A 72,089-nucleotide genomic window follows, 5' to 3' on the forward strand; every position below is an offset into this window, starting at 1 on the left:
ATAGTCCAATATGTAAATCCAGTGAATCCACATGAAGGGAGACGTTTTATGCACTTTTTTTTGCTTCAGACAACAGACGTCTGTAAACATACGAATGGTCCTACCCTTATAGGGCCCCGACAGTGTAGCTCCCACTAATGTTCCGTTCCCATCCACTATGTAACACTGTTTGTAATGTAACAGTGTAACAATGTAACAGTGATTGATTGTAGGCCTATTGGTTATTCATCAAAGGTTTCATCATTTTTATTTTGCTTATCCTTCCCTTCACATGTGCTTTCCAACCAGCAACATGCGAGCAGGATGGTGATGGCAAGGCGGTGTTACAGGCTAATGAAATGTAGTAACTACAATAGGCTACAACTCTTTTTTTGCTGTTGGATGATACCTCTTTTGCAATCACTTGCTGTTATTTCAGCACCATTTCATGACAACGACGATCATTACTGTATTTTCTAACTACGATGGTCATTGTCGGTCAGACCTTTCCACCGCGCGTGCCACACGCACACCACGGGGTGCTGTCCAGCCCAGTCCTGAAAGTGCGCCCTCTTCAATTTTTGAAAGTTTGCAGCATGCATGAACACCCACCCTCCCCGTAGGCTATGCGTTTGCATTGACAGTTTATCCCAATCAGTACTACATTTTAGTAGGCATATAACACGGTCCTCTGTATCCCACAATAGATTTCTGGTTGGAAAGCACGTGTGGTTTTGTGCGTGTGGGCGCGCATAAGAAAGGGAAGACAAACAAATAAATAATAATAACACCGTGCTGAAATAACGGCAAATGATATCCAACGCCAATATCAGAGAGAGCATTTGTATTGTGCTTTTATAACCAAGTCCACCGTCCTTTTGCTTGCATATTGCACGTTGGAAAGCAATGGTCTCACTGTTGTTCAGGCCTAGTGGATAATAATAATGGGAACGGAACATATTGGGATGTGGGGGCGAACCTATTTAGGGATAGGACATTCCCGCTCGTATGTTTACTGACGTCTGTTGTCGGAAGTAAAAAAGCGTGTAAACCGTTTGTCTGCCTTCGGATTCACTGGATTTACATAGCCTACAACTGGACTATTGTTTCTTGCAGTGTGATCCACGGATTCCTATTCGACTGTTCGTTCGAAGCATCCTGTCAGTTCAGTCATCTGATTCTGCATCTGTTGAGTAAGTAGGTCCACTGCTGGCTGAATCTTGCGCTACACCTATTAAAGTCAGGGTCAGTTTTCCCAAAAGATGAACCCTGAAGGCAAATTATGTTAATTTTTGGTATACAACTGATTTAGGGGTATTCAAGGGTGCTGAATCCAAATCTGTTGTATACCGGGCGCAAAAATGTACGGAAATGCCTCAAACGGGCAAAATCCAATATGGCCGCCGACACCAGGTTAAAATCTCGCAATCCCTTTTCTTTTTGACTAAACAAGGTATGAATATGAAAATAAGACTTATTTTTATGTTTTCATATATGGGGAACCCCATTCTGTCATCAGATTTAAAGTCAGATTTGAAGAAAATGCTTATATAATTGGCCGGCAGCTTTTTAAAAACAGGGAGCCTTATATTGTCAACGATTTTTAGCATTATGATCAAACTTTCAAGATCTACAGAAAATAATGTCTGATGTCTTTGTGAACACCAATACTACCAATAACTGCACTGAACTGTCTACTTTCACCTGAAAAAAGAAGTTTGTGTCTACCTATTTCCATTCTTTAGTTACTGGCAGTACAACATGGGATGACGCCTACAAAAAAGCACTGATTTCTGACCCAAAAATAGTACACTTCTGTGTCCATATTTTTTCTTTCAGGTCAAAGTGCCTTTTTATAGTGTTCATGTTTGGTATACATAATTTCCATGGGTTTTGAAATATGCTCAATTCAAATCTGTCGTATACCAGACTCCAAAAAATCCTATAATGCCTCAAAATGAAGGAATCCAATATGGCCGCCGTCACCAGAGATATACATAACTTTGATTAAACAAGGTGAACTGTTAAAAACATTATGTAGCTAAATGTTTTCTTTCATACATGGGGAAATAATGTATGTAATCAAATTTAGAATTATAATCAAAGGTAGTCAGGCAGTTCAGTGTAGTCTGAATTCATGTTTACAACCATTGTTTTTCATGCCAATTAACTGACAGGCTAATTTCTATTGAAATGTTGTCTATTTCAATTGCTTATGTACAATGAAATGTGTCCACCTCAGCCCACCTCTTCCATTATGACAAAACTATACACAAATAAGCCTGTATGCCTGAATGTACCTTCATCTAACATGAACATCTAGTTTTGGGAAGTTACTGTCTGCTGATTTCATTGCCTGGCTTAGATTGAATCCTTGAACTGTAGAAAGGTGAACGGTGGAACAAAAGACAGGTTGATGTCATTGTGAAATATTTACTTTCTTGATAGTTAGGCTATTCCCAATGATTATCAAGCTCCTCCTCCTCAGTGATTTGGCCACTACATGTTTAGACACTGATGTAGATAGCAAAGACTCTATGACTAGGACTCATCACTGTAAAACCACTCCATTGCTTTTGCTACATCTGCAGCAAAAGTACAATGTAGTGCATGGTGGAGTGGTTTTACAGTGATGAGTCCTAGTCATAGAGTCTTTGCTATCTACATCAGAAGCCACACAATGACATATTGTGCCCCCACATTATCAAGCCAATGTACTGAGGCAGGATCACATACTACTCCACCCTGTCCTCTTGTCAGTCACTGAAACGGGATGAATGAAATTGAATGGGGCATTAGTCCCACTACTCCTGTATCTGCCATTCACAAAGCAGGAAAAGACGTCACAACTTGTGCTTGCCCCAAGGAGTGCCTCATCCCCCTCTGGATCTGCAAGAAGAGGTATGGAGTACATGGAGTCATCCAGTTGCTGCAAATTCACGATTCAAGATTATTTTTATTCGTCCTCAGAGAAATTTGTCTTGGGCATACATAGCTGCCGCATTTAAGCAAACAACTCCTTCAAAATCACTGGAGAGGAGGAGAGGTGATTGAGAATAAGTTAACCTAGGGCTCTGACTTCTACTCCAAAGGGCTTGGATCATAAGTGGGACAGTCAGAGCACACCCATAACCCTAGATCACTGATGGTCAATATCAAGCTGCCTTCCCCTTACTTGCACTTCACCCCCATGGTGTCCCTCACACAACTGTGCTTCTCCCATCCAGTGTGCTCCATCATCTAAGCTTCACCCATCACTTGGGTCCCTCACATGGGATTACAACTCACTCATGGGTGTGCCTCCCATGGCCACAAGGCAGCCATCACACTTCAGGCACTTTGGTCACTCCATCACGTACAGTAGATAACCTCTAATCCTTCGGATTCGCCCTGATCCCAAACCACAATGCCGTAGAACCAATCAGGATCACTGATTTTTCAGAGATGTGACATAGTCAAAATGTATGGTGAGAAGTGAAATAAGTGACAAGCAGTTCTTTCAGCAACAATGGCTGCTCCAATGAGTCACTTTTCGAATCTGTGAATAGTTAAAGCGCAGCTCAGACAAATGTGACACAAAATGTGTCATAAGTGCAAGGATTTCTTTAAATAAATCCACTCTTTTGGACCTCTATGCCTATGGTGTAGCTCCAGATGGAAGTTGCTGTGGCCAGCAAAAGGTGGCAGTATGGTATACAGAGAATAATTTCTGTATCTTTGAATGCAAAGAAAACCAAAGAGATAATTGCGGCCTTCAGGAGGCACACCTACAGGAGGAACAAACTTAGCCCCTCTCTAATCCTCCTGCTGCATCAACAGAGCTAAATCATTATCTACTGTAGGACAGCCTCCAACCCGGTCCTCAGCTCTTTGCCTTGCTGTCCTCTTGGTACAGGTGTGTCAAAGCAATGACCAAACAACTCAACAAAGGGCCATAACCACATTTAACACACACATGCACAGAATGACCATTCATTGGTATCCCTCAATCGACTGATCTCTTTCCATCCATCTGGTGTTCTGCAATAGACTGATTGATAATTGATACAGCACAACATATTGAACTGAGGTTAGAAGTACCATAATACAGAATGTACACGAGTCATGTAAAATGGTTGTGTTTGTCGCAGAGTGGGCCACCGCTACTGTAATATCTACATTGAGCAAGACAATCGATGCAATAACTTTTGGATACCAATGAGTATGAAATGAGTACCAATACATGAGTATGTCCTCTGTGTATATATTCAGACGCACGCACGCACGCACGCACGCACGCACGCACGCACGCACGCATGCACGCACACACCGTATGCACTCCCTGTTTTTTTTGGCACTACTAATTGTATATTCTGCTCACCTAAACTGTTTTGTGAATTAAATGTGTGCTCTGAAGTGTGTTGCTTTCAATCTCATTGAACATGTGCATAGTGACAAACACCATTCTATTCTATTCCAATCTATTCTATTCTATTCTATTCTATTCTACATATCAGCTCGCCACTCGATCCTCCTTTATTCATATATTGAATGAGCACATCAATAAAATTGGCAAACAGTGATTTCCATTGTAAAATTGTATAAAAAGAATGATTTAGGCAGACTCGTGTGTGCACTTACTTCTATGGTTGAAAAGATGGGAGCATGGGAGGTGGTTTGAGATGGAAACATTTCATCATGGTATAATGCCTTAATTATTGAATTGAAATCTGCCTGAGTGTATATTAAAGCGCCTGTATACGTACGTATGTGTACGTTGGTGTTCCAATAAGAATGTCTTCTCTGCCACACTTGTGAGTGTATGTACTCATGTGGCATAATATATTTAAGAGTTGACCTTGTTTAATCAAAGACATGTACTGTATATCTCTGGTGACGGCGGCCATATTGGATTCCTTCATTTTGAGGTACTATGGGATTTTTTTGAGCCTGGTATACAGCAGATTTGAGTTAAGCATCTTTCAAAACCCATGGAAATGCTGTAAACCAAACATGAACACTAAAAAGACACTTTATCCTGGAAGCAAAAATATGGACACAGAGAAGTGTAGCATTTTTGGGTCAAAAAACAGTGCTTTTTTGGTGGTGTCACCCCATGTTCTACTGCCAATAACTAAAGAATGGAAATAGGTAGACACAAACTTCTTTTTTCAGGTGAAAGTAGACAGTTCAGTGCAGTTGTTGATAGTATTGGTGTTCACAAAGACATCAGACATTATTTTCTGTGGATCTTGAAAGTTTGATCATAATGCTAAAAATCGTTGACAATATGAGGCTCCCTGTTTTAAAAAAGCTGCCAGCCAATTATATAAGCATTTTCTTCAAATCTGACCTTAAATCTGATGACAGAATGGGGTTCTCTATATATGAAAACTTAAAAATAAGTCTTATTTTCATATTCATACCTTGTTTAGTCAAAAAGAAAAGGGATTGCGAGATTTTAACCTGGTGTCGGCGGCCATATTGGATTTTGCCCGTTTGAGGCATTTCCGTACATTTTTGCGCCCGGTATACAGCAGATTTGGATTCAGCACCCTTGAATACCCCTAAATCAGTTGTATACCAAAAATTAACATGATTTGCCTTCAGGACCTTAAATAAGCACATTTTCAGAAATTCTGCCTAGACTACTATAAAAACAACAGGAACAGAAATATTGTGAAGAGGTATACTCTTCTCTGTGCCTCGGCTTGTCTGACAAGGTCTTTGCTATGACAGCTCTGAAGTATGAAATGTTTTCGAGCGTGCTTATTGCTGAAACACAATCGATTTTTTAGACATTCTATATTGGCCCCAGCGGTTAACATTGCCTGCGTCTTCTGCTAAAACACTTACAATAAGCCAACATCATAACGGTGCGGCATTTCTCAGAATGTCTCATCATTAGATACATTTTGGAGCATGGCAAATCGATGGTGAAACTTTCATTTTACACCGGAGCTATCCTTTAAGCTTCATTGAATCACTGTGCAAACACTGTTCAAGCTATGAAAGCCTTGGACAAAAGATCATGTCAGTAGCAGCTCTTTGACATGAACAAGTACAACATGTTTAGACTTGAAAACCCCATACAATATGCTGACCTGCCTTTTTTTGTTGTTGGTCTTTTTTACTTTATTTATGACAGGACAGTGAAGTTGGTGACAGGAAGCGAGTGGGGAGAGAGAGTCAGGGAATCCAACCCGGATCAGCTGCATGGTAGATGAGTGCCCTACCGTTTGGCCGTGGCAGGGCCATGCCAGTGTTCGAATTACGGGGGGTACCTGGGGGCTTTGACCCCCCCGATTGGGATTTGATACCCCCCAAATGGGACGAAATTAAACTTTTGGGGGGGATGTCATCATTTGGTCCGCAAAAAGTCAGACCCCCCCTGAAGCCCGGTGGATAATTCGAACACTGGGCCATGCTGACCTGCCTTATGCACAAAGTCATTCAAAATGCTGCACCTCCCTAATCGGAACACTGCCTTTGCTAAATCAGCATTCTCTTTCAGGGCTACTAGAGTTTAAAACTACACAAAAGTGCCGTAGATTTTCAGGCCTTCTCAGATAGAGTGAAAAAAGCAGTGCTTAATGCATTTGCAACATTCATTTCTATTTGACTCTATGTGTGTGTGTGTGTGTGTACACATGCATTTATGTGTATGTATCTGTAAGCTAGGTGTGAAAATACCATTTATGTGTGTATGCCTCTGAGCCATCACAGTCCCATATTTTTGTGTTGAATCTGTTTTAAATGTTTATAAAGATCATCAAGCTGATATCTTGTCATCATCTTTGCAACAGTAATATGACTATTTTAGTAACTCCTGCCAAAGGTTTTGCTTTTTTTTTCTAAAACCAGAGAAATAGACAAGAAAACATTCCCACCTTCTCCTCTCTCAAGGGGGCCATGTTTTTTTTATACCTTCCTCTTAGTCTAAAAAGAGGTTCTTGATTGAATATGCTGTAATATGACTGTTTTTCTGTCCTTTATAGCTTCATGTACCACACACTGATTGTCATTAACCTTTTATTGTTAGGCGCAAACATAGCTTTACATGACATGGTCGAAGTTGAACTTAAGATATGATTGCATACGTATTGATTTAATAGTGAGTCAACACTCAGACACAGCAGAATTCAAGTAATCATTTTACTTAATCTTTAATCCTTAATTACTCATCACAACTTATTGCAAATAATTGGTTGAATAATACCTACACTGTAAATGTAACCTATTATCTATTGGTAGTTTCAATGAGGCTCAATCGATTTGAAAACAAAACTTTTAAAAAACATGAAAAAAAATCTGCAAATTGTGAGGAGGTTTCTGATTTCAAATTGTTCAAGAAGTGGTTTATCCATCTATTTGTCCTTTTTCATTTCTATGATTTGTCTTGAAGAGTCTGAAGACATCTTTTTTCCTCTTGAATTTCCTCAGTAATATTCAGTTATTTCGACTTTGGATGAACTTGATTTTAATGTTGGCCCATTCTGTAATTTTAAAGAATTATTTTCTAATCTATTTTGATTCCTTGTCTTTTTTACAGACTGGATCTGTGAAGAATTTATCTATTGTCAAAATGTGTCTTAAGTATGCATAAAAAGCCATTCCATAGTCATAAACAATCATGAGTGCATCTGCCTAAATTTCACCAACATTCATCCTTGCCCACTTAATTCAAGTGTTTTCCTCTTGACAGCTAATCCATAATTTATTGATGAATCTTCTTCAAAATAAATTAATGATTCATTTCTTGGTCACATGAGCCATAATGATGAACAATGAATGAACAGCTTATATAATATTGGGCAAGCAGTATCGCTGGAATCATCTTTGCATTTTGTTTATGGCAGACCATCATTCTTTTTTGTCTTGCTTTGGCCACGCCTTAAGGACAGCATTCATCTGTTTAACCTGTTGTGCGCTTTTCTTCATTCTGTCCAGTTTTTGTTTAACCATGCGCCGCTCCTGTGGCATTACATTTTCTCCTCTTGCAATTTTGTCAAGAATTTCCGCTTCCTGTTTCATTTTCTTCAATCCAATGACTCGATCTTCAAAGCCAGGCCTTTTCTCATCCTCTTCTGTTCGGATCAGTATTTCGATGTACTCAAAGGTAGACATAGAAGTTGCTTTTAGTGCAATCTCATTCAGTCTCTTGATGCAGGTAGAGGATAGCTTGATCAAATACATCAGTTTGTCCTCAATGACATGAAACTCCTCCTCCAATGTCTCAAGCATCTGCTTGGTACTCATAAATTGCCCTTGGGCTTTCATGAAGTTGTCTTTCAGCTCTTGTATGGTTTTGTTCTCCATTGTTGTCTCATATGTCCACAAGGCCTTCTCCCTCAGATGCTCAGAGTAAGAGCAGTTTTTTGGGCAGACCAGGCAGTTTCCATCTTGGTTCATTACAGCACATGTTTTCACATCATCACTATCAGGGAGGAAACACCCAGAATGACAAGTGAATAGACAATGGTTACAATTTGTTGCAAAGAAATTGACATTGCTTCGTTTGGCTGTCAGTACTTCTACTTCTTTCTCAAAGTTCTTATTTTGACTCATAATTTCATCCTCATTCTCCAATAGTTTTCAGAGTGAGGAGGCAGCACACTTAAAATCCTTTTTGTTGTGTTTTATTTTTTCATGGCAGGATTCAAATAAAACACATTAAAAGAAAGCACAACAAAAATAATTTTAAGTGTGCGGACTCGTCACTCTGAAAACTACAGTTGACCTTTGTCCTGCACCTTTCCCTGGGTTGTGCACAATCCTCTCCTTCAATATTGTTTCTCCAAGGCAATCTTTGCAGCTCATGATCTCACTGAGCTTGGCCAGGCCAGCTGTGATCTGAGGAGCCAGAGTTTTAGTTGCATTCTCCAGACGTTCACGTTCCAAGACACTTGAAGAACAACTTCATCTGTTTGAATGTTGTTGACCAGACAATACTCTTCATTTTCTCCTCATCATCGTCATTATCATCTTTGTCTTCATCTGAACTGTCTTCATCAGAACCTGTATCAGCTTCTTTCTTCTGGACATACAGGGTAGAGTTGTTAAACTTGAAGTGGGTAGGTTGACCCTTTTTGTTCTTTTTACAAGGCAATTCTGCTGCCTTAATTGCTTCCAGAGCTTTCGGAATTTTGGGACTGTCAGCAAATGTTACAAGAATCATGATGTTTTCCTCAATGTCCTTTCCGAAAATTGACAAGATGGCGTCAAAGATGTACCTCTGGCTGGCGCTGAGGCGGGCTAGAGATGCTTGTACAACAAAGCACACAGCGTCTATGTGATCCACCCCTAAGGGACTGCACAGGAAAAACTGATTGCATACGTACTGATTTAATTGTGAGTCAACACTCAGACCCAGCAGATTTCAAGTAATCCTTTTACTTAATTATTCATCCTTAATTACTCATCACAACTACTTGCAAATAATTGGTTGAATACTACCTAAATGAAACCTATTGTCTATTGGTAGTGTCACTGAGGCTCAATCGATTTGAAAACAAAACAAACCAAATAAACATGAAAAAAAATCCGCAAATTCTGAGGAGGTTTCTTATTTCAAATTGTTAAAGAAGTGGTATCTCCATCTGTTTGTCCTTTTTCCTTTCTATGATTTTTCTTGAAGAGTCTGAAGACATCTTTGTTCCTCTTGTATTTTCCTCTTGAAATTCCACAAGTAATATTCAGTTATTTGGGCTTTAGATGAACTTGCTTTTAACTTTTGCCCATTCTGTGATTTTAATGAATTCTTTCCTAATCTATTTTGATTCCTTGTCTTTTTTACAGACTGGATCTGTGAAGAATTGATCTCTTTCCAAAATGTGTTTAAATGTTTAAATGTATGTATAAAATGCCATTCCATAGTCATAAACAATCATGAGTACATCTGCCTAAATTTCACCAACATTCATCCTTGCCCACTTAATTCAAGTGTTTTCCTCTTGACAGCTAATCCATAATTTATTGAAGAATCTTCTTCAAAATAAATTAATGATTCATTTCTTGGTCACATGAGCCGTAATGGTGAACAATGAATGAACAGCTTATATAATATTGGGCAAGCAGTATCGCTGGAATCATCTTTGCATTTTGTTTATGGCAGACCATCATTCTTTTTTGTCTTGCTTTGGCCACGCCTTAAGGACAGCATTCATCTGTTTAACCTGTTGTGCGCTTTTCTTCATTCTGTCCAGTTTTTGTTTAACCATGCGCCGCTCCTGTGGCATTACATTTTCTCCTCTTGCAATTTTGTCAAGAATTTCCGCTTCCTGTTTCATTTTCTTCAATCCAATGACTCGATCTTCAAAGCCAGGCCTTTTCTCATCCTCTTCTGTTCGGATCAGTATTTCAATGTATTCGAAGGTTGACATAGAAGTTGCTTTTAGTGCAATCTCATTCAGTCTCTTGATGCAGGTAGAGGATAGCTTGATCAAATACATCAGTTTGTCCTCAATGACATGAAACTCCTCCTCCAATGTCTCAAGCATCTGCTTGGTACTCATAAATTGCCCTTGGGCTTTCATGAAGTTGTCTTTCAGCTCTTGTATGGTTTTTTCCCGTTATTGTTGTCTCATATGTCCACAAGGCCTTCTCCCTCAGATGCTCAGAGTAAGAGCAGTTTTTTGGGCAGACCAGGCAGTTTCCATCTTGGTTCATTACAGCACATGTTCTCACATTATCACTTTCAGGGAGGAAACAACCAGAATGACAAGTGAACATACATCGGTTACAGTTTGTTGCAAAGAAATTGACATTGCTACGATTGGCTTTTACAACTTCCACCTCTTGCTCAAAGTTCTTATTTTGATTCATAATGGCATCCTCATTCTCCAAGCAATCTTTGCAGCTCATGATCTCACTGAGCTTGGCCAGGCCAGCTGTGATCTGAGGAGCCAGAGTTTTAGTTGCATTCTCCAGACGTTCACGTTCTTCTAGAACGTTCTTTGTCAAAGTGAGGTCTTTCCCCTCTGTGTCAATAAGGCAGTCGAAAAACAACTTCATCTGTTTGAATGTTTTTGACCAGACCATGCTGTTCATTTTCTCCTCCGCATCCTCATCTTTGTTTTCATCTGAACTCTCATCACTGCATGTATCCACATCTTTCTTCTGCACATACAGGGTAGAGTTGTTAAACTTGAAGTGGGTAGGTTGACCCTTTTTGTTCTTTTTACAAGGCAATTCTGCTGCCTTAATTGCTTCCAGGGCTGGGATTTTGTCACTGTCTGCGAATGTTACCAGAACCATGATGTTTTCTCCAATGTCCTTTCCGAAAATGGACAAGATGGAGTCAAAGATGTACTTCTGGCTGGCACTGAGGCGGGCTAGAGATGCTTGTACGACCTAATTAATCCTTTTACTCAATTATTAATCCTTAATTACTCATCACAACGTCTTGCAAAGAATTGGTTGAGATACTACCTAAATGTAACCTATTGTCTACTGATAGTTTCACTGAGACTCAGTCGATTTGAAAACAAAACTTTAAAGAACACGAAAAAAATCAGCAAATTTGAGGTTTCTGATTTCAAATTGATGAAGCAGAGGTTTATCCATTTGTTTGTCCTTTTTCTTTTCTATGATTTTTCTTGAAGTGTCTGAAGACATCTGTGTTCCTCTTGTATTTTCCTCTTGAAATTCCACAAGTAATATTCAGTTATTTGGGCTTTGGATGAAATTGCTTTTAATTTTTGCCCATTCTGTGATTTTAATTAATTCTTTCCTAGTCCTTCATACAGACTGGATCTGTGAAGAATTGATCTATTTCCAAAATGTGTTTTAAATGATGCAATATATATCTATATATGTATAAAATGCCATTCCAGTCCAAAACAATCATGAGTGCATCTGTCCAAATTTCACCAACATTCACCCTTGTCCACTTAATTCTAGTGTTTTCCTCGACAGCTTATTCTTAATTTATTGATGAATCTTCTTCAAAATAAATGAATGATTAATTTCTACACTTGGTCATATGAGCAATGATGATGAACAATGAATGAACTATAATAATGGGCTTGCAGTGTTGCTGGAATCATCTTTGCATTTTGTTTATGGCAGACCATCATTCTTTTTTGTCTTGCTTTGGCCACGCCTTAAGGACAGCATTCATCTGTTTAACCTGTTGTGCGCTTTTCTTCATTCTGTCCAGTTTTTGTTTAACCATGCGCCGCTCCTGTGGCATTACATTTTCTCCTCTTGCAATTTTGTCAAGAATTTCCGCTTCCTGTTTCATTTTCTTCAATCCAATGACTCGATCTTCAAAACCAGGCTTTTTCTCTTCCTCTTCTGTTTTGATCAGTATTTCGATGTACTCAAAGGTAGACATAGAAATTGGTTTCAGTGCAACCTCATTAAGTCTCCGCATGCAGTCAGAGGCTAGCTTGATCAAATACATCAGTTTGTCCTCAATGACATGGAACTCCTCCTCCAATGTCTCGAGCATCTGCTTGTTACTCATGAATTGCTCTTGGGCTTTCATGAAGTTATCCTTTAGCTCTTGTATGGTCTGTTTCTTTATTGTTGTCTCATATGTCCACAAGGCCTTCTCCCTCTGATGAATGGAGTAAGAGCATTTGTTTTCGCAAATCAGACAGTTCCCTTGGTCATCCATTACAGCACATGTTTTCACATCATCACTATCAGGGAGGAAACACCCAGAATGACAAGTGAATAGACAATGGTTACAATTTGTTGCAAAGAAATTGACATTGCTTCGTTTGGCTGTCAGTACTTCTACCTCTTTCTCAAAGTTGGCATTTTGACTCATAATTTCATCCTCATTCTCCAAGCAATGTTTGAAGCTGTTGATCTCACTGAGTTTGGCAAGGCCAGCTGTGATCCGAGGTGTCAGTCTTGCGGTTGCATTCTCAAGACGTTCACATTCCTCAAGAACTGTCTTTGTCAGAGTGAGATCCTTGCCCTCTGTCTCTACAAGACACTTGAAGAACATCTTCATCTGTTTGAATGTTTTTGACCAGACCATGCTGTTCATTTTCTCCTCCACATCCTCATCTTTGTCTTCATCTGAACTCTCATCACTGCATGTATCCACATCTTTCTTCTGCACATACAGGGCAGAGTTGTTACATTTGAAGTGTGTAGGTTGACCCCTTTTTATTTTTGCAAGCCATCTCTGGTGCCTTAATTGCTTCCAGGGCTGGAATTTTGTCACTGTCTGAAAATGTTACAAGAATCATGATGTTTTCTCCAATGTCCTTTACAAAAATGAACAAGATGGAGTCAAAGATGTACCTCTGGCTGGTGCTGAGGCAGGCCAGAGATGCTTGAACGACAAAGCACACTGCGTCTATGTGATCCACTCCTAAGGGACTGCACAGGAAACTCTGATTGCATACATACTGATTTAATGGTGAGTCAACGCTCAGACACAGCAGATTTCAAGTAAACCTTTTACTCAATTATTAATCCTTAATTACTCATCTCAACGTCTTGCAAAGAATTGGTTGAGATACTACCTAAATGTAACCTATTGTCTATTGATAGTTTCACTGAGATTCAGTCGATTTGAAAACAAAACTTTTAAAGAACACGAAAAAAATCAGCAAATTGTGAGGTTTCTGATTTCAAATTGTTGAAGCAGAGGTTTATCCATGTGTTTGTCCTTTTTCTTTTCTATGATTTTTCTTGAAGAGTCTGAAGACATCTTTGTTCCTCTTGTATTTTCCTCTTGGAATTCCACAAGTAATATTCAGTTATTCGGGCTTTGGATGAACTTGCTTTTAATTTTTGCCCATTCTGTGATTTTAATTAATTCTTTCCTAGTCCTTCATACAGACTGGATCTGTGAAGAATTGATCTATTTCCAAAATGTGTTTTAAATGATGCAATATATAATCTATGTATGTATAAAATGCCATTCCAGTCAAAAACAATCATGAGTGCATCTGTCCAAATTTCACCAACATTCACACTTGCCCACTTAATTCAAGTGTTTCCTCGACAGCTTATTCGTAATTTATTGATGAATCTTCTTCAAAATAAATGAATGATTAATTTCTACACTTGGTCATATGAGCAATGATGATGAACAATGAATGAACTATAATAATGGGCATTCAGTATCGCTGGAATCATCTTTGCATTTTGTTTATGGCAGACCATCATTCTTTTTTGTCTTGCTTTGGCCACGCCTTAAGGACAGCATTCATCTGTTTAACCTGTTGTGCGCTTTTCTTCATTCTGTCCAGTTTTTGTTTAACCATGCGCCGCTCCTGTGGAATTACATTTTCTCCTCTTGAAATTTTGTCAAGAATTTCCGCTTCCTGTTTCATTTTCTTCAATCCAATGACTCGATCTTCAAAACCAGGCTTTTTCTCTCTCTGTTCTGTTTCGATAAGTATTTTGATGTACTCAAAGGTAGACATAGAAATTGGTTTCAGCGCAATCTCATTAAGTCTCCTCATGCAGTCAGAGGATAGCTTGATCAAATACATCAGTTTGTCCTCAATGACATGAAACTCCTCCTCCAATGTCTCAAGCATCTGCTTGGTACTCATAAATTGCCCTTGGGCTTTCATGAAGTTATCCTTCAGCTCTTGTATGGTCTGTTTCTTTATTGTTGTCTCATATGTCCACAAGGCCTTCTCCCTCTGATGATTTAAGTAAGAGCATTTGTTTTCGCAAATCATACAGTTTCCATCTTCATCCATTACAGCACATGTTATCACATTATCACTTTCAGGGAGGAAACAACCAGAATGACAAGTGAATAGACAACTGTTACAGTTTGTTGCAAAGAAATTGACATTGCTACGATTGGCTTTTACAACTTCCACCTCTTGCTCAAAGTTCTTATTTTGATTCATAATGGCATCCTCATTCTCCAAGCAATGTTTGAAGCTGTTGATCTCACTGAGTTTGGCAAGGCCAGCTGTGATCTGAGGAGTCAGTCTTGCGGTTGCATTCTGAAGACGTTCACGTTCCTCAAGAACTTTCTTTGTCAGAGTGAGGTCCTTGCCCTCTGTCTCTCCAAGACACTTGAAGAACAACTTCATCTGTTTGAATGTTGTTGACCAGACAATACTCTTCATTTTCTCTTCGAATCCTCATCCTCATCCTCATCCTCATCCTCATCTGATCTGTCCTCATTAGAGCCTGTATTCTTCTGCACATACAGGGTAGAGTTGTTAAACTTGAAGTGGGTAGGTTGACCCTTTTTGTTCTTCTTACAAGGCAATTCTGCTGCCTTAATTGCCTCCAGAGCTGGGATTTGGGGACTGTCAGCAAATGTTACAAGAATCATGATGTTTTCCTCAATGTCCTTTCCGAAAATGGACAAGATGGCGTCAAAGATGTACTTCTGACTGGGGCTGAGGCGGGCCAGAGATGATTGTACAACAAAGCACACAGCGTCTATGTGATCCACCCCTAAGGGACTGCACAGGAAACTCTTTACTTGCTCAGTTATCAATTTGTCTTGTGCCATTCCTCTGGTGTCTCCAAAGCCAGGCGTGTCAATGATGGTAAGTGAGTACGGGATTTGGAAACCTGGTTGGTTGTAGAGCTCATAGGACGTGACCACAGATGTCTGACTCTCTGCTTGTGTTCGGTGTGTTTCTTCATGGATCAGTTTGAAACGGTACCTGTCCTCCCATTTCACTCCTAATATGTAATTAATCATCACATTGACAAGAGTTGTTTTTCCTGCACCTGTGGATCCCACCATTAGTATAACTTTATTTTTCTGATCTTCCACTTTCTTACCAAACATATGTTGAAAGAAATCAACACCCTCTCCGTATTTTTGATCCAATAACAGCCGATGCAGAGAGGGATTGCCCTTCTCAAGACGAGTTGATTGTTGTAAAAAGCAATCACTCTTGCTTTGAGATGTCTTTTTTTGGGACTTGGTATCAGGACCTAGTGTAATTATGTGTGCTTCAAGACTTGTTAGACTCTTTCCTGATGCTCCTGTATTGGCGAAAACCCGGATGCTGTAGGTGGTATTAACCTTTAGTTCATACAAAGTGCATTCCCTACTAGTGGATTTAGCACACTCCCATGGTTTACTCTTGCTGTCATCTTCCTCGTACTGTCGGTACTCAATGTCATAACTGATGACTGTTACATCATCACCAACCATGGTGGGGATATCCCATGTTACAGTAATGCTGTCAGACTCTGAAATCTTCTCATTTGGTGCACCTGGAGGGCTGCATGGGCGTGTTCTAAAGAATTCTGTGGGATCACTGGGCAGGCTTACTCCAGGCCGACACACTGCCTTGCAGCTGAATTTGTATTCTGTATGAGGCTGCAGACGACTGACAGTAACACTAGTAACTTTTCCATCAGTGCCTATTTCTTTCCATTCAGCTTCCTTTGATGTCTGGTACAGAATGCGGTAGGAAAGCAGATATTCTTCACCTGTGACTGGAGGGTCAATTTGTAAATGGACACAATCATGTTCCAGTCTCAAGACCTTAGGAGAGGGAGGACTAGAGGGCAGCAAAAACTGGGAATCAAGAAGTGTTCCTTTCTCATAGACATGGATGGATGCAGCTGTGATGGATTTGTTTGGAACTGATGCTATGCAGAACTCAATATTTTCTCGGTCTCTGTTGGCCTGCAGAAAATCGAGAAATAGGCGGATGGTTTGTCTTGTGAAAGATGTTACTTTTCCAGAACGAAACCACTGTTCGTCTGTGGCAGCACTTTTGTCTTCATAAATGGTGTCAGAGCCTGTGAACTCACCTTTCAGATAATCTTCCAAATCTTGCAAATATCCACTGCCTTCACTGAGGGAGGAGAAAACAAATGCCACGACGAAGTCATTTTTTGAGTTAAGCACAACTTGATCCAGACCAGCACTGCATGTCACCACTTTGACTGCTTCCATAATCTCCAGGTAGGATCTGACTATATTCATCTCACGTTCCCTGTCACTGAGATATTCTGTCAGTAGGACACTCTGAAATGGGGATCTGTCTTTGCTGGATAGGGCTGTGATCAACTCTTGCTCTGATGCTCCTCCTCCACGAATGGTTGGGAGAAGTTTGCAAAGTTTCTTTTGGAACACCTGCCTGTATTCAGAAATCAGGCTCTTGAATTTTCTAAGATTGTCTGTAATCTCAGAGAAATTGATGGCAATGTCATCCTTCAATAGATCTTGGCAGCGAATTTCACTTTCATCAATCTCATCAAGGATACGTTGAGCTTGCCGAACCAGACCTACACTTATCTCCCTAACAAGCTGGGCTGCTGTTGAGTCCAGTTTTTTCAAGGGGTACAGCCACACTGTCCTTGGCACAGCGTGCTCACCATTTGGTCCGAGCAATTGCGGAAGCTGTGAGTACACCTTCAGGGCATCTTGAAAATTGACAGGATTGCTCTCCAAAGCAAAATCACCATGAAAAGTGCAGTTAAATGTGTCTGCTTGCTGACGTTCTGACTCTGTCATCTTTAAAGCTGCTTTACCTTCAATGGATACAAGTGGGATTGCTTTGATGGTTGTCTGAAGACTTCCTTGTATTTCTTGATGATTTTCATTGGCAGACACTTCACGATCAAACACAAAGAATGCCTGAGCACCATACAATATAGCGGTCACCACATGTGTTGCAGATCCTTCCTGGAAGACATTACAGTGTTGGAAGTTTCCCTGTCCCAGGTGGTCCATGGTAAGCTGCTCAAAGCGTGTGCTAGTGCGGTACTGAAGAGTGACTCTGGTCTGATGTTTGGATTTTTTCTTGTCATTTAGAAACTCTGCAGAGCCTTTCACACTTACTAACCCACCAAGAAAGCTGGCCTCAAGTGATGCGCTCACTTCCAGAGCATCTGCCTTGTCTTCTGAAGAATCTGAGGCTATGATCTTGAAATCAGTGTTTTGCTGGGGTTTGACGTTAATGTTCTTCTGCAGCATCTCAGCATCCCAAAGTGTAATACCTGTGTTTTAGAAAAGTTAGAACAATTGTATGAATATGCATTTTTATTTTGTTAAACACTGTATCTGTACATTATACAGCTCATATAACAGTGGGAATAAATTGGTCACTCAAAATTACTCAATATACAGCTATTAATGTCTAAACCACAGACAACAAAAATAAAGACACCCCTGAGTGAAAATGCCCAAATTAAGCGTAGTTAAGTTCCCTGGGATTTGTTAGTGTAACAAGGTAGCAGCTATGGTAACAGCTGTGTTGAATTTGGTATTATAGCTCTTGTATTCCCTCATGCTTGTCACTGAACAACTGTTCAACATGGCACCTCATGGCATATATATCTCTTTGAAGATCTGAAAGAAAAAATGCTGCTCTTCATAAACATGACTTACATTATAAGAAACTAACACCCTGAAACTAAAGCAGCACTAAAGCAACTTGGGTTTGGCCCATTGGTCCGACAGCCCATTAGCCCGACAAACAATAAGCCATACATGAGCACCATGCAGCTACTAGGGTAGGCTAGGCTACACGTGTAACACGTGTAATGTGTACCTTTGGCGGGAACTCAGCTGAGCGTTTTGGTGCACAACAGGTTGATTGAAATAATAAACATGATGAAACGTTTGGTTAAAAATGGAGGAGTTTGGTGTGTTGCCTAGACAAGTCCAGAAATTAAAAACCGATTTAAAAGGCTGATCTTTGCCACTGAATTTCCACAGTAACAGCCACATTGTATTTGCTGACTTTTAAAAGTGCTTTTCCGCTTCTCTGTACAATAACGTGACATTAATATCGATCTCAGCTGTCCGTCAGCATATGACACCTACATGCATGTTGAAGAACGAACAAGGAAATCGATCGTCATGAAAAAAAACGGAGACTTTATACCCTAGTAACAGAGAACGTAAAGAAAACGTTTGACTTTTGGTTCTCTAAAGGTTGGGGTTATTACCACACCAAAATCTACCACTTAAAAACATTCCCTTTGGTTACAGTAGAAACCAAGCAGCCATTGGTTCCGGTTTGGTTCTGGATACGTTTTTGATACGTCATTTTTGGTTCTGTTTCGGTTCTCACTCGCTTACCAGGAAAGTTTAATTTCAGTTCCAATATATATGTGTGGTTCCCATTCCATTCCCTCGCCGTTCTCTCACCGTACCTTTATTGCTTTTCATGTTTGTTCTCTCATCGTTCCCATATGGTTCCCGTAACCTTGTTGGTTACATTATAGGTATATTTACTTCAGAGCATAAGCAATGATGACTGTCCACCCAATTAAATCATATGTCTACATATTAGTAACAGTATTTCCTCCAGATTTAATCATATACACAATCCTTTTTTTTTAATTCAATTTAATTCATTTAACTCAACTTGGTTGGGTTGATATAAGGGTTGGCTGTGCACACAACATGATGTGGTGAGTGATTGAAATAATTTGAGAACTTGTTACACCTTTGCCGGTAACAAGCAGGCCCCTCACATCCATCAGTGCTGGGCCACACCTAATTACAAACCCCAACTCCGATGAAGTTGGGACGTTTGGTAAACAGTGAATAAAATCAAAACATTCAATCTATTCATTAGATGGAGAGTAGTGAAAAGACAACATATTAAGTGTTAAAACCGAGAAAAAATATTGTTTTGGGGGACATATGTACTCATTTCTAATTTGATAAATGCAACACGTCTCAAATAAGTTGGGACGGGGATCAGTGAAATTGAGTAAACATCTAAATAAGATAAAACAACAAAGAAGAACATTTCAAAATGAATTGTACTGACGGACAATATAGGTGTCCAAGTATAAGATCATCACAGAGAGGCTGAGTCACTCAGAATTAAAGATGCAAAGGGAATAATTACCATAGTTATTACATACATTTTTGAATTCCCTTTGATTTACCACGATTGAGTGTATATAAGACATATTTTTGTTATTAAAATCATTGTATAGGTTCATGACATCATGAAATATATATTGGCTGTAGTCTCACTCTAGCACTCCAGGAATTAGAGCTATTGAAAATTGACCATATTAAGAATGCTTAATGCGTGCAAATGATACAGGGGTGTAACATTCTCCTAAGCACTTGAGCTCACTTGAAATAGACCCAGAAGACATGGGAAACTGTCCTTTGCTTACAGAAGTCAGCAGAAGTTGTAGAAGTCCATTCTTTTTGACAATAATAGAGCATTGCACATCCTGTTCTACAGTGAAAATGGACCATCCAACTTGTGTTAGTGGTAACTTCAAAAGTCAGCCTCCATGATGGCATGCGGGCGCAGTAGTGCATTGGTTAAGATGTTCTCACTCATCTGTACAGTGCTGAATGGTATAAATGGGTTTTAAACAGCATGAAAAGCCACTCATGCATTATATTTTGAAGGGAGATCTTCGATTACTGCCACATAGTAGAGAATGCAATTTGACCTTACTATGTTTTAACAGTTTGGCTCCATCATAAGGACCAGCAGGTGATAAAATGGTGGGCTTTTGGTCAAGACCTGTCACACTGTAAGCACTACAGAAAGGAAAACATTGCAAAACATGACAAGGAATACACCCACCATTTAAGCTGGTGAAATCATGTCCAAGATAGGAATTAACACTGTTTTTTATATAAAATCATCTCATCGGTTAATGTATTTAACTGTTAAGTGTTGTCTTTTGTTTTGTTTTTGGTCTTCCTCGACATTTTCTGCCATTTATTGTCCCCGTCCCAACTCTCGGTTTTAACACTTAATATGTTGTCTTTTCACTATTCTCCATCTAATGAATAGATTGAATGTTTTGAAAATGATAGCATTTAGATTTTATTCACTGTTTACCAAACGTCCCAACTTCACCGGAGTTGGGGTTTGTACTTAGGACTGGTATATCATGATTCAATTGCTTGCACCTGAAAACTCCTAATCAATCTGGTCACATGGTACTCTTTAGCCTGTATATAAACCTGGACTGTCACAGGCCTTTAGTTACTTGTCTGCCTGCCTGTTGGCTGGTCAGCATGGCAAAGCATAGCGCTTGTTTACCTACTTAAAGGATAACTGCGGTATTTCAACATTAAGCCTCATTTCCGAGTTGTCTGCAATGCTCTAGAACTCCCCTCACCGTTTTTTTGATGTTTGCTGTCTCGGGTATTTGCCAAATTTTGATTTATCCCAACCTGCTTCAGAATGGCAAGTCGCCTGCATGTCCGACCACGTCCTTAAAAGCACCAAAAACGTAGTCTGGCGGCATACGCCATACTCAATCACAAGTGTGATCGAGTCTGGGGACCAACTGTACATTATCTCGTAGGGAGGTGTAGTTTCCGTAGCCGTTGATTGGACGGCACGAGTGTCCATCACTCGCCAGAGAGAACCCATGCTGCCTTGCGCGCGATGACGTGTGTATATCGCGACGAGGAAATTATCTGCAAGAAGCCACAGAAATTGAAGAAGCTAAAACAGTCTAGAAATCAACAATGGCGCCAGACGATTTTTGCCGTTTGTGCAAGACAAATGAGAAGGGCCACCATCTACATATGGACATTCAACTGACATGTTCGCAGTGAAAAAAGAAACAACTATTTCGAACAGGCTGGCGTTCCTACGCTTGATTGTATCCTCCGTGTCGGGACAGTCAAGGAGATGTTGTTCGCGTTGCGCCTCAGTCATAAACAGGCTCGGAAAGGATTCACCTATTCAGGCAATGGGAGGAAGAATTCAAAGACGGCAACGTCTCCAAAAGGCCACGCGAGCCAACGCCATCGACGACACCGAGGGATTTGAAAAAGACATTGCCAAACCCACCGACTCCAAGTGCCAACTCAGGTATCCAGTTTACTCTGTTCAATCGCTCCAACTGGTAGCTCCAGCTCCTTAAATTCAATGCTCGCTCACTATTACATTATAATCTCTTCATAGACAACGTAACGGTTCTTGTTTAGGTTTTCTTACTGATCTGCCATTAACTAGTCATTTAAAAAGTCCAGAAAATGAGCACGGTTTGGTAGTTGTCCCAGTCAAAAAAAGGGGAGAACATTTCACAGCCCCCCTACACTCACTGACACGACCCTCACTCCAACCCTCCCCCTTACTGTATTAATTTACCATAATGTGTACTGTAATAATGGGCCTAGATTATCTGAACATATTCTGTTTTTAATAGCCTAAGCCTTGGTATCCACTTATTTCTTTAAACAGATGATGGCAGGCACTGACAAGGAGCTGGGCATAACAAGACCAAGTGGAGCTCACCATGTGGACATGACAAGACATCCTCACCTTGGTGGACACACTGCAAGAGGCAGAACTTTTTAAACAGAAACCAGGTCGCACATCTACTGCATTCCCCGGCTTCCGAAATGACTTGTTGGCAAAGCTCGATCACAAGGCACTGTGGACGTGGATGAGCAGCAAACTGAATGAATGGTGCAGTGTCCTTTGAGTTATTTGTACTGTTTGTCTAGCCAGGTAACACCCATGCTGCCTTACAGGCGACCGTCAATGTTGGTACGGCGTCTTCAAAAAGGTGAATGCCAAAATTATTAAAATAAGTTTTACTTAATTACTTTCCTATTTTCTTGCTTTGAAATAGTTTGTTATTCTTGTTTGTTATTCTAAGTCATTGTCCTTCATTAAAATCATTTCCTTTACCAAGCTGTCTCTTCATTAGTTTTCAGGGAACACATTACAACATGTAGTTTAAAAATGTAAAAAGTATTTATTCAGAATGATATTTACTATATATGAAGAGTTCAGATGCAAAACCCCCTAAGTGCCTTTTCAGAAAATAATCTTAATTCATTTTTATTTAATACAAAGCTATCAAAATTGCATATTTTTACATTTTATTTATGTAATATAATTATTTATATGTATTATCAAGTACATGAATTTAAACCAAACCAACAGCGGGGTTCCCTAAAAATACATAAGTGCATGTCTTCAGAAATGGAGTTAGGGGGTTTGCATCTGAACTCTTCATATACAAGTGTGCAGTTATTTACAATTATTTACAGTGGCTCTGTACTTAATCTGATAATGGAAGCATGGATAAGCCTGACTCAATGCTGCTTAGAGAGGTTTCAGCATCCTCATCCTCAACATCAAAATACACTGGAAAGTCCATGTCTGGTGACAGGTATGGTTTTTCAGGAATGTCAGGGAATTCACACACATCAAATTCTTTAAATACTTTGAACAATGCGTAGGATGTCCTGGCCATGTTTTATGTCAAATACAGGGAGATTCTGCATGACAAGTCATGTCATATCACAAAGACTTTCCAAAACTGAGTAAATTAGTACATTGCTGAAACCAGTGCAGAATGAGGCATTTGTGTAAAGGTGTTCACCTAGTGCAATCAGGCTATCCCTATACTCCTCCAAAAGCTGTCTGACCAGTCCCTGCTCTTCCAATGTGACATTTCTGCATTTGACAGGTGACGGGATTTGTTTGGGTATTTCAAAGTTGGGTTTTGGCACAGAGCAACAGTCAGAGTTACACTTGCATAATGAGTGGCAATAGGTGCAGCAGGAATGGCCAGGCTCCACACTGGACACGTGAGGCTCAAAATGTACATACAGGGCTTTCCTAAAGCAGCCATTTAGACTTTCTTTAAGCATCGTTTTCTCCCTCGTGTTTATTGTCCGGCACTCCTTTCTCTGTCAAGTCCTTCACGAGCCAGTCGAAACAGTCCAGTGACTCACTCGAAAGTCGTCTTATGGAGAGTCTGATGTTGGGTCGATTGGGGCTGGCAATGATGTCAACTGGGTTTTGGAGTTGGAGCAGTCTCCTGACAATTTCTGTTGAGTGCAATTCCGCAGACACAGTCAATGCCAGTACCGGTGTTTCTACAAAATAAGAGAATACAAGAACAACATCACAACATGGAAATCATTTGCATTACAGTCATAGCTGTTCAAAATTGTGGCTTCAGAGCTTATGGGTTGTCAACAGTCCTATTCTCTGGTGTCTCCACTACTTCTTACCTGTCAGCCCATCCCCCCGGTTGTTGTCGTGGGTTACCTGCCCCCCCCCCCCCCCCCCCCCCCCACCTCCACTCCCCCGACTACTCTGCCTGTACACTTGGGGACACCGCTCCCGTCCCCTGACTTGGACACTACGTCAGAACACTCCGCTTAGGCCTACTTTTTCATACACTGAATACATTGCATGATATTTTAACTGTACTATGAAAAGAGCAATGCCAAAGCATCAAAGCGTTACTTGATTATTGCATGTAATTTTTGTAATGTCAAAATGTCAGAAAGTTTAGAACACTGCATAATCAATGGGGTGAGAGGTGTGATATCACAGTAGCAATACCATGATTAGAAAACTGCTCTTCAAAAGATTAATGACTTGAGGGAGTTAAAGTTTTCAGTGAAATAAAATGTCTTCGGTAGGTAAGGTTAGAATGATCTGAAAAAAGGTGTTAATATTACCCACCTGGTTTCACGATGGCTCTCAGTTCCCCAACCTCGCAAAGCTTTCCCTAAAAGCCTTCCGTCCTTTCTCAGCCTTCCTCCTGTTTGAGAAAAGAAAACCACAAGTAAAGTGTAGAGATGTTAGTCATTTGCAGTGGAAAATGATTGCCCTTCTGAAGTTAGGCCTGCTTAACAAATGTAGCAAAAACATATTTTTCTCAGGTAGGCTGATGATACTTGTGCACACAACCGAGAGCTGTGCTACTTAAGTCTGCACACTGCTGGATATGCTCCAAAAATAAACTGTATTAATTAAAACACGCAATATTTCGATCACCCTGGATCTTAATCAGGCATATGGGTAACAGGAAGGAGCTGTGGCCTATAACTTATCAGATGACCTTATTTTACACCCGTCCAGGCAGGGCACCAAAAGGTGTCAGTCAATTAGACAGACTGGTGTCTTGACCTGTGCCTATTCATACAAAAGGCAAAACATTACATTACACTTAAGGCCTAGTTAGGTTAAGCATGAGCTCTCTCTCTCTGTCTCTCACCTAACTAAGTTATATCCCCGATGAAGATCCTGGGCATGTTTTGATAAGAATACGTGAAATATAATCAGGGGGGAGTGCATGCATATGATAAGAACACGTGAAATATAATCAGGGGGAGCCCATGGGGCTATACGTCTGAATCCCGTGCAGCCCTAGCTTCTTCAACTGCAAGGAGTTTTTGGATTTGCGCACCCTACCCAAACGACTAAGCTTAATACTAAAGCTGTGCTACTTAAGCCTTTACTCACTGTAACATTAAATTGATATCGAAAATGAACCCATAATGTGACATTGTGACAACCACAGTAGGTACAGACATAAGGACAATGATATCAAGAAATAACACTTACCATTTATGTAAGTAAGATGGACTTCATCGACAACTAGTATACGCCGATCAGGTTGGTCTTGTATACATCGGTGGCTAGCATGTCCTCCCACTTCGCGTTCAGCCAGGCCTCGGGACTGCCAAACCGAATCTTATAACGGCATCATCTCTCAATCGCCGTTTCATCGTCTTGACCCAGCTGTGTTGCAGATATTCCAAGGTCGACTGCGTCCTTTATTTGGTCCTACACCAATGCTATTAATGGCGAAACCACAGCAACGACCGGGGTCTCGCTAACCCCCATTACCTTAGTAACCAACGGAGCGAGTTGGTAAATCAGACTTTTACCAAATCCAGTCGGTAGTAAGGCTAACACAACTTCCTTTCCGCTGACAAACGACTCTAATGCTAAGCGCTGTTCGTTTTTCAAAGCGAAACGTTCCAAACTATTCAAAACACTGTCCAGAGCTTCTCCGAAAGATTGCTTCGCTTCGGCTGCCGCCATGATGGATTCGCGAAAAAACTACTAGCAACTAACTTCCGTTTGTCGAGTAGTACGCGTCATCGTCTTTCGTGCCTCCTCGCTCTGTGATTGGCCCCCGTTTCGATGTAAAGATTTCTGCCTTGGTCCCCAGGCTGTCCAGCAATTCGAAAAGAATGCGCAAGGCAGCATGGGTACTCCCAGGCTACCTAAAAAGTACATTTTCAAAAATATCAACTCACCGGAGTGGATACTGGTCTTCACTGGTCATCCATATTAAATTTTGTTGCGAAAAGATGCTTCTGTCATGTTTTATTTGGCAGCTCGTTTATGCACAAACTATTTTCTTAGCCTTCACACAACCGTGGATAAACACCACTTGATGGCGCCATTGATGTCGATTGTTCATTGTCCTTGAGCATGTAAATAAATAGAGAAACTAGGCAGTCAGTAATCGGTACACCAGAGAGAGACTGTGTTGGAAAGTTGGAGGAGCACATTATATATTCTTTGTAAATTTCTTAGTATTATTCATTTTATTTTTTGTATTCGTATCTGTACTACAAACTACAACTACAACATGTCCTCTTTCCGGTTTCGGTGGCGGAGTAATATCAACGAGCATCCAGTCTTCAATAGAACTCAATGGGATTTACAACATGTCAAATTAAACACGACAGAAACATCTTTTCGCATCAAAATTTTATATGGATGACCAGTGAAGACCAGTAACCGCTCCAGTGAGTTGAAAACGTTTTTGGTGCTTTTAAGGACCTAGTTGGACATGCAGGCGACTTGCCATTCTGAAGCAGGTTGGGATGAATCAAAATTTGGCAAATACCCGAGACAGCAGTAAACATCAAAAAAACGGTGAGGGGAGTTCTAGAACATTGCAGACAACTCGGAAATGAGGCTTAATGTTGAAAATACCGTTATCCATAAACAAGTATGCTTTGCGAGCAAGCTAATAGCACTTTTGGCTTATGGCATTTGTTAGCTACATATTGTGCCTTGTTTTGTGAGCTAGTCAGTAACAGCACATGTCACATTGCTTGCTCCATTGTGCACTTGATGTAGATGGCTATCTTTTAACTTCATTAAGGAAAACATTCAGTATTAATCCCCACTAGAATGTGTTCATACAAGCTCAGCTAATATTTATCTCACATTAGTCTAGACACATTTTTCATATTTGTGAATGTTAGAAGCATTTTTTAGTAAAAGTTGGGAACCTATTTACTTAACATAATTTAAGTGTGCTGAATTCAACTAGACTGGTTCCCAAGCTGAATTTTGAGGTTTTGACAGTTAAATTTGAAAAACAAAATGGCTGCCAAAATACGCTATTTTTGACAGAGCATTTTTACCAAGTATTGCTGTACTTGGAAATAAATGCTCTTTTCTAACATTTTGTGTCCCATTAATGTTTGTTGATGAATGTATCTACTATAGAGGATTTTAAAAAGTATAAAATAGCTTCTAGAATGTTAATAATGCTAATATTGTAGGCTAGGTGTTAGCCTAAACGTTTTAAATATTTAGCTTTTCTAATAAGATATTTGTAGCCTATGTGTGTTTATATGGTTAAGAAAATTGATAAGTATTTTAGAAATACTTTGCATAATGTGAAGTATTTAGTGTTTCCAAAAAAATCACTGAAAGTTGCTATTGGCTCTTTGAAAACTGTCCAGAAATCGCTAGATGACACCATGATATTACATATAACGTAAATTTTGAAAAATGTTCAGACATATTTTACATACTCTATCAGATACTATTGCATACATTCCAGATAGTCTATACATGCTACTCAGCCTGGTTGTTAGTGGCCAGACATCTCTTGAAGATGATGGAATTGGTGGCAAGGAAAAACTTCCTCAAAGAAGAGTTCTGAATGAGGCTAAAGTCCTTGTTTATTGTGTCAGTGATGGCAAAAAATGGACTCCGAAACATGTCAGTCTTGCTTGTACTCTTCATCAAGCTATTGGGTAAAAGACCTAATATGACTATTCAATCAGGCAGGTCATTGTCTGAGTTACAGGTCCTCCAAGTACAGATCCTCCTTAGCTGAGAGCACTCTAAAACACTGAACCAAAAGAGAGGTGCCATTATTCCAACAAACATTGTGGCAGATAAATTCATCCACTACACATGTGATAACATTGATATCCTGGATGAAACACTTGACGGGAAGAATACTTCCCATGCAACACAAATGACAGCATGGCAGAGAGGCCAACCAATTGATGATTCTGTTAAAGATATAGAGGTGTCTACTAGACATACATTAAATGTGCCAAATGCCCTGATGGAGCTACATCCTCTCTGGATTACTCATAGGACATTCAAGCCAACTTTTTCAGCACTGGAGAGGAACATAAGTATGCTAGACAAGCAAAGGCTACGGATCTAGCTTTCTTCTTGCACTGTCAAAACTTAGACATGAAGACTTCTTGGTCAGTGTTCAATCAGTCACTGTCATCAAAGGAGCAACAGACTGTTGCGGGGTATTTGCCAATAGTCCTCGCTACTGCACACGTTTTGATACTTTGAATACAAATGCATTGTCATATCTTAACATTTTGGACAGGAACAGTTATCACAGTTGACCAAGCATTGTACTGCAGACTTAAAGAGTTAAAGTGGGCAATTTCAGAATAGAACAACAGATGAATACCTCGCCTAGGAGGACTTGTCAATCAACTTCCTTAAAGGCCAACTTCCGATAAAACTCAGTTTTACTCACTCCTTTCGAAGATCGGACGGTCACCCCAAGTTAAACTCACTTGCAAGGCTCTCATAGCGGCGCGTCAACTCTCCTGGCTGTGTTTCCCGGTGTTTCCCAATTTACATAAATAATGCAGAGAAACGAGCGAATCACGAAAGCCTTTCTGTGTTTCGTCACGTCGAAAGAAGGCGTTGCCCACAAAGGTTTATATCGACCCATTTATCTAAAAACATGTCGAGTAATTTTTTTCTGCTTGTTTTCAAAACAAGCAACGTCTGGTGGCCCGAAACATAGCTTAGCTTAGCTATCAGCTGGTTGCTACTCTCAGGTACACACACAGCACAAAGCCTCATACATAAAGCCAACTCACTCTGGTTGCTCCGTGCCTGCAGCAAGCCTAGGGGTCGCTGTCGAAAGAGCACAGCCCTGAATGGAGCCTGCACGCCTCCGCTGGCGCCCCTATAGTGCAGTACCACCAGGGGAAGTGGCGACTCTGTTTGCCATTACATTCTCTCCAAGAACTTGAGGACTGAGCCAATCAGAGACGCGTTTCTTCGAGAGCAGGAGGAGTGAGCCAATCAGAGACGCATTTCCACGAGAAACACGGAACACTCTCTCGTTTCTCCACAAGCCACCTTGCCAGCTTGCAAAAACGTCTTGAAACAAAGCAACCAGCGCGTTTTTTAAAACAGGACCAACGCGTAACACATTCAATAACATTGGGGAACACGGCAGTATTAATGAAATAACGTTGAGAGGCGATCTTTAAGGCCATAGGAGAACATATGAATGGATCTGGACTGACCAATGTATGGATGGTGGATTGCTTGGATAAGGCCCTGTTGAACTTGCTCTGGCAGGAAAGGCATCCAACAAAGCCATGGCACACAAGTTTACTCTGCAATCCCTTTAGGGTCTTCTCATGCCAAGTCTTCTCTACCTGTCTTGCTAGGATGGCTAATGGTGATGATCCTCAGACATTAGTGAACTGATTTCATTCCAGTATCAGGAAAAGGACAGACATCTTCTGCATGATATTGCTGAGAGTCAATCTGATGATGTGAACTGGTGGCAGTATATGGATATGGTTACTGTACTACTGCAATACACAAGAGAACAACGTGAAGCTACCTGGGATCTGAATTTTCACTCGTTCAGCCTAATGTTGCCCTACTTTAAGCGGTATGGCCATCTTAATTATGCACAATGGGGCCCAGTGTATCTACTTGATGAGTCAGCTTCCAGAACCATTTTGTCTGAATTCCAAAAAGGCCACTTTGTGGTCAAGAGATTGGCTCACAAGTTTAGCCAGATTCTGATCAGGCTATGAAGTGGGTAAATGTCACAGGCAATAAAAGAGCATAATTGTGATCACCGAGACAGCCCCAGCTTTGTGTAGGTGGACACTCTCTTTTAACCTGAGATCACACATTGCAGATCATATGAATAACATTGCAGATCAAACATATGAGATGTACAGTGTCCTCCCCATGGCAGCAAGAAACTTCACAATGACGGAATCTACTCACGGCAGATTAGAAACAATATTGAGTAAAAGTTCTTTACAAACATTTGTGCGTACCCGGTTCCTTGGACTCACGTCTCGAGTACCCTGAAGGACACGAGTTACGAGAGCTTGACTAGTTCTAGCCTGCTCTGTCCCTTTGTTCTCTTGACTACGGTCGACTTCCCTGCCACCACAGAGAATCTCATACAGTACTGACCACCACCCTAGTGGCTGATGTGGCTTCCCCAGCTCGAGCAGCTGCCTTGGATCCCCTTGGGCATCACCGCAGGCCACTGCGCTTGGCACGAAAGCGCACCCTGTCACCAGGCATGGCGCGCTCCAAAGGTCCTGCATAATGCACCACGAGCGCCTTCGCCTGACGCCTCCCTTTTTCCCCTCCTGCAAGGAAGCGAGATTTCTCAGGGTTTGTCCCCCCCTTAGCCCACGGGGCTCAGGGGCCTCAGCTGAGAGCATAGGGGCTTCAGCCCCTCCTGCTACTTTCCCCTCTCCTGCAGGTTCAAGTCTGGCAACGGACCAGGAGGAGGACATACCCCAGCCCAGGGGCCACCTGCCCCTATGGGTCTGGCAAGGGAACATTTGAACCTAACCGCTTTTCTGGATAACGTTATCAGGACAATTTAAGGGCCAGGGCCCAATCTACTTTGACACTGTATAACCTGAAGTGGTCTGTCTTCCAACGCTAGTGTGACCAACGCGAAAGTGTTCAGTACCGATGGTGTTGTCCTTCCTACAAGACTTATTGGGGGGAGACAAGGCTTTACCATTTAAGTCTACTTTGCAGCGATTTCATCGTGCCATGTAGGATTCGGTTCCAACACGCTGAGTGCCCATCCACTAGATACTTACGCCCCGTGCTACATCAGACGATACCCTCCTGGGATATCTCTCTAGTACTGGAGGCTATGTGTGGGGCCCCTTTCGAGCCCCTCCAAGAGGGGCCTCTCCAAACTGCTTTTGCACACCACCTTTCAGATCCGTGGAAGAGAGGTGACAACACAACTTGTGCCCTGTGCACGCTTTACACATCTACATGAACAGGGCTCACTCTTTTAGGAACACTGAGCAGCTGTTTGTGTGCTTCATCAAGCCCTCTACAGGGCTCACAGTTTTGAAATAGAGGTCTCCAAATGGTTGGTTCAAACCATTGCCCTGGCATATGAGTCCAAGGGTCGCCAACCCCCGGCTCAGATTAGGGCTCACTTTACCAGTGCAGGTCTCTACATCTTGTCCTCTCTTCAAGGGTGCAGCAGTTTCAGAGTTGTGCAGAGCGGTTGGTTGGGCCAACCCCACCACCTTTGTCCGGTTCTACCGGCTAGATGTGACCATGTTGCCACAGGAACATAGGGTTCTGGGCAGGACCACTGATTGTCTGTAGGGTGATAGGAACGCTATCCTTACAGGATGCTCTTGGAGTTCTGCCTAGTTTGGACCAGCAATCGGGAGTGATTGTAACTCTCCCATTGATATGTGAACGATTCGACTGAAAGAGACCATTAGGACATGAATATGTCCCCGTTCTCTGAAGGAGATGAGTGAGCCATCTCTCAAGACAACCTTATTGGCGACAGCCGAAGAGATGTTTGGCATCAAAGTGGCTTATTTGCGGCAACCATTCGGTTTTGACAAAGTGGACATCCTGCCCACACAGTTGATTGGACCTTTGGTGTGATTGTTAATCGTACAGCTGAGAGTGTGCTCCCATAGAGATGGCTCACTCATCTCCTTCAAAGAACAGGGGACATATTCATGTCCCAATATTTAGTCTTTTAGATAATACTATCTTCTTTGCCTCTCTTTTTCTTTCCAAATCTTATTGAATGACAATTTTGTATGATAATGTGCTTCATGGAGGCTATTGCTATTGAATGCCAGTTTACGAGAATATCTTATTATTAGAACGGCATAATTATAGTATTTTTTATCTTTTTGCCATGACAATTTGCCTTTGTGTAAGTGTAGGAATACATGATAAATGCAAATATGTGAGCATTGCACATTTATTTCCATGGAGAAGTGGTACTTTCTATGTATTCTGCCCAAAATCAAGAATTTCGGCGGTCATTTTGTTTTTTGCCCATTTCATGGTCAAAAACTCAAAATTCAGCTTGGGAACCAGGCTAGCTGAATTCAGGGTACTCTAATTGTCTTAGAAAACTAGGTTCCCAACTTTTACTAAAAAATGCTTCTAACACCCTTATAAAGGGCCTTTTTCTGGAAATGCTAATAGTCTACATTGTGGTACAGCACGACATAGACTGATAAATAAAATGTAGACATCATGCATGTTTAAAGCAACTCTGAACATTTTAAGAGAGCAGTGTGGCAAACTGATGCCAGGCGCAGGGTGTTTCAGTCATGGTGGAGGATGGGAGGTGCTAATGTACCATGATCAGGGTACCTCAATCATGGTGAGAGATAGTGGGGCAGGACCAAAACACATTCACCATAATAAATAAGGTTGGGGGAACATCAGGAGCATGTCTAAGGAACCAAATATGCAACCAACAAGGTTAGGGGAACCATATGGGAACGGCAAGGAAACAAACATGACATGAACATAATAAAGGGACGGTGAGAGAACGATAAGGGAACGGAATGGGAACTACACGTATAACATTCTAGAAACGAAAATTAAACTTTCCTGCCAACCAAGTGAGAACGGAAAAATAACCAAACATGACTCTCTGGGGACGTACCCAGAACTAAACTGGAACCAAGGGCTTGTGTTCCAGGAACCTTCTTAGAACTAAAAATTGTTAGTAGGGTATTCTGTCGCAGACATGGGAATTAATTGGGCATGCATGGGCATGCAACGCCAAGCCAGGATTTAAACACGCAGCTGATGCCAAAGACATGCTCTGATATGTAGGCCTACCTTTTTACGTTTAGCTATAATGAGATTCAGGAAATATTTTGTGTCGTACAAAAACAGATAGGACAACCTGTAGCCTACCTCAGTAGGTCGTGGCTTTGTATGTCGGGCATCAGTTCAGAAAGTTTAATAGGCTTCATCACATATGCACAAGTTCCAATAAATCGCAAAAGGTTAGGAGTTGCAATAAAAACCCTTTACTTAACGTGGCTACAACATAGTAAAAAATGGTGAAGGTTCTTTTTGAATAGGCATACTTTGGGTGGCTGTTTGGACGACTGGAACGTCAGTCTTTAGTCTTGGTTTAGTCTTGGTTTTGGTTACAGTCTGTGGGTACACCATGATGATCCTCAAACTGATTAATTAATTGCTTTTGTTTGGAAGTTCTTCGATATGAGAACATGCTCTGGGCAGCTGGTCATATTTTGTCACAGTTAATATGTGGAACAGTGAATGAATTTCGATTTGGACCCACGCTGACGGTAAGGAACATCAGCAAAGCATAGGCCTACCGTGTAACATGCCAAGCGAGCATCAAATGCAATATTACATTTTACCTCATAGTGGCGCTTGACCTTACTACAGCCCTTCGATGCGCGTAAAGGAAAATGTGCGTACGTGGACGGGAGAAAACGCTTAGGATTGATTTACATGAGAAACACCCTGATTTTGGCCTGGCCCCACCCAAGTGCGCAACTGGTCATATCCCGCGTAAGCCCCGCTTAATCACTGACTTGAGTCAGCTTGGAGGCGCTGTTACACATTTTTTTTTACTTACGCAGGTGGGAGAATTCCGCCCTTAATGTGCATACAATGTGCGCCTCACGTATTTGACGTGAAACAAGACTGAAGGCAAGCAGCCAGCCCTACTGCTCCGCCAATGTTAAAGTGGCTGCACATTAGACATTCCACTTCTCGAGTTGTCCAAATAATTACGTATTTTTCCATGCACACAATTCACAAATCACTTGACAAGTGAAGTCGACAATCAATGACCGTAGGTTATCATTAATTATGAGGTACAGCATATGTATGATCGCACGCAGGGATGTCAAACTCAGGCCTGGGGGGACTCTGGCCCGCAGAGTCATTTTATTTGGCCCCGAGATCATTCCAAGGATCTGTCATCAGATCCCAGTAAGAATGTTTGATTGTCAGGCCCAGAAGGGGCCGAGACTTTGGCACCAATTGAACATCTCTGGGACAACCTCAAATAGAAGGGGGAGATAGGTGGAGCATTAGGTATTGAATATCAGCCAGCGCCATGATATTATTAGGAATGTCAGGAAGTTTAGACATTAATAGCTGTATATGAATTGACAGGGCTCTTATTTATTTACTAGGGACTCAGATATTGCTCAGCATGCTTAGACACTATACCCACACAATGCTACATGATGTTAAAAAGAGGTTAGCAGGCTACATTGTATTTTAGGGGAAAAATATTATTTTTGCTTTATGGTCAAGAAGTATTTGAAATATAATATAGGCTTATAGACAATATAATATAATATAATATAATATAATAAGAAATGTCTACCTGGAATGAGAACATCCGCCCTGCAGTCATAAAGCATTCCCAACTGGAATGGACGTCCCAGCGCCGCACGCTCAATGGTATCGGACATCTTTCACATGAGCATCTTGAAACAAAAAACAAAAAATTGCAGAGAACATCACAACAGTTCCTTTACTACTATGACATGAAACCTATGATATAAGTGTTATTTCAAAGTTCCTTCTCCATACCAATGTGGGCAGAGTGCCATAAAATAATGATTTGTGAGAAAATGCACACTTCTTTTAGAACCATAGAACGGTCTAGGGTACCTTTGTCAAAAGCATAGTTGCTAACTCTTTGCAACTTGCTTGGTTTAGACCAGTGTTTCTCAACCAGGGTGGCGGGGTTATGTAATTTAATACATATTTGTCTAAATTGATTAAGTAATGCTTAGTTAGTGGAGTCTTTCATGTAAAATTTATGCACAATAAAGTAAATTTAGGTTGCCCCAGTAAGCTGCAACTTTGAACGTAGGTTGTGTGACGTCTTCATATGTGTTACTTTTCTAAGCTTGTGTGGTATCTGATGCGATGCTTGTTGCGATGCTTGTTGCTTTGGGGTGCCTTGAACATTTTCAGTAATTGAAAGGGTGCCTCGCCTAAAAAAATGTTGATAAACACTGGTTTAGACTATATAGGTCCAAGTCTAACCTTGGTTTAGCAAGCCGGTAGGCAGACAAGACAATTGCCTCAGGCCCCACCAAATCTACCCTGTTGGGGCCCCAAACAGTGATCCCAAAGACAGCCCCATGTCTATATTTTGCCTAGGGCCCCCAAAACGGTAGAACCGCTGCCGGGTGCGACATTATTGCACTTTTCAATGTTTACTGTTATGCGTAATTCCCTGTTTATTTATGGCCCCTCTTGTTTTCTTGTCTTTGGCTTAGCTATGTTGTGTTGTTACATTTGCGAGCAAACCAAAAGACATTCCTAGCAACTGTATGTCATACTGGTGATTTGGCTATAATAAATAATAATTATATTATATCAATATTATATTATTATTATTATTATTATTATTATTAATAATAATAATAATAATAATAATAATAATAATAATAATAATAATAATAATAATAATAATAATAATAATAATAATAATAATAATAATAATAATAATGATGATGATGATGATGATGATGATGATAATAATAAATGGTTTGAATCACAGATGGAACCAAGTAACTAATTTGCAAGTCAAAAGTAAGTCTCAAGTCCTTCCAATCAAGTCTGAGTCAAGTAACAAGTTAAAGCGATGGTTCAGAGTAGATTCACCCTAATGTCATTTGAAACCTGACATCCATCCAGCAGTCCACCTACATTTGGCGAACATAAGCAGAGTTACCAAGTCGTTCCGAATAGTTTAGTACAAGCGCTAATGGATCTTCACAGTATCTCCAAACTTACCACACTAAAATGACATGCCATGACACCCAACTTCGATAGTAGTACAAATATGGTCTGTACTCACAAAACGATGCAATTGGAAGTTTGTACGTAGTCCATGAGTATATTATCAACACAAGCCTAATAGCTTCTCTGTTGGTAAAGCTGCATCGACTCCACTTCTGTGATGAGGGATTAGCCTGTAAAAGTGAAGTCAGCATCAGTATTAGGGGTGGAATGGTTCACAAAATTCACGGTTCGGTTCATATCACGGTGTCAAGGTCACGGTTTTCGGATCTCGACGGTTCTTTTTTTTTTAGTTCATGATAAATGGTGCACTGGGAATATTAAACCATATTTACATAACTGCAATAAAGTGATGATGTGCAAGTTGAATCAGCCGTCGTCAGCTGATGTGCGATGTCTGAGCGTTCCAAATGCCCTCTTTCAAGAGGCTATTAGAATCAGACTTATCTCTAAATATCCTACATATGGTTTGTATAGGCTTATAATGTGAAAATGGTGAGATTAATTGTGTCATTCTCTGATTGGTCTTATATGCTCATGTGTTAATCCGAGAGACTGGATAAGATACTCCTAAAATCTCTGTTTTACATGGATGGTTGACGTTTAAGGGCGTAACGCAAAAAAAAAAAAAAAAGTTTTTCAAATTCCTGAAAAAAATGATGTATAAAAATTGAAAAAGAAAAAAGAAAAAAATAAAGCACTTAGTGGTCTGTGGAATTTCACCTTATTTTTTGCCATTTTTGGGAAAATGTGTCCTGCATCAACACATTGCATAGGCATGTCACACCGCAGGAAAATGGAGTCACACCACAGGGAATTCACTGCATTATGGCCATTTTAATCCTTTTGTATACATGACTGACATCTGAGCTCATGCTAACTTGATAATGATATTGTGTTTAATCTTAACATGTGTTTTCATTTATAAAAAACTTTTTTTTCCTTCTATAAGAGCAGTCACACCACAGGACACCATAAAATGAACCTAAGCATTGCGTGACAGAAACATTGCAATATGAAGACATATTAAGAGGTTAAGAGTCACCTTAAACTTCCACAGCACTCTCCTGAGGTAACTGAGGTACTGACTGGTTAGGAGCCAGTCTTTAAGACCCTTGTAGTTGGCCTTGCAGCTGCCCATTCACAAACATTGACATGCATGTCACCCCACAGGACGCAATTTGTGTTACGAAATTGAACTTGTAGTTAATATTACTGTCTTGAGGTTTTTTCACATTCATATATCTTAATGTGAAGTCAATATTTATGCAATCATGCCAAATGCTTCATACATTATTCAAAATGTTGTTGGTTAATTTATATATATATTATATTCCAGGTTTCATTAATGTTACAGTCACACCGCAGGATATTTGACATATAAACCTTTACATAAATCTTAACAAAAATGTTTCTTCTCATCTAAGACTAATATGAAACATAATATACCACATCTTCTTTCATTGACATTTGTTTTTTAAAGGAAAAATAACAGTTTTGTAGGTTTTTAACCAATGTTACGAAAAAACAAGGCGTCTCGTCTCCCACCCACATATTTTTTTCTGGGTAGTACCTGTACATGAATTGCGGTTTGCCACGGACAGCATTTTACGGTTCGGTATGGTGTGTGAATTGTACGGTTTCGGTTTTCGGTGCGGTTTGTACCATCCCTAATCAGTATTGATAACTAAAATCCTTGCCTAATTGATAGTAGGTAACATTTGAAATATCTTTTAAGGTTGCCTTGAAAATATGTCTTTATCACAATTCAGTGAAAACTTTTACTCTCATCTGGAACTTAGTTGAGGACTTTTAGGGGCTACTCCCAGATGACGGAAGTAAGCAGGCACGTGCAGAGCATAGTTGCCCACGGTGCCCGAGCAACGGCCCTTTTGCCCACTTTGGCTGATATTGCCCTTCCAAGGGAGGGGAAAATAATATGGCAATTATAATTTCACATTTCAATATCATTTGATTTATTTATAATTCATAATTTTGATTGAAGTTTTGTAGAATAAAGACTTAAGTCAGTCATACAAATTCATCAGACCCGTCGAGAATGGGCACGAGCGATGTGAGGTAGGCCTACGCAACAACTCCGGTGGGGAGGGAGAAGGCACGCGACAGGCGCTTGAGCGCCTATAAGAGACACAAAAGATTTTGAAGATGCCTGGGTGTCGGCTAGAGCCCTACACACAGTCTACATATTAGGGAACAAAATATGCTCACAATCAACCTCTCTAATACAATGTTGAGTTAAGAACTTTTAGTTATCATACATCTGACAGCCAGCCAGCGCCACGTTTAGGTAGCAAAAAAACCCAACAGCCAGCTGTAGATATGCCTCGGAAAAATAGGCTAAGATTTCATGTTTCAATTGACTTGCTTTGCAATTCGTATTTTTGATTGAAGCTTCCTAAATTAGGTTTTCAAATTCAGATTCACCTGCACCTCGAGAGATAGGCAAAGGGAGGGGCAGCATGCGCGTTGCGGGGGGCACGCGCAGCTCTACATGGGAGGGAGGGGGGAGCAAGCATGCATGCGACCAGGGCAGAGACGCAAAATATGTCAAAGATGTCGTGGGAGTAGAGCGACTGCCCTGACGGCCTGAGGTGAGCTGGAAACATAGAAGACTACACAGTATTAAACTACATGATCACAATTAATGTATCTTAAAGCCGATCTCGAGTTTAGGACGTTTAGTGATCCTAAATAACCTGACAGCCGGTGTGCCACGTTCAGATATTGGGAAAAAACAACAGCCAGCTAGCTTGCAGTCAACGTTTTACATGGCTCAGGTTGTTTTGTGGAAGGGTAACCCAACTAAGAAACATGCAGATGACATGTTGTTTTATCAAGCAAGAGAGAACTTAAGGGGGTAGGCTAGCTAAAGGAAGCACATCTCTGCAGAGTTGGCTGCGAAAAAAATGAACAGGTGCAGGTGAGGCAGAGAATCTTTTTCAGGATTGTAGAGGTTTGATCTTGGTGAGACCGCTAGGAAAGTGCTTTTTCTTACGCTGATATATTCTCCGACCCAAAGATACTGTTTCCACTGTCAATGTCCATGTAATTGAAATAAATCTACTCCACATGATAACTGACGTTTACTGTTCTTCTCAAGACATAGGCCTACAAAATGTGCATGAACTAACTAAAATATCTGTAATGAAAATAAAAAGTTATAAAGTCTGCGAGAAGCTCGGAGCTTCAGAGCAACAGATAAGAACTGTTCGCTCCCACGCCACGGTTCTTTTGCGATCTGAAATGCCGGCTCGTCAATTCTTAAAGCGACAGTACACACTTTTAATATAGGCTACAAAAGACCCAACAAATGACCTAAACCGGTGAATTCTTATTGTTTTAGCTTTCCTATATAATATTCATCATTTTAATCATGGAATATGCCTATTAATGAAATTTCTAATTCAAATTAAATGATCTTTTTAACCATTTTTAAACTATTTCTATTTATTATAACTTAAAGTCTACTTTGGCTGCTACAAGGATTATAAAGATGACAGTGGGTTAATTGATTAAGCATCCTCATATTTAGCCTATTCATTTACTCATCATTTCATTTCATTTAAGATGAGGATGACTCAGAGCCACAGACCTCTGCACATAGGGCAGGTAGGCATAAGACTGATCATCTCTGTGACTGATACAGGTTTAAAAACTATCAAGGCTTTTTCTCATAATTTCATTTAATTTAGGGGCAGCCACATACCACACATGAGGAAATGTGGATCAGGAGACATTTAGGGCAGGTGGGCATAAGGCTGATCATCTCTGATATGATTAATAGGTAGGCCTACATGTTTAAAAACTAGCAAGTTATATCATATGGTACGCATATTCAAGATACTATACAATAAAATAATATTAATAAGTATGACAATAATATACTACTACTACTACTAAAAATAATAATACCCATGGTGCAGTTTCCTAAAAATTCTGAAGGCCGCTCATTGTTGATGTTTTTTTTGTTTTTTGTTTTTTTTTTTGGGGGGGGGGGGGGCCCTTTCTTCAGGTTAGAGCAACTGCCCTTTGAGATTCCTGTGCACGTCCCTGGAAGTAAGGTCCACCCAGCTGTATAAGCAGAGAAGCCATTTGACTTGTGTTGATCATAATAAACTCCTGGGCTATGTACAAACTTTCCAATGCCTCGTTTTGTGAGTACAGACGACCATATTTGTGCTACTGTAGAAGTTGTGTGTCATGGCATGTGATTTTAGTGCGGTAAATTTGGAATTACTACGAAGATCCATTAGTGCTTGTACTAAGCTATTCGGAATAACTCGGCAACTCAGCTAATGTTCAGCCAAGGTTGAAAACACTTGAAATACTGGATGGATGCCATTAGGGTGAATCTACTTCGAACCATCACTTTAAGACACATTTGACCAAGTCCCATTTTTCCCAAGTCCTTAACAAGTCACCATCTTTACAACTACTTTGGGTCATACATTCATTACCTCTCCATGCTGCTATGTATGCCCCCCCTTTGCCAGTCGCATCCTTTACAAAAAAAAAAGTAAGCCTATTGGTACTGGTGAAGGGCAAATAATTTAGTGCAATAACATGCAGTATTTTCACATACAAATGCAGAAAATTGAATGTACTATGTAGACAGGTCATTTCAAGTCATTGCAAGCTAAAACAGTCAAGTCAAGTATTGAGTCAATAGTGTACAGTACAAGTCATCACAACTCATTCATAATATTTCCAAGTCAATTCATTTGTGACTCAAGTCCAAGTCACAAGTCATCACATCTGTGGTGTGAACCAACAAGGCGTATCCTACTGCGGCACCAAGATGTTCGCCCAAGGTAGAAAACACTTCAGGTAGACTACTGGATGTCAAGGTTCAAATGGCATTAGGGCAAAGAGTCCCTGGGGAGGCGCGGCAAAACACGTGAAGAAAGGTGCGCTTTCTGTAAATGGGTGGTTGACGTTTAAGGACGTAACGCAAAAAAAAAAAGTTTTTCAAATTCCTGAAAAAAATGATGGATAAAAATTGGAAAAACAATAGAAACAAATAAAGCACTTAGTGGTCTGTGGAATTTCACCTTATTTTTGCTATTTTTGGGAAAATGTGTCCTGCATCAATACATTGCATAGTCATGTCACACCGCAGGAAAATGGAGTCACACCACAGGGAATTCACTGCATTATGGCCATTTTAATCCTTTTGTATACATAACTGACATCTGAGCTAATGCTAACTTGATAATGATATTGTGTTTAATCTTAATATGTGTTTGCATTAATAAAAAAACCTTTTTTTCCTCCTATAAGAGCAGTCACACCACAGGACACCATAAAAAAAAACCTAAGCATTGCGTGACAGAAAGATTGCAATATGAAGACATATTAAGAGGTTAAGAGTCACCTTAAACTTCCACAGCACTCTCCAATAACTGAGGTACTGACTGGTTAGGAGCCAGTCTTTAAGACCCTTGTAGTTGGCCTTGCAGCTGCCAATTCACAAACATTGACATACATGTCACCCCACAGGACGCAATTTGTGTTACGAAATTGAACTTGTAGTTAATATTACTGTCTTGAGTTTTTTTTTACGTTCACATATCTTAATATAAAGTTAATATTTATGCAATCATGCCAAATGCTTCATACATTATTCAAAATGTTGTTGGTTAATTTATATATATTATATTCCAGGTTTCATTAATGTTACAGTCACACCGCAGGATATTTGACATATAAACCTTTACATAAATCTTAACAAAAATGTTTCTTCTCATCTACGACTAATATGAAACATAATGTACCACATCTTCTTTCATTGACATGTGTTTTTTAAAGGAAAAATAACAGTTTTGTAGGTTTTTAACCAATGTTACGAAAAAACAAGGCGTCACGTCTCCCACCCAACTACAGCTCCAGGCCACTTTATTAGAATAGCATGAAAAAGTTGATTTATTTCCATAATTCCATCAATAATGTTAAACTGTCATGGATTGTAGATTCATGGCCCAGTTGTTTAACTATTCCAATCATTATTTTTTTTTTTTTTTTACATATTTTGGCCTTCCAGCTCAAAAAACCCATGAATTGGGGAATTCGCATCATTAGAATATTGTAATAAAATCACAATTTTCTTCATCAAAATTCGTTTCACATCAGTGCACATCAAATCAGTTGAAATTTGGTACTTTCTACATAACATGCAATGTTCAATACTTGGTTAGGACTCTCTCTGTCTTAATAACGGCCATGATGCGTTTAACATTGAAGTCAATGGCAGAAACAGTGCATGGGAGTAATGGAAGCCCAGATATCCTTTGCCGTCAGCTGTTCTTGTTTGCTGACCTGGTGTCCCACACTTCACTCTTCAATATACCCGTAGATATCCATGCTACGTTTTGGTGTTAACTCACCAGTTTAATTCTAACTCACCAGAAATAAAACCCCATTCATTTGCAATGCTAGTTATTTTTGTAGCCTAATTCTATTAGGAGACTCCAGCTGTTCCTTAGTAGCTCCTCATTTCACTGACATCGGTATGCTATTCCTGCTTTCAAACGCATTTTCCCTGCACCCCCTGCGATCATTTCAACACTCAATTTTGTAAATATTTACTAGACCCAGCGTGCGGATGGCCATCCCACGGCGCGTTCACTTGCGAGTGGCAACCCTGTGTCATGTAATTTCGCACTATGTCACGAAAGTCCTAATCTATAGGCCCCTAATAGCCTATTGGTGATATCTTCTATGATTAGCCCCGTTTTCGTGAGAGGGCTACGCATCCACAGCCTTTGTATTTCAAGGTGGCATTGACTGGTCCAGCATTTCCCATGTCACTCCTGATGTACTGGATTGGTAGCACCAAACCTCTTGATAGTTTTGGGAGGTTTCAGTGACATAGATTGTGCACGATCACCATCTAAGGGGCAGAGGGATCCAAGGCGCAGCGCTAAGGGATTGCGGTGATCCAAGAATCCATTTCCACATATGTACTCTAGGGGCGTAATTTATTCTCAAACCCTGCTGGTCTCCTAAAGGGGCGTTCACCCGACATGAGATGGATCCCAGATATGAATCAAGATGATGTATCTTGATCTACTCAGAAAATCTTTGCCCTTAGCTTCTGTGGTCTGTGGCACTGTTTCCCTGTGTAGTCGTGGTGGCGCTGTTGGCTCTTAGTCCGAATTAGCACTGCTTGCTCAGCAAGGGTACTCTGTAGTGTCGCTCATGTTTTTGTTACTGGTTGCCTGTGTTGCTTTGTAGGACTGTAATCGTGCTGTCTGGCTAATGTTTGTCCTGTTAGCATGTTGACTCTGTTGTCCATGGTAGCATTGATTGCCCTGAGTAGTCCATGTGCTGAAATTGCTATACTCATGAACGGCCATCCGGGTACTTTGCTCTTAAATTTGCGTTACGCCCCTTTATGGGTGAAAACAAACCGAATGTCTCATTGACTTACATGCTACATCGGCTAACCTAAATGAACAGATTCCATGCTTCAGCCACGGCTGTTTGGCTATATTATTTGAACAGCCGGCAACACAACACGTTTTCGGCATGTTGCGCGTGAACAACGCTTGTCTACAGGTCCGTATCTTTCGTTTGTTGAACCCCAACATTACCAATTGACTTGTATGGGTTGTTTTCCCCCATAAATGGGCGTAACGCACATGGAAAACGTCACGCCGTTCATGAGTATTGGCTCATACTCTGTCTAACTACCGCTGGCTCACATATAATTTAACTGCATTGGGTCCTGCGCCTGCCTCCAGTTCTATTATCTAACCTCATTGTCTTCCTGACGTAGCCAATGCCGTAGTCAACATAGCATATGGCCTATGTATATTGTACTTGTGATCAAATCACTTTATCCCCCTAGCTGGTACTGGCTAGTATAGTCTATATGCTGTCAGATCTGCTGGATTGTATTGTGCAGCTACCGTAACTACCGTGGACTCACCTGGTTTAGTCTAGCTGCTACTTCATAGGTCGGTCTAGTGTCTAGCCATCGGCTGCCCGCTCATATTGGCCCTCATTTATCAAAGCAGCGTACAACGAGAATCATACGTACGTTCTTTTTCTACGACCAGTTGGCATTTATCAAATCTCATCGTAAGCGCAGGAAAGATGAAATCCTACGACTGCTCTCAGACGGTGTACGCCGTTTTCAAGTTGGACTTGAGCTGACTATGATCACCAACATGAGCAGCAGTTGTAGCGCAACAAATCATTATCATAAATATGTGGCCTACATAATTACAAAATGTTTTTACATTGTATATTTTGGCTACAAGCCAACGTCTACATCAGTGTTTCCCAACCAGGGGTAAGTGTACTACTAGGGGTACGCGAGCACACCTCAAGGGGTATGCGGAAAAATGTAATAATAACAAATATATTGAGTGTAGTCACATTGGGATAGAGGAACAGAGCCTGAATGAGGGCGAGGGGGTACTCATCATGTGAAAAAGTTTCTAAGGGGGTACGCAGGACAAACAAATTTGGGAAGCACTGCTCTACCTGTTTGAATTGGTGCACCCTTCCTGGGAGCGTTGCGTGAATTTGGCATAGGAACAACTGCAAGAGACTTCTAATTTGTGATTTGACGTGATGTGTGAATATTTGTGCAATATACAGCCGCGTATTGGAATGTGCCTTCAGTCGTGGGATCAATGACCGACGACGTCCCTTCTTTTTAACAGTTGGGAGTTCATGCGCACATCAATCAATAGCCTATACAGTAGCCTAATAATCTCCCGGTTGAGTTTCGACGTTTGACCGCACACAACTACTATCCGAATATAGGCTACACCTGACACATGTGTGTCCGATAACACTTTATAGTCGTCCATAGGTGGTAAAAGGGCTATCCGGTCGAAGGACTGGAGTGCAGGAAGCAGGACGCACTGGACATGTAAAACTCTCCTTCCCCAACCAATTGTTTGGGCACTGTTTGTTGGCCAGTTTCACGTAGGACCCTTTTCTTGACCTCGTTTACAAAAGATCATCATATAGCCTAGGCTATTTAATTTTCATATATTTAAATATTTAAATAATATTCATTAAAAATATCTTCATTATGTCTAGGATACTGTAGGCAATACCCTAATGAATCTTGGCCAGTGTTTAACCATCTTTGACACCATTTTCTTAAAGGGACACTGTGTGAGATTCTTAGTTGTTTATTTCCAGAACTCATGCTGCCCTTTCAGAAATGCTACCTATTTCATGAATACTCACCACCACCAATCAAATTTTAAGTATTCATGATGACTGCAAAAATTGCATTTTTCATACATGAAAAGGGGAATCTTCTCCATGGTACGCCATTTTGAATGTCCAAAAATATCCATTTTTAGCTGCAAAAATGACTGTACTTGGACCATACTACAAATGGGTGGTTGACGTTTAAGGGCGTAACGCAAAAAAAAAAAAAAGTTTTTCAAATTCCTAAAAAAAAAATGATGGAAAAATTTGGAAAAAGTAAATAAATAAAATAAAGCACTTAGTGGTATGTGGAATTTCACCTATTTTTTTTGCCATTTTTGGGAAAATGTGTCCTGCATCAACACATTGCATAGGCATGTCACACCGCAGAAAAATGGAGTCACACCACATTGAATTCACTGCATTATGGCCATTTTAATCCTTTCGTATAATTGACTGACATCTGAGCTCATTCTGACTTGATAATGATATAGTGTTTAATCTTAAGATGTGTTTTCATTTATAAAAAACTTTTTTTCCTTCTATAAGAGCAGTCACACCACAGGACACCATAAAATGAACCTAAGCATTGCGTGACAGAAAGATTGCAATATGAAGACATATTAAGAGGTTAATAGTCACCTTAAACTTCCACAGCACTCTCCAATAACTGAGGTACTGACTGGTTAGGAGCCAGTCTTTAAGACCCTTGTAGTTGGCCTTGCAGCTGCCCATTCACAAACATTGTCAAACATTGTCACAAACATGTCACCCCACAGGACGCAATTTGTGTTACGAAATTGAACTTGTAGTTAATATTACTGTCTTGAGTTTTTTTTCACATTCACATATCTTAATATGAAGTTAATATTTATGCAATCATGCCAAATGCTTCATACACTACTCAAAATGTTGTTGGTTAATTTATATATATATTATATTCCAGGTTTCATTAATGTTACAGTCACACCGCAGGATATTTGACATATAAACCTTTACATAAATCTTAACAAAAATGTTTCTTCTCATCTAAGACTAATATGAAACATAATGTATCACATATTCTTTCATTGACATTTGTTTTTGAAAGGAAAAATAACAGTTTTGTAAGTTTTTAACCAATGTTACGAAAAAAAACAAGGTGTCACGTCTCCCACCCAAATATTTGTTTATTACTTAGTAAACTTTCATGTAAAGATCCAATTTGGAAATAGGCAGCCCAGTTTCAATGATCAGCACAGTTGCTGTACCTTTTTTGACCATTTCCTGCACAGTGTACCTTTAAGTACATCCTATGTAGTTCATTCTGTCCAACAGCCTATCTAGTCTATTATCTTACCTGTGTCTACTCTCAGCTGGTGGCATGGTGCACTTAACTGTCCCTACCCTAGGCTGCCGCTAGTCTTGTGTGTCTTAACTGCGGCCAAGCTATACGTAATGCTGGCAGGATAATTACATTTTGTTCTACTTATTGGCTGGTGACATTCATTTTTCCACCCCGTAACTTCTACAGGCCCATGTAACTGCTGCAAGCCTGGCCTCTGCCTCTGGGCAATTTAATTACTGCTGGGCAAGTTGTTCTTTAATTGCTGCTGGGAACGCTTTTTTCTTTTACTGCTGCTGGGCAAGTAAATACTCTGTCTCGCACCACATTTCGGTCTATGCTAAAGTAGCTATTCTCTTTTTACATCAGGCATTACAGCAGTTTCAATAATGTTAATTATTATATTTGTTAATCGTTTCTCACGTCTGGTGGCCTAATATCTGTTTCGGGGGGTTGTAAAAGCCCTGTTTCTAACGAATGCAGTTGTTTGGTCTGCGTTTCTGGTATGGTCTGTGTTAAGAAATTCTCTACATGTATTATTGAAAATATACTCTGTTATTCTTTACTCTCTCTTTCTCTTTCTCTGTCTGTCTCACTCTCTCTCTCCTCTGCTCTGAGTTATGTGACATCTCTGGTCCACAAGGAAAACATTTCTGCCTTGGTCGTCCTGTTTGGGGTACTACTCTGCTGAACTATGACCTTGGATGTTTAGGCTGGTGGAGACTATCCATCACAGACCAGACGCCAGTAAGGGCCCACGGAACCAGGGGGAGACGAGACCATATATGTTCCTCATATTTAGTTTTACATATGCATGATAGGAAAATTACTTGTTAGAATGAGACAATAAAGGCTTGTCCTCGCTGCTGGTAGACTCGGGCTTGCAAGGAACCATGTAACCATTTCTGTGAGTGCAAGACCCCCGAGCTGCTCGTAGATTTTAAATGCTACCTCTGTTTCCTGTGTGTTCTTTCAGGTCAATTTGATAAGGTAATACAGTGAAATTGTTAAAGTGATAATGTGAAATTATTCACAGTTTGTTTTGGGGCTATTTCGGCTTTCCAGCTAAATGGAAGGCACACCACCTGAGGATGCCGCTGTTCCCTGTATTGGCTTTCATGGAGCTCATGGAGAAGCCAAAGAACTTCCTCTGAACAGAGCCATACCCCCAAACACAAATGTATGCATTCAGAAATAAAGCTTCTGAAATATATCTGTTTCCCGTCTCATTTTTGACTAGAGTGGATCTGACAGAAATAAAGTTAGGATGTTCATGCATTGTTTTTGTTTTGACCGTTGACATTCTATGAAGCCGTCTATAAAGATGGCCCATAAACAGCATTGACCACGGATAAAATCAGAGCAAAGAATGGCCCGTTTCAGCCCCGGACAGAGCTGGCCAAACTACAGATGACACCCGCCCCAGAGTCTCTTGGTGTGTCAAAAAGTTTATTTGATCCAGGGTAGGCCTATGCTGCTCTCAGATTGCATTACTGGTGCAGAACTAGACACCTACAGTAGCAAACAGTTTCAGAGAAGGCAAGCTGGAGTGTGTTTTTGTGCTTTTATTTTCTTTCTTTCATTTCCTTACTGACTTTCACTTGCACTTGCACTTTCACAGCAAAACTGTAGATAAAATAAGAAATAAACATACATGAATCTCACTTACTAAGCTACTACATTCACACATAACACACATCTACTGATCGATTTTCTGCCGACACAAAACGTAACCTAGCTTAGCTAAGTCGACCTGGGGACCATTCCATCATTGGCGCTGAATTCTGTCTCGCTTACGTGCAAAAGCCGAGTTTCAACTAACAGCAGCTTAAACTTGAGGCTGACGCCGTTCCACCATTGAAGATCAGCTGCGCCTTGGCTAGTTTCACTTCAGCCGCGCTCATCAAATCTGGCGTTGCGCTCGTTGTAGTTGTGCAGTGGAAGTTCATATCAACGATTGTCGAAAATGCGATAATGTTGTAGACTCGGGCATGCCTTGTCTTTATCGAACATGTGATGTGAGCATCTGTAGGTGAGCGGTAACGCAAACGCACTCTGGTTGAGAGGCCCGCGTTCAATCCCCACCATGCGCAATGAATGACAGATCATAACGCAATCATCAAAGGGAGAGCCTCGTCCGAACCTCAAATGCCATCATTTCAATGCGTAAAAATAAAATGCTTGCCTCATCTAAGGTGTTTTAATTTTATCTTTCAGAAGAATTTGTTTTAGGATAAAATAAAGCATAGGTAAAACGTTAGGCAGAGATCATTTGTTGAATCATTGCAATGCAAACTCCAGGCGTCGGCGTCTGCAAGGTGGATGTGAAGACTTTTTTTTTATTGCCTATGCTGTAAAATGTAAAGGTCTACCTATAATAAAGCCAGCCACAAAGCGACATCAAAGGAGAGAATAGGCAAAAGTATGTTATGACGTTTTCATTTCTATAACATGTCGCCATGCAAGACTTGAAACTGGCACGACCACACCTGCCCACTGGGCCATTCACGACTCCGTCTCCATGAAAGGAATTGTTTAATAACATGTTAGTACTCACACTATGAAAGTTCCTAAAAATGTGCCGATTATGAGAAATCATCTGAAATGAATGACAATGGTAATTATTGTAGTTTTTACTGGCATTATCACATCATAGTCTTAGACTATTAAATTAGTGAGACTGGTTCGCTTTGATCTCGTAAAATGATGGCGGAAATTAAGGGGAACGTGTCGGTTGTGACAATGTCTCCTACAGGCTCTTTTTTTTGTAACACTGATTCATTTAGCCTGGTGTTAAACCTAGGAGCTACCAGGTTTGAGGTAGAGCATAAATTACCGTAGCAACTCAGCTGAGTTTCAGGTTAGCAAGACTGATGGAACGGATCTGTGTCTAAAAATAGCGCAGTTTACCGACTTGAACTTGGATTTGGGTTTAACGCCGTTGATGGAATGGTCCTCTGACTAGCCAACATTGCAGGTAAGTAAACATCATCTCATGAGAAAAATAAATCGAAATAAACAACCAAATATCAATGTAAATTCTCTTACTAACTAAATCTGACTCAAAGGGACTACTTACAGATAAATAATGTCCAAGGCTCAAGTGGGAAAATATACGGATGCAGGAGAATTGAAGTCCTTGGCTTTACGGCAGAAAACACTTGAAAACACTAAGCAGGTACTTCACAGTAAGTAGTTTTGCGCAGAAGGCGCAATACCGCGTAAAAGTCAAATAGATTTACGGGTGCCATATTAAACTAAGGCATGAAATGAAATGAAATGACATGAAATGACATGAAATGAAATGGAAGGCAGAACACTTGGATTCAAATTTTCCAGCACCAGGTCTGATCTCCGGCTTGTAGTGACTGACTGAGTTAAAGAAAAACCACTCAAAAATAAATTGCCAGTATTTTTTTTAAGGACAGTGGAAACAGAGCCATCTATTTGAAAGTAAGAGCATTGCCATAAGATCACGCTGTGAGAAATAGTGGAAAAAGTTGTCCATATATGGTCAAACGTGGCCAATCTTGCTGACCCATTGGGTTTAGCGCAACCTCTCAAGACTTCGGATGCCGTGTTCATTTCCATAGAGTATCATTAGGGAACTCTGAAAGTGGTGGACAGGGAGTCATGCCGGTGCCCGTTCCTGCACATAATCTTGAACCGACCGGCCAGCCACAATTCTGAGCATTGGTTTGCAATGGGAACCGAAAAGTATTTGTTTTTCTGTCTGCGAACCATGATGGTTCATCTGGGTAACAATGGTCATGAACGTGGGAGATTCGCAGGTAAGCGTTTTAGTTCCAAATGTAACTGATGCGGGAACGGGCAGCGGCACAGTTCTGGTCAACCTCAAATAAGTAGGAGAGGAATTGATAAAACCACTGTTTTTGTGCAACTTTAAAGCACACAATTTCAGTGGTCTGTGTAATTACGTGACCTTAAATGGTAACTTGTGTCAGGACAACAGCAGAACAGACAACTTTGTAGAATTAGTAGACGTAACCTAGCCATGCTAACACAAACGTATGGCAGAGATGGGTTTACCCAGAACTTTCGGGGCTAGTATAAAACCATGTAACCAGAGATCAAAAAATAGGGCACTGTGTTATATCTACGGCTCTTATATGTCCCCAAAGTTATTCTGCAGGTCTTGTCATCAGTCCATTTATCTTTTTGTTCATCCTTATTGGCAGATTTTGCAGAGATTGACAGTTTGCATTCAGGCCCCTCCGATCCACTGACAAAGGCCTCCACTGTGTTCCACAGTCACACCTCAAACACAAAGGGTGCATTCCAATATGCAACCTTGCATTCTCCACTTGTGCTTGTGGACTCACGTTTTGCTGATGCCCCGCCTCCGTGGAGAAAACAATAACGTTTCCCCTCTGTCAGCAAAGCCACAACAGTTTTTGGGGGACTATTCTTCATTTATCATCCAGTTTGCAAATGAGAAAATGAGTTTACAATTGAGCTTTTGTGAGATATTGAAATATAATGCTGTTATGTCATCAAAACGTATTACTTCCTGGTATACGGCCTACGGCCACAAGCACAAGTGGAGGACGCAAGGTCACATATTGGAACGCACCCAAAGGCAACAACAGGCTCTCTCCCACTAATACCACTCTTAAATCCAGACTGTAAAACACACTTCTACACTTGAGCATTCGCCTCCTAGTTTATTTTTTTTCTTAACCAATTTCTGCTTCATGTTCTTGTGATGTGTGTTGAGTCATTGCTGTCAGCATGTTGACATGATGCACTGTTGTCTTTCTGTCTGTTATGCTACTATTTTATTACTTCTCTATGCTGCTTTTGTTTTTAAAACGTATTGTTTTAGTCTCAAAGTACATTAACCCTATAGCGCAGACTGCAGCATATTTGTTGCATTAACTTCAAAGCCCTCTCCCCGCTGACAAAAAAAAACGATCTCCAAAATCATGTTGTATGCACTTTCAAATCGTTCCGCAATACACGGAAATCGCCACAAGAGAGCAGCGGTCAACAACAAGTTCACCACAGCTCAGTTAAAGATGGCGGCACAGGGGTAGGAGCTTTTTCTGTGACTGGAGCAGAAACATCATCAAATTGCAAAGGGTTTGTGTTTATATTTAAGGGTTTATACTTTAATTTGAACACTTACTTTGTGCAATTAATCAAGGATAAGATCACGAGTAGATATGTTTACACCGTGTTGCAGAGAGATCATGTTAAAATTGATGAGACTAAACCCAAACATACACACACTGACACACACACACACACACACACACAGACGCACACCGCACTTTCTTCCTGCACTAAACACACACACACACACACACACACACACACACAGAAACACACACTTGCACACTCACACACACACACACACACACACACACACACACACTGCTGCTGGTGTACTTGATATACCTATTTTAATATTTATTTTTCTTCAAAATGCTACTATTACTATGTCAGAACGCTATAAAGGACTTTTAGAAAAAGCACAACAAATACCTCCTCTTAATGTATGTTCTCTACAAGTCTTCTGTTGTCCAGTCTTGCACTTTAAATGTCTGTATGAGCACTGTCTATGTCCATACTGTCTTATGTCCATGTATGAGTACTGTCTATGTCCTTACCTAGATTAGTCTATGTCTGCATGGGAAAGCAAGAAACGTAATTTCAAATTCTTTGTATGTTTTGGCTTATGGTAGCCATGTAATGCATTTTTGCCATAGGGACATTTACAAAGCATACCACGACGATAATTTAACAAAACACAAGTTTTTTTTCTTTAGGAGAAAGATATTACCTTAAGAAACAGGTTTTACTTGCATTACTTGCATTTACGGCGATGCTGTGGAGAGAGTGAGCAGCACCAAGTTCCTTGGAGCGACGACCTCTCTTGGACCACCAACACTACATCACTGGCGAAGAAGGCCCATCAGCGTCTCTACTTCTTGCGCAAACTAAAGAAAGCAAGTGCTACACCCTCCATCATGACAACATTCTACAGAGGAACCATAGAGAGCGTCGTGTCCAACTGCATCACAGTGTGGGGAGGAAGCTGCACGGAGAAAAACAGGAAGACACTCCAGCATGTTGTGAACACAGCGAAGAAGATCATTGGAGTACCACTCCCCTCCCTGCAGGACATTTACACCACATGCCTCACCCGGAAAGCACTGATGATTATCAAAGACACAAGCCACCCTGCACACAAACTGTTTAGCCTCCTGCCCTCTGGAAAGAGGTACAGGCGCCTCCGTTCCCATACCACCAGGCTGGCAAGCAGCTCAATGCACCAAGCAATCAAGATACTGAACACTCAACCCACTCTCCCTCCACTGTCAGCCTCTAGCCAGCAAGGCCACTGACAACCCCCCCCCCCATCATCCCCCACCACCATATCTGCGACTGAACATTCCACCTGCACTACTATATTTGTGACTGAACTTTCAACCTGCACTAACTCAAAACATGCGCACACACACACACACACTGCACTAAACCCAAGCATACACACACTGACACACACACACACACACACACACACACACACACACACACACACACACAGACGCATCTACCTACAGTATATCACGAAAGTGAATACACCCTTCACAGTTTTGCAGATTTTTGAGTATATCTTTTCACAGGAAAGCATTACAGAAATTTCACTTTGACACAATGATTAGTGACCTTTTAACAACATATTTAACCGCTTAAATTTCTTGTTCACTCAGAAAAAAACAAAATACAGCCATTAATGTTTGAACATGTACTCACAAAAGTGAGTACACCCCAGATTAAAATCCGGTAGAGAAGGGGCTGTGTTGGCTCGAATCGTCTCGAAATGAAAAGGGATGACAAGGGAGGTCATCAATGTGCGTTTCAACCTTTCTTTGCATTGAACTTTTACATTTTGAGTCTGCATCTGGCTTAAATAGATTGGTGTGAGATTTGAATGCAATCCTATGGAGAATATCATGATCTGCTTCAGTAGTCACAGTGCATGTTGACATGTATGTTTCTTTTAGGTGTATTTCAGATTGCCAATGTTGACAGCATACATGCATCCCCAAACCATGTCAGTCCCACTACCATGCTTGGCACAATATAAAGCAAATTTGTTTATCTTGGTCTCAAGAGAGATGGACAGACCAAGGATGTGGATCACTGGAACCATGTCGTGTGGTCTGAAGAGACCAAGATAAACAAATTTGCTTTAGATGGTGTCAAGCATGTGTGGTGGTAAACAAGTGAGTTTTACAAAAAAGGTGTATCCTCTCATAAGCCAAGCATGGTAGTGGGACTGACATGGTTTGGGGATGCATGAATGCTGTCAACATTGGCAATCTGAAATACAGGTACACCTAAAAGAAACATGCATGTCAACATGCACTGTGACTACTGAAGCAGATCATAATATTCTCCATAGGATTGCATTCAAATCTCACACCAATCTATTTAAGCCAGATGCAGACTCAAAATTTTAAAGTTCAATGCAAAGAAAGTTTGAAACGCACACTGATGACCTCCCTTGTCATCCCTTTTCATTTCGTTTCATTTCGAGACGATTCGAGCCAACATAGCCCCTTCTCTACCGGATTTTAATCTGGGGTGTACTCACTTTTGTGAGTACATGTTCAAACATTAATGACTGTATTTTGTTTTTTTCTGAGTAAACAAGAAATTTAAGCGGTTAAATATGTTGTTAAAAGGTCACTAATCATTGTGTCAAAGTTACATTTCTGTAATGCTTTCCTATGAAAAGATGTAGGCTACTCAAAACTCTGCAAAACTGTGAGGGGTGTATTCACTTTCGTGATATACTGTGTACACTAAACACACACACACACACACACACACACACACACACACACACACACACACACACACACACACACACACACACACACACACACACACACACACACACACACACACACACACACTGCTGCTGGTGTACTTGATAGACCTTTTTAATATTTATTTTTCTTCAAAATGCTACTATTACTATGTCAGAACGCTATAAAGGACTTTTTAGGAAAAGCACAAAAGCACAACAATTACCTCTTAATGTATGTTCTCTACAAGTCTTCTGTTGTCCAGTCTTGCACTTTAAATGTCTGTATGAGCACTGTCTATGTCCATACTGTCTTAAGTCCATGTATAAGTACTGTCTATGTCTATACTGTCTATGTCCTTACCTAGATTAGTCTATGTCTGTATGGGAAAGCAAGAAATGTAATTTCAAATTCTTTGTATGACCAGTGCATGTAAAGAAATTGACAATAAAACCTACTTGACTTGCATTTTTGTAAATGTAATGCAAAATGGTGAAATTATGATCTCATAAAAATTGCATTGAAGTGAATGGAGAAATTGTCCAATTGTAGTAATGGACCCATATATTCAACATCAAAAATTAATAATGATCTATATTACACTCATAAATAGGTTCTTAAGCATTCAATCAATTATTTTTTTGAATAGATTTTTTTCAAATTACCCACCCAGGCTGTGGAAAATGTAAAATATGGTCCCGCTACAAGGACAGCCTAAAAAAATGGCAGGATCTTACTAAATATTTAAAGATAATCCTCAAATTAAATTGTCTGACAACTTTTTCTGAGTTTTAAATCCATTAAAAGTAATATTTCAATGGTCATGAAATTGGCCTGGTCAAACCTTTAAAGCCTGATGCAGCATGATGCATTTCATATCTCAAATATGATGCATTTCATATCTCAAAAACCTCAACAATTTTCTTTCCTTTTTTATATACATTTCTTATGATGGACCAATACTGAGGCAAATTCTAAGAAATTAGAATTGTCTATCTATGCTTTCATGGTTCAGGTCTTATAGGGTTAAGGTCACGTTGCACTATGTTTACATATGTTTACATACAATATACTTACGTTGCCTAATTTATTAACACATTGTGAACAAAATATGAGAATTTTCCCAAATGTTAACATTTCTATAAAGAGCCACATGATTATGATGATGTATAGGGCTTAACGTCTATGTATACTTGTCTGTAGAACCAGCAAGCTATGTGTTCAAAGTGTGTTGCATACATAGTACCCCCACCCCTACTCACCTTTAGGTCCAGGGGAAAAGCTCAAGCTCCGGAATTATTTTCCACGGACAAAGGATCTGCCATAAACAAATAGTTGGACCCAGTTGCAAGCTCAAATTAACATTTTGAAAGTGTGACTTAAGTGTATTCAACAAATGTATGAAATAGATATTTTACATATGCCTGTTAACATTTTGTAGCAGGAAATACCATGGTGCTAGTATACAGATTCCTTAATGAAGCAATGAAAACTGTCTTACCATAGAATGGCTTACCATGCTTCACCCCCCTCAGCATTTGCTCCTGACAATGGTTTCTTGCTCTTTTTGTCCTCTCGCATCCCTTGCCAGTTATGTCATAGGTAATTATCCAATAAAAGATTGAGATTTGGTTCATTCTGGTTTAGATAGTCAGCAGTAAAAGTTCTGTAATAGTACAATTTGGTCTATGTGCCAATTGCAAGGTCAGCTCAAGTCAAGTTAAGTCAGCATCATGAAAAAGTGAAAGTGAAAGCCCATTGGGAAACTCCAACTCCCATTGTCATTGTGACACAGCACTCCACAGCACACAAGTGAACACTGCACACTGCACACAACGAAATTGCATTTATGCCTCACCCGTGCAAGGGGGCAGCCCTCAGTGGCGCCCCATGGGGAGCAGTGCGGTGGGACGGTACCATGCTCAGGGTACCTCAGTCATGGAGGAGGATGGGGGAGAGCACTGGTTGATTACTCCCCCCACCAACCTGGCGGGTCGGGAGTCGAACCGGCAACCTCTGGGATGCAAGTCTGATGCCCTAACCGCTCACCCATGACTGCCCATGATGTCAGTCTCTCCATGTGCACAGGTCATACAAGGAAATAGAAATCACATTTCTCTCTGTCCCATGCCAGGACATAGACATACATAGGACGGACATTAACAAGACAGACATTAAAGTGCAAATGCGATTCTCCCCCTTGCTCATCATGAGCAAGAGAGGACCACAGTATACAAGTAGTGAGTTATAGTAAAGTGATGAAGTGATAAACAACATTGTCACATTTAACATATAGGGAATTTAATAAAATAATAAAATGTTAATTTAAAAATCTAGGATAAGATATGAAAAAGATAACAAGGCTGGTGTACAAGACGCAGTGCAGTACAGCATAGTCCAGGACAGTCCAGTTGGTCAGCTTATTAAAGGGGAGCATTCTACACGGATCCATTGACTTTCACTAGCTTAGCGACATGCCTTTTTTAATTAGTTCTACTGTTAAATGCATAATATTAATAGGCAAAATGGGTTCAGTTTATATGTTTGGACAAGAGAAGCACACAGGCAAAGAATTGCCTCCCCCTCCTCCTCTCGTTCACTGAACTAGTTCGGTTGACATTCACTCGTTGCTCTTGCACTGTGAAGTGACGTCATCAAAACGAACGAGTGAACTAACTGTGAACGAACAAATTCCTCAACTGAACGGTCACGAAAGAATCGCTACGTCCCATCATTAGCTTATTCCTTTGTATGTGTGAGAGAGCGCGTTGTACCACGCTTCTCACGCGCTGCGCTCGCAAGGACTGTCGCTTTAATAGCGAGGAAAAGACAGAGACGCTATCATCCAGTTGCACATTGGTGGGAGACGTGACGCCTTGTTTTTTCGTAACATTGGTTAAAAACCTACAAAATTGTTATTTTTCCTTCAAAAAACAAATGTCAATAAAAGAAGATGTGATACATTATGTTTCATATTAGTCTTAGATGAGAAGAAACATTTGTGTTAAGATTTATGTATAGGTTTATATGTCAAATATCCTGCGGTGTATATATAAAAATTAACCAACATTTTGAATAATGTATGAAGCATTTGGCATGATTGCATGAATATAAACTTTATATTAAGATATGTGAATGTGGAAAAAAAACTCAAGACTGTAATATTAAATACAAGTTCAATTTCGTAACACAAATTGCGTCCTGTGGGGTGACATGTACGTCAATGTTTGTGAATGGGGGTAAGGGGTATGCCACTATTTTGGGGCTTAATACAGTTAAAATGGGTTGGCCAGGGTTTATAAAGGTGGTAAAGTGTCTTATTTTTCATGTAAGCCTTGCTTTAACAGCTAGTACCCACTGGGGAAACTGACGCGCAATATCGCGCTGGTGGGTGGTGTGGTCACGGATACTCCCATTAGATTCTCCCCGGGGCTAACTACGCTGCTCACCCGACTTTCGACCCTCGCGGCGCGGCCTGTGTCTCGCAGCTGACACCGGGTAGACCGAGCGAGATAACAAACGGCGAACGGTCGTTTGCACACATTACTCACCCAATATCACAACACAGTGTGTACATGGCTTAAATGCGATTGTGTTTTGGTCCTAGATAACATTTAAGCCCCGTTATATCATTATAGAAGTACAGAAGTAGTCTAATATAAGCTTGTAGCTGCCTGGTTCTGGTAAAATGCTAATGTTAGCTTACCCAGTTAGCTCAAAACATCGAGTGATCAAATGGCAATGTGGGGTAACCTATTTGTGTTACATAAGTTCGTGGTGCATTTTTACATCAATCCGTGGTAGTCGTGACATTTTTAAGCATTTAGTGTCTTTATATTAAGCAAAAACGTGATGTTGGAAATCACAGAAATCGCCGCCATGTTTTTCTTTTTTTTTTTTTTAACTCCCGCCCTTGCTACCCATACGCCCATCTGATTGGTTATTGGACCATCAAATTTGCATGATATAGAGAGCTCGTCTATATCAAATCGCATCCCGCTGCAATATCGCTTCACCTCCGCCCTGTCAAGCGCGAAATCGCCCCCATTCAAAGTCAATGACAGCGGAGCGGAATTACTCTGTGTGGGTACGAGCCGTAAGACAAGTTAAGAGAGGCAGCATGTCGCTAAGCTAGTGAAAGTCAATGGGTCCGTGTAGCAGCATGCAATGCTACACTGATCCATTGACTTTCACTAGCTTAGCGACATAATCCCTCTTTTAACATGTCTTAAAGCAGGACACTTTACCACCTTTATAACCCCCAGCCAACGATTTTAACTGTATTAAGCCCCAAAATAGTGGCATAACCCTTTAAAGACTGGCTCCTAAGCGGTCAGTGAGTGCGTTGCAATATGCGGCCTTGCCTCCTCCACTTGTGCTTGTCTCCTCGCACCCGGAAGTACTACGTCATCGAGGACGTACCAATACTTAAAAAAACCTGGAGGACGAGGACCGAGGAGGGAGGAGGAGGACTGAGGAGGGAGCCGAGATGTGGAGGAAGCGAGATATTGGTCCTGAGAGATACTTCCGTGAGTAGGTGGTCCTTGTGCCGAATGAGCTGACGCACTGTTTTGCAGCATTTAAAAAGGCCGCATCCACACCTGTTCGTCTTTAAAAAAAAAAAAACAAAAAAAAACGAAAAGCTATAGACCTAAAATAGAGAGAGAGAATGGCGGAAAAACACGTCTTGAAATGTAAGTTCATCCTCCCATCTCATCACGCATTTCGAAAGTTGGAAATGTGTGAATGTTTGTCCATTTAGTTTTCGGAACTCTTACAAGTAAAGGGAAATTGAAAACACGTGTAGGTCACTCAACACGGGGGTCCCTTTCAAGTCAACAGTGTTGAGAACAGTTTTGGCATTGCACTGTCAAACAGGAATCATAGGCTATGCCCAAATGCCGATATTCACCACAGTGTTGGAACGCTGCATGTATTTTTAGGCGTACTGTAACCGTTATCATTATTAATGATAAATCCGTTGAATGGCCCTATATGGGCAATCATTAGGTCTAGCCTATAGCCTATATCTGGCACAAAACTCAATAATTAGGCCTACTACAACACGGGCCAAAAATATCTACATGCCAAAGACATTGAAATACCAACCCAAACCAGTGCTTCACAATGCCCTCTATTTCTAAAGGGACCGATGACGAAACAGCGGAGCTCATACGAGTAAGAACGGAGATGGAGCCCCCGTTCACCGGTAGGCGCTATAGCGCCAAAAAAGTGTGGACGTGAGTGTATACGTTTAGTGCAGAATACATCCCCGGGCTCTCGTCATTCCGACATGGCACCATTCAGACATGACGCCATTCCGACATCCCGTCATTCCGACATTTTGGTATCACCATTCCGACAATTTAATGTCACCATTCCGATACTTGTGGGGAGCTGTCCATGGTCATGGTGCTTAATATACTTCACAAATAGTTTATAGATGCAGGTCCATATAACATGTCATACATGATAAGTAAGTAGGTAACTTAGTTTTGCTATTATCATTTCAAAGTTGCATGTACAACACATATCAATTGCAAGTCCATAAAGCAGGAAAGAGTATCGTATCAAAAGTCAACTACAGTTGACACACTTGAAAATGCTGAAAATCAAACATATTAATTAAGTATGAAGTAATTCCACAGTTGCTTCACACACAGTGGCACATTTGCTGCTAACCATATTGCTTCCCTCAGAGAACATTCTAAGCAAGAAGTTTAATATTTTTCTGAGCCATCAATTTTCAAAGAAAAAAATCTCAAGCCAAACCACCCATTTAAAATGTCATTTTATATTTTTCCAGAGCACATGATCTGTCCATGATCTTTCCTCATGATCTGTCACGGGACAGTGGTTTAAAAACACTGTTATGAAAGCCACCAATAAAAGTCTATTGCCCTTCAAAACAGAGGCTATGCTGTGTAGTCACCATGTCTGCAGTTTTAATAGGGTGAAAAGTGAAGTATATCGTTTCGGTACTTAGTCATAAATGCTTGCAATTACTGTGATCTTTGCACTATTTTTCAAAACTTAAAAAAATCCTGTCCGAATGTGTAGAATATTTTATATATTTTAGTCATTTTTGTTCTACAAAGTAGTCTCAACATGTTTCAATGAACCTAATGACCATTCCAATCAATTCCCCATGCTGGAATTATGTGGCAAAGTGGTCTCATTTGTCTTACCACGTACCATGTCTGGTTCAAAAGTTATGTGAATAATCAAATGTCAGAATTGAACAAATCGCTATTGCACAGTTTCCAAGATGACCTCTGAAAAACAGTCATGGGACAATTTGCAGCACTGTTAACATCTTTTATTGTTAACTAGACATATTGAGGAGTCTAAAAAATTTGTGTCAACAACAATTACGGTGGGTGCGCTTGGACCCCCTATAATGACTAGACTAGAATGCATTGCTCAGGCAGCCTATCCTCATTTCCTGTTGCTGTTTTAGTGTAGGCTACCTAATGACCATTATGCTTTGTGAAAACTTGGAAGTGAGAGACGAAGCAGGATAGGTTAAATCTTTTTTATTTATAAGTTTTTCGAAGACGTCCAGGAACCTGTTGTTCGAGCTTTGGACCAGGGCCTGCTGCTCCAGAAAACGACTTTCCTCCTTATTAGCCTCCTACCGCAGGAACGCCATAACACCGCTGCCTCTCTTGCGTTTGGGAGGAGGCGGACTGGGAGCAGACGACGACCCTGGTCTGGGCACCTGGACCTCTTCAGTGGACGCACCCTCACCCTCACCCTTCCCCTCTCCCTCCCCTTGATCTTTGGATGAGGACACAGCAGCCCCCTCGCCCTGGTTCTCGGCCACGCACGAGTCGTACAAAATAGGGGGGTTCTGTGACGCTCTCCCCTTACATGCTGCCATTCCGACTTACCGTCATTCCGACATTGACGTTCAATAGTCGGAATGCTGATATTTTTTAAAGAAATGAAACGTCCCGTCATTCCGAATTTCATTTTTTCTTTTGTCAAAATGGTGGTATGATTTTTTTTTTTTCAACATACCACCATTCCGACACGCAATTACAGCACCATACGCGTGGACAGCTCACCATGGAATAATAGGGCTGCACCATCTGCAAATGCCCGAGAAAGAGACACACGCAAGTCAAGCCAGAATGATCGCACCCACACACAGAAATTTACTGATGATCGCGGGTGATGGCTCGTTGTGTAGCCGATATTTCATTTGTCTGCGTAAAACTGATGCTATTTGCTTTTGTGACAATTGCCTCACGTCTTTTGTTTTGGGAAACACGTCACTCTTGCTCGTAGTTTTTGGCGGGTTCAAGCAACCGATCGATCGATTACTGCCACCAAGTGCAGAAGCCTCTGACCTACTACACCAAATGTCTAGTCATGTTACGAACAGGGCTGGAACAAAAACACACCAACATAGTGTTCAAAAATGGAAAAAATATTGTCCAAATACAAACCCCAACTCCGATGAAGTTGGGACGTTTGGTAAACAGTGAATAAAATCAAAATGTTATCATTTTCAAAACATTCAATCTATTCATTGTTATCTTATTCAGTGTTAAAACCGAGAAAAAATATTGTTTTGGGGGACATATGTACTCATTTCTAATTTGATAAATGCAACACGTCTCAAATAAGTTGGGACGGGGATCAGTGAAATTTAGTAAACATCCAAATAAGATAAAACAACAAAGAAGAACATTTCAAAATGAATTGTACTGACGGACAATATAGGTGTCCAGGTATAAGATCATCACAGAGAGGCTGAGTCACTCAGAATTAAAGATGCAAAGGGAATAATTACCATAGTTATTACATACATTTTTGAATTCCCTTTGATTTACCACGATTGAGTGTATATAAGACATATTTTTGTTATTAAAATCGTTGTATAGGTTCATGACATCATGAAATATATATTGGCTGTAGTCTCACTCTAGCACTCCAGGAATTAGAGCTATTGAAAATTGACCATATTAAGAATGCTTAATGCGTGCAAATGATACAGGGGTGTAACATTCTCCTAAGCACTTGAGCTCACTTGAAATAGACCCAGAAGACATGGGAAACTGTCCTTTGCGTACAGAAGTCAGCAGAAGTTGTAGAAGTCCATTCTTTTTGACAATAATAGAGCATTGCACATCCTGTGCTACAGTGAAAATGGACCATCCAACTTGTGTTAGTGCTAACTTCAAAAGTTTACCAAACGTCCCAACTTCACCGGAGTTGGGGTTTGTATACGGTAGTAGGGAATTCCATGTTCCACAATCGTGCTCCACAAGCTCCGATCAATCAAAGGCGCGCCAATAAAAGAACCCTGTTTGATTACCATCGGGATTCGAACCCACACCAAAAGTAGCATCTCGCATGGATGCAGAATATTTAACCACTCACCTTTCTCCACACATGACGGAAGTAATAGTATATTTTGATTTAAGTTCAATAAGCATAGGCTACATGGAAATAGGCTACATGTATAAGTTGTCATTGTGAAATGCGTTGTTCACTAATTAAAAAAAAGGTCACCAGTGTGCGGTTATCCTTCTCGTTGTCCTTGCATTGTAGGCTATAGTCTGCAAATACTCCAAACTACATTGCAGGTTACAAGTTCTAAAATGGACATTTTGCAACTGCAGTAGCCTGTTGGAATAGTGCGTAATGGAAAGGCAAGCATGATGACAAGAACTGGACACTTCTTCGCGTTCTTATTTCATAGTAGACTATTCTTCTTTTCATTTCAATTCTACTATTGTAATACAAGCCTGTCACAAGCAGCCGGCCAATAGGCTACTGTTAAAACAAATGTTGTTTCAGCAGTGAGCACACTCCAAATACGAAGTGTCCATCAGTAGTGCAGTCAGGGGGATCAGAAAACAGCACAGCGCATCGTGTCCTTCTTTCTCTCTCTGTGTGTAAATTGGGCCATCGTTGTGTCTTTGTAAAATGCAGGTGAAAAGCAGTTAGTTACGTGGCGTTAGACTGCGTGCGTGGCTGCGAGGCAAAGACTCTCGGATGCCATTGCTCCACACGTGCGCACAACAGCACGGTTGGATCGGCCACTTTACGCACACAGGGCGGAATTCTCCCGTCTCCACTTAAGTCGGTTTTACGCACGCATTTTTTACGCGGTCTTATCTTGCGCGTATTCTCCCCTCTGGAACGTCGCCACACCCCTCGCGCTTAACTCAGAAAAACAGCGCGTAGCCCAACATAGGCGTGATATATGCTAAATGGGGGGATGAGTCTCCACCAAGTTCATCAGTTGTGGCTACAAAGAAACTATGGAGCATGGATTTTCTGATCAACCATGTGAAAACCTCGGCAGTCCATTGAGATCCAACACTGAACTTTAACTTTGAATTTAAAACCACGTGCCAAAAGTCATCTTGCAAAAGCGTTTCAAAATCTAACCTCCGCTCCTTTTCACAAACACAAGGCAAGTATTGGAGGTGAGATATTGGGATGGAAACGCGATGTGTCCCTTTGGCGGGAACTCAGCTGAGCGTTTTGGTGCGCAACAGGTTGATTGAAATAATAAACATGATTAAACGTTTTGTTAAAAATTGAGTTTGGCGTGTTGCCTGGACAATTCCGGAAATCAAAAAGTGATTTAAAATGTTGATCATTCCCACAGTTAAACAAACACATAGTAGGCCTATTTGCTGACTTTTAAAAGTGTTCTCCATTTCTCTGTACAGCAACGTGACATTAAAATAATTGGAAATATGTGGATCTCAGCTGCCCGTCAGCATATTAAACTTAGGCTACATGCATGCTGAAGAATGAACCAGGAAATCGATCGTCATGAAAAAAACGGAGACTTTATATTTTGTCGCAGACATGGGAATTAATTGGACATGGGCATGCAATGCAAAGCCAGGATTTAAAAGCGCAGCTGATGGGGTGTAATAGAGACTAGAAGCGAAATGCCAAAGACATGCTCTGATATGTAGGCCTACCTTTTATCGTTTAGCTGTAATGACATTCAGGAAATATTTTCTGCCTTACAAAAACAGATAGGACAACCTGTAGCCTACCTCAGTATGTGGTGGTTTTGTATGTCGGGCATCAGTTCAGAAATGTTAATAGGTTACATGCACATATGCACGAGTTCCAATAAATCACACAAGTGGAGGAGTTGAAATAAAAACCCTTTACTTAACGTCGTGGCTACAACATAGTAATAATGGTGAAGGTTGTTTTTGAATAGGCATACTTTGGGAGGCTGTAAGGACGACTGGAACAGCGGTCTTTAGTCTGACGTGCCTTGTCAATTTAGCCTACTTGTGCATGGTGCAACCTGCAACGAGGTGTTTTTGGTTTTGGTTACCGTCCGTGGAGACAACATGATGATCCTCATACTGATTAATTAATTACCTGCTTTTGTTTGTAAGTTCACCGATATGAGAACATGGTCTTGGCAGCTGGTCATATTTTGTCACAATTAATGTAGGATGTTTATGTTGAACTGTGAATGCATTTCGATTTGGACTCACGCTGACGGTAAGGAACATCAACAAAGCATACCGTGTAACATGTTCAAAATGCGAGCCAAGCGTGCATCAAATGCAATATTACATTTTACCTCATAGTGGCGCTTGACCTTACTACAGCCCTTTGATGCGCGTAAAGGCAAACGCGCGTAAGTGCACGGGAGAATACGCTTAGGATTCATTTACATGCGAAACTCCCTGATTTTGGCCTGGCCCCACCCAAAGTGCGCAACTGAAGAAATCGCGCGTAAGCCCCGCTTACTCACTGGCTTGAGTAAGCTCGGAGGCGCTGTTACGCGCTTTTTCTGACTTAAGCGGGTGGGAGAATTCCGCACACAGAGAGAGGGTGGATAAACAGTTTCGCAGAGGAATAGGCACCAGCGCTTAATGCATCTTACTGAGGGAATCGAAATCATGTTACAGACCCTGAAAACGCAGCCGCAATTACATGCCTTCGCGCTTACCATTCACCGCCCATTGCTCTTCAGTCATTGATGGCGATAGTGATGTGTAGGTGGATTTTGGGGATATGATTGTGTTGACAGGTCTTTTCCGACGAGGACTTTGAATGTGCCATGTTTACAGACATTGACGGCCCCTTCCATAGGACTACTACTTCATCCATCCTTCCATCCCTTCCTGTGCGTCTTTATGTACAACGGCAATAATGGCAGTTCCACCTTAGCTTACGTTGCACGTAAAGACGTGCAGACTGGAAAATGACATAAACCTTCTGATATGTTTTATTAATTCTCGAGCGTAATTTCAGATATCATTTCAAGCAGCATTTACTGTCCACTCTGTGTGGCCATGACCTGTTGAAAGTGTTGCGTTGCCTATGAGCGTGAGAATGACTTCGCTTGCCGTTCTGGGAAAAAAAGGTAATTGGTGAAAGTGAGCACGATAGGGAAGCCGCTGTTTATTGGCAGGGCTTGACATTAACTTTTTCACCCACCGGCCACTTTGGCTAGTGGTTTTCCCGAGTCACTAGCCATTCAGGTATTCCACTAGCCACTTATTTTCTATCGTTTTTTTCCCCCTTTATCATGATATGTGTACGTCTAACCTCAGAAGATGAGGTGTTAAAGCAAGATGAGTGTACACCTTTCTACATGGGAGTATATCAAGCAAATAGAAACAGTTACTGAGCTTTTTCTTGAACTTAACTTCAAACAATTGATACACAATGGGCAGCAGCATAAAGGTTATGATGCGTATGTTACACCATGGGATATAAACTGCCAGCCAAATTGGCTAGTGACACTGAAAGTACTACTAGCCACAGCCAAGTTTCACCAGCATTTGGCCGGTTGGCTAGTGCCAGTGTCAAGCCCTGTTTATCCGTGTAAGCTGTCTTCAGAAATTGTTTAAAACGTAGCTGCTGCTAAGAACTGTACGAAGTGTCAGTTTTGTGCTTTTTATTTTTGGAAGAATTAGTAGGCCTATAATGGTCTCCTGATCATCCATCCCCCGACTCCGATTGAACGTCATCCTGACAGCTAGAAATAAACTGTAATAGGCCTATGGGGATGACCAAGTTCTAGAAGGCTTGTCTCTAAAACAGATCAACGTGAGTGAACATCATTCAAGTTCAAGGTTGGGAACAACCCTGTTAAAAATATTTTCTTTGTTAAAAATATTTTCTTGTAAATCAATATCTTCAGCTCATCCACGCATCGACCATGCACTCCATCGTCTGACTTTTTTGATGGCGAATTTACGGACTGGCAACATTGTAGGCTATTGCGCATGGAACATTTGTGAGGCTATTGCTACGCAAGTAGGCTACGTTTCATTTCATTTCATAGGCCTATCGGTAAAGCAACATTTTGTGCCCATGACTGACACGTTTATGTTTAGCAGGCTACAGATCTTTTTAATGCAAAGTTGGGAAAATGCATTGAGGTGTTGAATTGGAGAATGTGAGAAAAGGAAACATCTCTCCTTAACGCTTTTTTTTATGCCAGCTTCATACCATGTGTCTCTGTTACAACCACGGTGGAAATTATATTTTATGACCATAAATCAGACATCAGACCTAACTGTCTAAAAGTTTATTTTGTTTCTCATAGGCTTTGACATGGCCTAGGCTACTCTCTTGCATCGTGACGGGGTATCCAAGGAATTGTGTAAGGGCGTGCGTAGGCTAAACAATTTGCCACTCTCTCTGACCAGGACAGGCCCGGTCTCCCTTTTTTTCACAGACCAGGTGAGCTCAGTCACTTTTGGCCGCGAGAGATAGGCTATGTCATTTTTTACAACATTTACTCGGGTGCTGCTGTAATAAGGCCAAAAACCCAAAGACGGAAATTCAAGGCCCTTGGATCGCTTCCGCTTTGGACTGTAGAAAAGATTTCATTATAACCTATTATCCATATACCGCAATTATTAGAGTCCCAGCCGAAGGATCTCTCTAGTTCCTATGTAATTATGTATTTGTACTTAATTACTATATTACTGTTTTAAAATTGATTAGTCTACCAATCTCTGTTACGTCTGGGTTCATTTATAGGGGGGCAATCGCCATTCCGACACAACGCCACTTCGACACACCGCTATTCCGACACACCACCATTCGACATTTTTAAAATTGTCATTCCGAGCCTCTGATGTCCCTGCTCTATTCCTGCCTTGTCCTACGCAGCCCGTGTTTTTTTCAGACTCTAAGCCGACATTTAATAGAGAGCTCTGCTTATAAAAATACAACACCCTTCCTATCAAAGATTGTTGCAAGTGCTTAGGCGTGTGGACAACGTTCTTACTCCATTGACATTTGTAACAATGTTGTGACACAAGCAGAAAGTAGTGGAGAGAGTGACAGTGCAGTAACACGATTATTTTGTCACGGTCCAAATGCCCATAACTTGCCCCTTTTCCCTGCTTTGTCAGACTATCTGGTCCCTTAGCCTACATCTGGGATGCCTATTTCCCATTGCCCCTATATTGGGAGTTTGATAAATCTAGATAATTACCTGATGTTCATCACGATCATAGCTGCAGGCATTTGAAAAAAAAAACGTAGTGATGCAAGTTCTCCAGCGGGTTCAGTAAATAGCCTACACTAACAGTGATATGCGACCAGTCCCTGATAACTTTATAACCAGTGCACAGTTTAAAGCAGGAACAGGTATACCTTGCTCGAGGACAGGAATCACAAAATCAAATCCATCCAACAACAATGTTCACGATATTGAATGGTTTGTGTAGAATTCTGATCCTTACGGCTGTAAAAATGCATGTGCTGCACTGGGTGGCCAGGATTTTGATTAAGACTATTAATAAAAACAATCGTGAACGACACTTAAGCAGATGACGTGCGCCTACTGACTGGCCATATGAGTTCCGTTCCTCAGTCATTTTCGAGAAGGCTCGCCCAAATAAGCGCACAAACACTTCAGCTAATATCAGAGGTGATGCTTTCTTTTTAAAGCCTTACATGCATTAAATGAGTAGGACACGCATGGCGCATGGGAAATGCACTCTCCAACATGCCGACTTAGATGGAAATGTTTACACATCTGCATTTTTGCTTGGAGATGTCCCGCCGCTTAGGCTACTTAGTGACAACAAGTGCTTAGTTTGATTTGTTTGTTCGAGTGCTTATATTTGTGCGCGCATCTGTCATTGAGAGTAGAGGTCTGTTCCATTATGGAAAGGCGACCGCGCAGGAAGAGGTGGGACAGTGCGCCTGGGATCTGTGCTGCACTCCAGCGTAACTAGTCCTGTCCTGCCTTGTTGTTGCTCACGTGATTTTGCATTTTGGAAATGCAATGATGATAGCACGCGCACGCATTATTTTATGGCTACCTTGTCCCATTTCCTGCGTTAGAGCGACCAGCGGCAGCAGTGCAAGGAGGGAGACGCATGCACTCTTCATTCAAGGTGTAGTCTACTTCAGTAATCCACCAAAAAGTAATTTAGGGATTGAATAGCCTTAACATAAACCCCGAATTAATTGAAGACAACTACACTGTGTGCGCTATTTAGTGTGTTATCGAGTGTCCATACTAGGGATGGACATACGGTGAAAATTTCTTCGTCGATCGTCGGGAGAATTAATGATTAATAATCGGTTAACCATTAACATTTTTATATTAAAAACAGCACACATTTAGGCCCACCATGCCCTATGAGTGATTCTCTAATTCGGCTACACTTTTAAGTCCGTGGATTTTATTTGGCAATTCCACTAAATATTAACTGCATCCAATGATGTTTTGGACATTAGAAAACATTTATCTTTCATATAATACAGAAAGTGTAGACATAGCATTAATTCCCTCAGCAAGAATGAATATTTAATACTGGTTTTGGGCGTTTTCATGCCGTCCTGTTTTCCAAATGTCAGATTCAGTCTTCATATTAGCATGTAAAGAAACTTGTTTTGCCCAAGACGATTGCAAATGTTGATTCACAGTAATCATCACAATATGACAAAACTGTCAGAAAGACCACTGTCCTTTCCATTATACATGAAATTTGCCATTTTGTGTGTGTCCACGAAAACTGTGTTAACCGTGTCACGGTCTGAAACCTCCTCCATAGATCAGTAATGGTTTGGTCTTAGGCCATACGAATAACATCACGTGATGTCATAACCTCTTTGGCAGGATATGGGAAGACTTTTTGGTAAATTTTGAGCTCCATCCTTCCATAATTTAATCCATTCTTTTTCATGTTCTCATAGCGGGACAATTGCCTGTCAACTGTGTTATCAACATATTCATAAGAATCTGAATTAGAAATCACATGTAGAAAAACACAGATAAAGCATACAGATACATGCATTGATTAAGGTGTTGTGGTGGAACTTCTGAGGTCCTCAGTTAGCACAACACCATAAAAATGGCTGAAATGTCAACGGTGTTACCGTCAATGGTGTTACAATTAAGTATGACAGTCAGGGTTGCCAGATGAGGCTGATGATTTCCAGCCCAAAAAATGTTCAAAATCCGCCCTAAAAACCCGCCCAATTCTATTGATTTATATGGCAGTGGGCAGGTTTTTCTGATAGATGCCATTTTTACCCGCACACGGCCATCCTAAGCAGCCCAATTGGGCGGGAACCAGCCCAATCTGGCAACACTGATGACAGTTGAGGAGGAGTATGTTTTTGCCACTTTATGTCCATATTGACAGACAAATAAAATAATTTGTGTTCTAGGGAGATGGGTTTGTCTGCTCTGTTTTTTCTCCTAAAAAAGTGTCGACTTGTTCCCCTGCACTGTTGACCGTAACACAGTTGAGTAACACGGTTGACTGTTTTGAAAGTGTTTTTGCGCTATTGATCCCTTATGTGTTGGAAAAATCCTATGAACATACACTAGGGATTATCTCTGGAGAAGGAAGTCTTGTGTAAGGAGGGTGACTATATTCAAATCAGACGTTACAGGGATTTATGATGAAAAATGTGTCAGTCTGTATCACAGTGACTCATAAAATCCTACTTATGAAGCTCAACAATCACATTTTCTATATCAGTTGCACAGATTAATGACAACATTACTGCTAAGGGACATAAGCACTTTCAAACATATATTGTTTCAACTCTGTAGTATTTTTATATATGTTTGAAATGACATAGTATTTGTCCATAACACTGTTGACAAAATAATTAAGCAAATGTTCGCTTTCATTACAGTATTTATCAAATGATTTAAGATTAAGCTTGGCAATTTGTTTGTTTGGAAACTTAAATATATACACTATGTAAACATCTAGGTCATTTAGTTGAAAAAAATACTGATAATTGACATTTTGCTTTTGCCAAAAGCGTAGGGGAATCGTAGAATCACTCCTGAGGAAGAATGGGCTACACAGACGAGGTATCTGAGGAGCAGTGGCGGCTGGTAGTCTGTCAAACAGGGGAGGCTGTTCAATTACAATATGTTTAGAACGCAAAAAAAAAAAAGGGGGGGGGGGTGGGTGCAATTTTGACACACATCTTACATTGGTCCTGAGCCACATATGGCCTCACACACTAAAGGACTCTTGTTGAAACAAATTTGTTAATCATTAATCATTATCCCCCTTGTAGCCTATTCATAGGGAAATGTTTTTTTTTGAATGAATGGCACATGAATGAACACAGTGAATAGCAGAAAAGCAACGAAATGTGAGACCCCTCAGGAACCCGTAGGGTAATGATTATGAGGATGATGATGCCAGTGTCCTTTGCTCAGGTCAGATAACGGTCAAGACAGTGGGGGGGTTTACAATGCTATGAATTAGGAGGAAACGTTTGAAACCGCTCACCGTGACCACAGTATTGGCTAGAGTGCCACGATATCAGCACCATGGACAGACCTTGGTGAGCCAGGCCATAGGCGGAGATGAAAGTGTCGTTAACGGAAACATTAAGCACCATGACCATGGAGCTCCCCACAAGTGTCGGAATGGTGACATTAAATTGTCGGAATGGTGATACCAAAATGTCGGAATGACGGGATGTCGCAATGGCGTCATGTCTGAATGGTGCTATGTCGGAATGACGAGTGCCCGGGGATGTATTCTGCACTAAACGTATACACTCACGTCCACACTTTTTTGGCGCTATAGCGCCTACCGGTGAACGGGGGCTCCATCTCCGTTCTTACTCGTATGAGCTCCGCTGTTTCGTCATCGGTCCCTGTAGAAATACAGGGCATTGTCAAACACTGGTTTGGGTTGGTATTTCAATGTCTTTGGCATGTAGATATTTTTGGCCCGTGTTGTAGTAGGCCTAATTATTGAGTTTTGTGCCAGATATAGGCTATAGGCTAGGCCTAATGATTGCCCATATAGGGCCATTCAACGGATTTATATTCATAATGATAACGGTTACAGTACGCCTAAAAATACATGCAGCGTTCCAACACTGGTGAATATCGGTATTTGGGCATAGCCTATGATTCCTGTTTGACAGTGCAATGCCAAAACTGTTCTCAACACTGTTGACTTGAAAGGGACCCCCGTGTTGAGTGACCTACACGTGTTTTAAATTTCCCTTTACTTGTAAGAGTTCCGAAAACTGAATGGGCAAACATTCACACATATCCAACTTTCGAAATGCGTGATGAGATGGGAGGATGAACTTACATTTGAAGACGTGTTTCTGCGCCATTCTCTCGCTATTTTAGGCCTATAGTTTTTCATTTGGTTTTATTTTAAAAGACGAACAGGTGTGGATGCGGCCTTTTTAAATGCTGCAAAACAGTGCGTCAGCTCATTCGGCATAAGGACCACCTACTCACGGAAGTATCTCTCAGGACCAATATCTCGCTTCCTCCACATGTCGGCTCCCTCCTCAGTCCTCCTCCTCCCTCCTCGGTCCTCGTCCTCCAGGTTTTTTTAAGTATTGGTACGTCCTCGATGACGTAGTACTTCCGGGTGCGAGGAAACAAGCCCAAGTGGAGGAAGCAAGGACGCATATTGGGATGCACCCACTGACCGCTTAGGAGCCAGTCTTTAAAGGGTTATGCCACTATTTTGGGGC

The 72,089-nt window shown here is 40.8% G+C and overlaps 1 long non-coding RNA gene and 1 pseudogene across 1 annotated transcript; one reads left to right on the plus strand and one right to left on the minus strand.

Annotated features, from left to right (window-relative positions):
- Nucleotides 1–7,821: 7,821 nt before the first annotated feature.
- Nucleotides 7,822–34,423, minus strand: LOC134445052 (uncharacterized; annotated as a pseudogene).
- On the plus strand, nucleotides 21,574–22,516 carry LOC134445049 (uncharacterized). Its single transcript, XR_010034174.1, has 2 exons — nucleotides 21,574–21,692; nucleotides 22,065–22,516. It is a non-coding gene; the product is annotated as an uncharacterized LOC134445049 (long non-coding RNA).
- Nucleotides 34,424–72,089: the final 37,666 nt, after the last annotated feature.

This window comes from Engraulis encrasicolus, unplaced genomic scaffold, assembly GCF_034702125.1.
Source record: "Engraulis encrasicolus isolate BLACKSEA-1 unplaced genomic scaffold, IST_EnEncr_1.0 scaffold_95_np1212, whole genome shotgun sequence".
NCBI classification, from domain to species: domain Eukaryota; kingdom Metazoa; phylum Chordata; class Actinopteri; order Clupeiformes; family Engraulidae; genus Engraulis; species Engraulis encrasicolus.